Source organism: Oryx dammah, unplaced genomic scaffold, assembly GCF_014754425.2.
Source record: "Oryx dammah isolate SB20612 unplaced genomic scaffold, SCBI_Odam_1.1 HiC_scaffold_26, whole genome shotgun sequence".
Lineage (NCBI taxonomy): Eukaryota > Metazoa > Chordata > Mammalia > Artiodactyla > Bovidae > Oryx > Oryx dammah.
In genome coordinates, this window is record NW_024070210.1 from 88,542,555 (window position 1) to 88,614,055 (window position 71,501).

General features: G+C 44.9%; 1 protein-coding gene and 2 non-coding genes across 4 annotated transcripts; 1 reads left to right on the forward strand and 2 right to left on the reverse strand.

Annotated features, from left to right (window-relative positions):
- Window positions 1–11,221: 11,221 nt before the first annotated feature.
- On the reverse strand, window positions 11,222–11,337 carry LOC120853809. Its single transcript, XR_005718861.1, has one exon. It is a non-coding gene; the product is annotated as a U5 spliceosomal RNA (small nuclear RNA).
- Window positions 11,338–16,202: 4,865 nt separating this feature from the next.
- On the reverse strand, window positions 16,203–16,320 carry LOC120853811. The gene has a single exon (XR_005718863.1). It is a non-coding gene; the product is annotated as a U5 spliceosomal RNA (small nuclear RNA).
- A 9,575-nt stretch (window positions 16,321–25,895) lies between these two features.
- PARP16 (poly(ADP-ribose) polymerase family member 16) lies at window positions 25,896–51,527 on the forward strand. 2 transcript variants are annotated; one of them, XM_040225848.1, is made up of 6 exons: window positions 25,896–26,687; window positions 41,561–41,698; window positions 43,972–44,178; window positions 47,043–47,214; window positions 48,623–48,764; window positions 50,118–51,527. In XM_040225848.1, exons 1-6 carry the CDS (start codon window positions 26,514–26,516, stop codon window positions 50,254–50,256), a joined length of 972 nt encoding a protein of 323 aa, XP_040081782.1. In that variant the 5' UTR covers window positions 25,896–26,513; the 3' UTR covers window positions 50,257–51,527. The 2 variants fall into 2 exon arrangements, with proteins under 2 accessions (XP_040081782.1, XP_040081783.1); XM_040225849.1 differs by having other exon boundaries at window positions 25,898–26,687; window positions 50,121–51,527.
- Window positions 51,528–71,501: the final 19,974 nt, after the last annotated feature.

The window sequence follows — 71,501 nt, forward strand, 5'->3', positions numbered from 1 at the left end:
ACTAGACTTGAGAATTCTCTGAGCAGATAAAACCATATCGGCTCTGAAAGCAAAACAAAAATCCAGCTTATTTCATGAAGGTAAGTAAAATGCAATTTTAGGTTATTTCTTGTTAATGCCTCTGACAATCATAAAAGAAAACTTCAGTCATTTTCCTAAAAATAGTATGATCGCTTTAAACCAGTCCCCTGCCATCTGAAAACCCAATGTAATCACCATAAGCCATCTTGTAACTTCATGCCCCTGCATTTCACAACAGTCTTTGAATTTCAAACCTTCCGGTTTGTGAACTGCTTTTATAGGCATAATAAACTCTTACTAAATACTGTTTAGTAACAGTATTTAAGCTGAAACTCCAATACTTTGGCCACCTGATTTGAAGAACTGACTCATTGGAAAAGACCCTGATGCTGGGAAAGATTGAAGGCAGGAGGAGAAGGGGACCACAGAGGATGAAATGGTGGGATGGTATCACTGACTCAATGGATGTTTGAGCAAGCTCCGGGAGATCGTAAAGGACGAAGAAGCCTGGCATGCTGCAGTCCATGGGGTTGCAAGGAGTCAGACATGACTGAGTGACTGAACTGAAATGAACTACTGTTTACTGATTTGGTGTTTTTAGTTCAGCTAGTTCTGGATTTTTGAAAGTACTCAGCTTCTTAGGGGCAGAACTGGGATGAGAGCTCACATCTCCCTGTCCAGTTCCACAACCCCACTGCCCAGACTTCTGTCTGACCTACAGTAGTCATATAAGGCTGTGAGAGTTGGACCATTAAGAAGGCTGAGCACTCAACTGTGGGGCTGGAGAAGACTCTTGAGAATCCACTGGACAGCAAGGAGATCAAACCAGTCAATCCTAAAGGAAAGTAACCCTGATTATTCATTGGACTGATGCTGAAGCTGAAGCTCCAATATTTTGGCCACCTAATTTGAAGAGCTGACTCTTGGAAAAGACCCTGATGCAGTGGGCAAATTCTTTCACTATGTGGGGTTTCAAGAGAAGAAACAGGAAATTGTGTCTTGGAGGAAGGTCCTGGGGATGTTTGTGGAATGAATGAATGGAGCATGACAGGGTAACAGGGGCCCTGGGAGAGACTGGACAGGAGAGGTTGTTGGTCTCTTCATCAAAAGAAACGGTCGGAAAGTCCCCTGTGTCACCTTGGGAGGTAAATTACCTTTCAGGAAATAAAGAGGCTTCTCTGTAGTAGGGAAAGGGTTCCACTAGACAACAACCCAATTGTCCTGGAAAGGGGGCGACGTTGGAATTTCTGTGTGTTCCAGACCATCCCTGGACTGCCATTAGAAAGGCAGAATGGGAAGTGGATCTGGGGGTGGGCTTTGAAAGGAAGGGCGGCTAGCACTTGGGATTTGGGCCCTGAGGAAATAGATGTGTATCTGGGGCTGCCCTCTCAGCAGTGTGACAGACTGAAAACAAGGAAGGGATCTTTTCACGCCCCGAAGACACCCAAATCAAGGTGCCACCATTGAATGGAAGATCCCGTCTGTATGATCAGACCACCCAACATGGCTGTTCTCTTGCTCTCTGTACCTCCCCTACCCGTCCCTGCCTCACCTACACCCTCCTCACCCGACTGACCTTCCCTCTTAACCACAGAGCCTAATCACGGGTGTAAGCCTACATACTGGCTCCCAGCCCCAGCTCGGTGCTTGTTGTAATCTTTCCGTCAGAACTGCTCCACCAAGGTGATTTATTAAAGGGTCAGTGCAAGGCATGGGCCTCTGCAGGTTTCCCTGGCGACCGACAAACTGATCTGATGTCAATTCTCTCTGTAGCTGGTAACCTCCCTCCTTTCCCAGAAGTAAAAACTGCTGGTGAGGTGTCTCTCCAGGACCTTGCTTCAGTATGTAGGATCCCCCCATCCATTAAACCATGGAGGTTGCTGACTCCAGGCTCTTTCTTCCGACTTGAGGCTGGGCGAGTACAGCGCTTGCAGGCCTGAGGGGTGCAACCCAAGCTGTCCTTTGCATCCTTGAGGCGCCGTTTGCTTGCTGACAAGGCGTGGCCAAGAGCAGTGCTGGCTGCAGGGCTTTTGTGTGGAAGGCACCAGAGGCTCTCAGACCCTGAGAGTTTGGGGCAAATGGTGTGTGTGTGTATGTGTCTGTGTGACCTGGTTTCTGGTTTTATTTGCCTCTGTGTGTCTGGAGCAGGATATGCCTGTTTCTGAAGACACAGGGAGGGTCTCCGCAGGAAGCCTCTGAGTTACTGTCTAGTTTTGAAAGATGAGAGCAATGTTTTATTTGGCATATCACTTTTAAACATCTCCTTTTTGAATCCATCCTCTCTTCTGCTTCTCACCACACCCTGTGAGGCAGGCAGGGGGACACCTCTATGTTCTCTCAGAGAGGACTGCCTCCTGAGGAGATCACTCAGCAGGAGACTGTCTCTCTCCTGCAGCCCCTTTCACATTTCCAGGGTCCTGGCCAGGGATGACAGGAAGGACGAGACTGAATCTGTTGAGGGGAGCGTCTTTCTAGCCTGGGAGGAAAGTCCAGCCCGCGGTGACATCCAGCAGAATGTGAAACCAGCTGTGCTGTCTTAAAATATCACTGCAAGAAGGGTTCAGAAAGGGAGAGTCGAGGTCTTTTCCTTTTCCAAAAGAGTACTAAAATCAGCTTGTAGAGTGCCCTGAAAAGGCCTCTTGAAGCAATAGAAACATTTCAGAGTAAGCACAAAAATACATTGAAAATGTAAACAGTGATTAGTCAGAAAGAAAAAGATACTTTGGAGAGAAATGTCAAAGTCCAAATTTAGTGCTTTGAGAAAGAAAACTAATTGACAAATTCTGACAAGATTTATCAGATCAAAAAGGAGTGAAGACATAATAAGTAAATAGTATTGGGGAAAAAAAAGGAGACATAACTGAAGGGACAGCAGAGACCTAAATAGTAGAGATTATAAACTGTGTGCCGAGAAATCTTAAAACTGCAGAAAATGTATTATCTATGTATCTCTCTTAGAACAACTGACTCAAGAAGACAGAAAAGTTAAATGTCTATAACTAATAAAGACAGGAATCAGTAGCAAAGTTTTAGGCCTCAAATGAAAAATTTCCATGTACAGCAACATGGGTAGACCCGGGAGGGTATTATGCGAAGTGCAATGAGTCAGACAGAGACAAACACTGTATGTTATCACTTACATGTGGAGCCTAAAAAATAAACAAATGAAACAACAAAACAGAAACAGACCCAGAGGCAGAGAGAATAAAGTCAGTCAGTCAGTTCAGTCATTCAGTCGTGTCCGACTCTTTTGCGACCCCATGAATCGCAGCACGCCAGGCCTCCCTGTCCATCACCAACTCCCGGAGTTCACTCAGACTCACGTCCATCGAGTCCATGATGCCATCCAGCCATCTCATCCTCTGTCGTCCCCTTCTTCTGCCTTCAATCTTTCCCAACATCAGGGTCTTTCTAAATGAGTCAGCTCTTCACATCAGGTGGCCAAAGTATTGGAGTTTCAGCTTCAACATCAGTCCTTCCAATGAACACCCAGGACTGAGGGGATAGAGGATTAAGAGGTACAAACTACTGTGTGTAAAATGAATAAGTAAGTACCAAGGATATATTGTACAGAACAGGGAATGTAGCCAATATTTTATTGTAACTTTAAATAGAGTATAATCTATAAAATGTGGATCACTATCTTATACACCTGAAACTAATACAATATTATAAATCAACTATATCTCAATTTTAAAAAATAAATAATAGATAACTAATGAGAACCTGACTGCATAGCACAGGGAACTCCAGTCTTGATGCTAAATGGTGTCCTAAATGAGAAGGAAATACAAACAAAGAGTGGTGTTATATATACATATACATATGTGTGTATATATATACACATCACAGCTTTTGAACTGTTGCTGGAGAAGACTCTTGAGAGTCCCCTGGACTGCAAGGAGATCAAACCAGTCAATCCTAAAGGAAATCAATCTTGAATACTCACTGGAAGGACTGATGCTGAAGCTGAAGCTCCAATACTTTGGCCCTGATGCAAAGAGCTGACCCTTTAGAAAAGACCCTGATGCAGGTAAAAATTGAAGGTGGGAAGAGAAGGGAATGACAGAGAATGAGATGGTTGGATAGCATCACCAATTCAATGGTCATGAGTTTGAGCAAGCTCCAGGAATTGGTGAAGGACAGGGAAGCCTTGCAGAGAAGGTGATGGCACCCCACTCTAGTACTCTTGCCTGGAAAATCCCATGGATGGAGAAGCCTTAGTCCATGGGGTCACAAAGAGTCGGACATGACTGAGCGACTTCACTTTCACTTTTCACTTTCATGCATTGGAGAAGGAAATGGCAACCCACTCCAGTGTTCTTGCCTGGAGAATCCCAGGGATGGGGGAGCCTGGTAGCCTGCCGTCTATGGGGTCGCACAGAGTCGTACACGACTGAAGTGACTTAGCAGTAGCAGTAGCAGCAAAGCAATAAAAATTAAATAAAAATTTAAAAAGCAATAAAAATTAAAATAAATAAAGTAATAATATAACCAAGTTGGGTCTTCCAGTGGGCTGAAAGTTTGTGTCCCCTCCCACCAAGTTCATATGTTGAAACCCTAAACCCAGTGTGATGAATTAGGAGATGGGGACTTTGAGAGTAATTAGGCCGTGAGGGTAGAGCCCTCACAGATGGGATTAGTGCCCTTATAAATAAGAAGAGGCCAGAGTGCTAGCTGGCTCTCTTTTCTGCCCTGTGAGGATACAAGAAGTCAACAGTCTGCAATCTGGAGGAGGGCCCTTACCAGAACCAGACCCATGCTGGCATCCTGACTCCAGACTTACAACCTCCAGAACTGTGAGAAAGAAGTCTCAGTTGTCACCCAGTTTATAGTATTTTGTCATAGCAGCCTAAGACAAATTTATCCCAGAAATGCAAAATTGGCTCAACATTTGGGAATCAATCAATGTCACTCACCACATTAACAATTTAAAAGAAAAAAGCACATGGCTATCCTAATAGGTGCAAGAAAACTAAGTAACCAGAGAGTATAAGCAAGTACTCGATAAATTATCTAATACTCAAAAGAAACATCATATTCAATGGAGAAATATTTAAAAGCGTTTATTTTAAGATCAGGCATAAGAAAAAGAGGTCCACTATCATTTCCATTTCATATTATATAAATTCAACATTGTATATGCTAACTGTTCAATAATAAAAGAGAAAAAAATATCAGAAAAGAAGTTTACAAAAATTGTGTGGTTAGATAGTAAATTCAAATTATGAAAACTCCTTGGTGGTCCAGTGGTTAGGACTCCACACTTTCACTGCCAAGGGCTGGGGCTTGATCCCTGGTTGGGGAACTAAGATCTCACATCCAGGCAGTATGGCCAAAAATAAATAACTTATTTAATTAAATAAATTACTTAATAAATAATTTATTTAATTAAATAAATAAATTCATATCCCATAGGATTTTCTTAAGATTTTTTTTTAATGTGGACCATTTTTTGTCTTTATTGAATTTGTTATAATACGGCTTCTGTTTTATTTATTTATTTTTGCCACGAGGTATGTGGGATCTTAGCTTACCGCCAAGGATAGAAACCTGCATCCCTTCCTTGCATTGGCAGAAGTCTTAACCACAGGACCACCAGGGAAATCCCCAGTAGGAATTTTCAAGGCAATCAGAAAGCTATTCTAAACATTTTTGGAAGAACAAAGGATAGCCAAGTGACTCCTGAAAAGAAAACCAAAGTGAGGGATTAAGCCTACCACTTTCAAGTCTTATTATAAATCCACAGGAATTAAGATGTGTGACATTAGCTCAGGGATAGATAAGTCAGACCCACAGAACAGAGTGGAGAGCCCAGAGTGTTTATGACGTTGATTGTGGTAACGATTTCATGGGTCTGTACTTAACTCCAAGCTCATCAGGTTGTACACCCTAAACATGTGCAACTCTTTGTAGGTCAATCACACCATGACAGAGTGGTTTGAAGAAAAAAATAGCACAGAAACATTCCCACTCTTGTAAGGAAAGCTGATGTCTGTCAGAGCTGTCACTGCAGATCAGCGGGGAAAGAGACAGCAATAAATAAACAGTGCTGGGTGATTGTTGGAAATAAAAATGACCCGCACTTCACACCATGTAAGTCCCTTACATACAAATGAGTTCCATTCTGAGAGCACACACGTTTATGTCCGGTGCGTTCGTAAGTCCAGCAAAGTTAGCCTAGGTACCCAGCTAGCACAGTTGGCTATACAGTACGGTACAACTGCAGTGACTTAGCAGCAGCAGCATATAGGTTTATAACATTTTTCACGTGAATAATACATAAAAAAATAAAGAAAACATTTTTAATCTCACAGAGATTATATACTAGTCTACTAGTACTATACTAGTACCAGCTACACCACCACTGCGGTTACATTTGCTTCCAGACATCCTGGGCTTGAAATAAAGCTACTGTGCTGCTGTGCTCTACACAGCACTATACAGTAAAGTGCACAAAAGCACAGCCATTTGTAGAGGATGCACACACGTGACAGTGTGCACCGGACACGTGAGCTAACTTACGTGACCGCACACTTGAACACACATTTGCATCTTTGAAAGTTCACAACTTGAAGGTTCATATGTAGAGGATTTACTGCACATTCAGTTCCAGATGAGTCAAGAACTTAAATATGAAAAGCATAACTTTAAAAGATACAGGACTTCCTTGGTGGTCCAGCGGTTGACTCCCCACCTCCACCGCAGGGGGCACAGGTTTAATTCCTGGTAGAGGATGTTCTGTACTGCTCTGGTGGCTCAGATGGTAAAGAATCTGCCTGTACAGCGGGAGTGTGAGTGTGAAGTCGCTTAGTCGTGTCCGACTCTTTGTGACCCCGTGGGCTGTAGCCCACCAGGCTCCTCTGTCAATGGGATTCTCCAGGCAAGAATACTGGAATGGGTTGCCATTTCCTTCTCCAGGGGATCTTCCCGACCCAGGGATCGAACCCAGGTCTCCTGCATTGCAGGCAGACGCTTTAACCTCTGAGCCACCCTGGAAGCCCTGGGTTCAATCCCTGGGTTGGGATGATCCCCTGGAGGAGGGGATGGCAAACCACTCCAGGATTCTTGCCTGGAGAATCTCTATGGACAGAGGAGTCTGGCGGCCTATAGTCCATGGGGTCACAAGGCGTTGGACATGACTGAGCAACTAAGCACAGCACACAGAGGAAGTTCTGCATACTGTGCAGTATGGCCAAAAAGAAAAGAGAAAAAAATTATATATGTATAATAAAAATATAAAGATATAGAATTTAATAACACGAGGCAATGAATTATTAAACACACACACAAAAGCACAAAATCAGAATACAATTTTTAAAATAAGATCAATCTGACAATATTAAAATTTAGACCAGTTCACCAGAAGAGACTAAAATTGGACAGGGAAGCCTTAACCTGGGAGAAGGAAAATGCACCACATAACCAGCAAAGAGTATTTATTTAGACTCTGGAGGACTTCCCTGGTGACCCAGTTAAGAATCTGCCTGCCAATGCAGGGGCTCAGGTTCCATCCCTGGTCTGGGAAGATTCCACATGCCATGGGGCAACTAAGCTTGTGTGCCACAACTACCGAGCCTGTGCTCTAGAGCCCGCAGTTCACAACATCTGAAGCCAGTGTACCTGAATCAGTGCTCTGCAATGAGAGAAGCCACCGCAATCAGAAGCTGCAACTAGAGAGTAGCCCCCTGCTCGCAGCAACTAGGGAAAGCCCAAGTGGCAATGAAGACCCAGTGCAGCCATAAATAAATAAAAACAAAAGTCCTACTTAAAAAATAAAGTCTCTAGAGTCTGTATCAAAAACTACAACCATTTAGAAAATGACATTGCAGCAAAAGACAAGTACATGCCTTTCATAGAAGAGATGCCATGAATGGCCAAAACGTCTTTAAAAAGATGTCCAACCTCATTAGTAGTTAAAGAAATGTACATTAAAACTAAGATATAATAACTTTATGACTACCAGATGGGCGAAATTTAAAACCTGAATATACCAAGGGCCAGTAAGGCTGAGAAACAACGGGAATATGCATAGGCCATTGGCGAAAGTATAAATGGGTACACTCACTTTGGGGACAAATTATTATACCTGCCTGCCCTAAGAAATTTTTGACTCCATTTCATTCTTAGGGAAAGAAAGCCTTACACAGTCTCAAAAAGAAAAACATTATTCTAATAACCAAACCTGTAATAAGTAAAACAGACAATCCAGCCTAAAGCCATGAAAGGAGAATAAGATCTATAGTCTATTATACTTTGAGCTGGCTTCTTTTTAGTTACAATCTGGTTGAGCGTTTTAAAAACAAAAGTCCCAACTATAATATAGCAAGGTGAAAAGACAGCCTTCAGAATGGGAAAAAATAATAGCAAATGAAGCAACTGACAAACAGTTAATCTCAAAAATATACAAGCAACTCCTGCAGCTCAATTCCAGAAAAATAAATGACCCAATCAAAAAATGGGCCAAAGAACTAAATAGACATTTTTCCAAAGAAGACATACAGATGGCTAACAAACACATGAAAAGATGCTCAACATCTCTCATTATCAGAGAAATGCAAATCAAAACCACAATGAGGTACCATTTAACGCCAGTCAGAATGGCTGCAATCCAGAAGTCTACAAGTAATAAATGCTGGAGAGGGTGTGGAGAAAAAGGGAGCCCTCTTACACTGTTGGTGGGAATGCAAACTAGTACAACCACTATGGAGAACAGTGTGGAGATTCCTTAAAAAACTGGAAATAGAACTGCCATATGACCCAGCAATCCCACTGCTGGGCATACACACCAAGGAAACCAGAATTGAAAGTGACACGTGTACCCCAATGTTCATCACAGCACTGTTTATAATAGCCAGGACATGGAAGCAACCTAGATGTCCATCAGCAGATGAATGGATAAGAAAGCTGTGGTACATATACACAATGGAGTATTACTCAGTAATTAAAAAGAATCCATTTGAATCAGTTCTAATGAGATGGATGAAACTGGAGCCTATAATACAGAGTGAAGTAAGCCAGAAAGAAAAACACCAATACAGTGTACTAATGCATATATATGGAATTTAGAAAGATGGTAACGATAACCCTGTATGCGAGAAAGCAAAAGAGACACAGATGTATAAATAGAACGGTCTTTTGGACTCTGTGGGAGAGGGAGAGGGTGGGATGATTTGGGAGAATGGCATTGAAACATGTATAATATCATATAAGAAACGAATCGCCAGTCCAGGTTCAATGCAGGAAACAGGATGCTCGGGGCTAGTGCACTGGGTTGACCCAGAGGGATGGCATGGGGAGGGAGGAGGGAGGGGGGTTCAGGATGGGGAACATGTGTACAACTGTGGCAGATTCTTGTTGATGTATGGCAAAACCAATACGATATTGTAATTAGCCTCCAATTAAAATAAATAAATTTTTTAAAAAGTCCCAATTAAAACATTTCAATCATAAAATACGCTCTGGACTTCAAACTTAATACAAAAGAAAAAACAATAACCACATTTTTTTCTGAAATTATTTAACTAACCAGCCCCTAAAATAATCAAAACCCCCATCAACTTCACACATAACTGCTCATCAAGGAAGATTAAGCCATGTAAATAAGGAAAACAAACACACTTTCACATTAATCACTTTTGATTAGAAAAGCTGGATTAGAAAAGGCAGAAGAACCAGAGATCAAATTGCCAACATCCATTGGATCATCGAAAAACCAAGAGAGTTCCAGAAAAACATCTACTGCCTTATTGACTATGCCAAAGCCTTTGACTGTGTGGATCACAACAAACTGTGGAAAAATTCTTCAAGAGATGGGAATACCAGACCACCTTACCTGCCTCCTGAGAAATCTGTATGCAGGTCAAGAAGCAACAGTTAGACATGGAGCAACAGACTGGCTCCAAATTGGGAAAGGAGTATGTCAAGGCTGTATATTGTCACCCTGCTTATTTAACTTATATGCAGAGTACATCATGAGAAATGCTGGACTGGATGAAGCACAAGCTGGAATCAAGATTGCTGGCAGAAATATCAATAACATCAGATATGCAGATGACACCACACTTACGGCAGAAAGTGAAGAAGAATTAAAGAGTCTCTTGATGAAAGTGAAAGAGGAGAGTGAAAAAGTTGGCTTAAAACAACATTCAGAAAACTAAGACCATAGCATCTGGTCCCATCACTGCAGAGCAAATATATGGGGAAGCAGTCCAAGAATTTTTTTGGTGGGGGACTCCAAAATCACTGCAGATGGTAACTGCAGCTATGAAATTAAAAGACGCTCGCTCCTTGAAGAAAAGATATAACTAACCTAGACAACATATTACAAGGCAGAGACACTAACCTTGCCAACAAAGGTCCATCTAGTCAAACATACTTTTCCCAGTAATCATGTATAGATGTGAGAACTGAACAATATAAGAAGGCTGAGCACTAGAAAATTGATGCTTTTTAACTATAGTGTTGGGAGAGGCTCTTGGACAGAAAGAAAATATAACCAGTCCATCTTAAAATCAGTCTTGAATTTTCATCAGGACTGGTGCTGAAACTGAATCTCCAATAATTTAGCCACCCGATGCGAAAACTTTATTTTTGGGGGCTCCAAAATCACTGCAGATGGTGACTGCAGCCATGAAATAAAAAGACGCTTACTCCTCAGAAAAAAGTTATGACCAACCTAGACAGCATATTGAAATGCAGAGACATTGCTTTGCCGACTAAGGTCCGTCTAGTCAAAGCTATGGTTTTTCCAGTGGTCATGTATGGATGTGAAAGTTGGACTGAAGAAAGCTGAGCGCCGAAGAATTGGTGCTTTTGAACTGTGGTGTTGGAGAAGACTCTTGAGAGTCCCTTGGATCCAACCAGTCCATTCTAAAGGAAATCAGTTCTGGGTGTTCTTTGGAAGGAATGATGCTAAAGCTGAAACTCCAGTACTTTGGCCACCTCATGCGAAAAGTTGACTCATTAGGAAAGACTAATACCGACTCAACGGACATGAACTTGAGAGAACTCTGAGAATTGGTTATGGACAGAGAGGCGCAGCATGCTGTGATACTGACTACACTACATCTTCATTTTAAGCACTGGAGTAATACCTTAAGCCCAACAGACAGTACACTCACCCTAATAAGACTTCTCCTATTCACTAACAACACTTTTCTACAAAATCATTATAGGTCTTTCATTAACCAATATAGGTAGCCTTGTCGAAACAAGGCCTCAAAAAATTAGTTTAAGACTCAGAATTGTTCCTCTCCACGGAAATCTTTAGTAAAAGGCGAAAGATTTATACGGTCTGAAGAGAAACCAGAGTATGCTCCGCAGCCTTGTAATTCACAGCTCGGGTAACAGAAACCCTTAGAGCGGTGAGGGTGACTAGCTAACACCGAGAGCCAGTGCCTGAACAAAAATTTCTAGATTACTCTGTAAACAAGGGTCTAATTTCAGAAAACATAGGTAAAAGAAAATTTGAAGTTTTATAATTTTAAACTTGTACGGTGTGCAGGGCGCAGTGGGTATGCAAATAAGGCAAGTGGGCGGCCTTTCTGCTCGGGAAAGCTGTCTTCACGCAGCGCCACTAGAGGGCGAAGCGGCGGGCGGGCTGGCTGGCATCGACACGCCGCACCGAGCGGAGACCTGGGTTTCAGATGTTTTGTGTATGTGTATGTCCGAATTTGATTTCTGTTACAGACTTTGCTGTTAAATTGAAAAAAAAAAAAGCAAGTGAATGGCACAAAATTCATGACCGTGGTTCCTCCCTTCGGTGGATTGAGGGTTTTCAAAGTTTGACAATTTCCTTTTTCTTGAACTGCGTGGTGGGCGCACAGGTGTTTTGTTTGTTTGTACCGTGCACGTCCAAGATGTACACTCTGGAATATTCTGCCGTTTGAGAAAAATTCATAGCCGTGTCCTGTTTAAAATGGGAGCTTTAGATATCCCCAGGGGGTCCAGTGGTTTGGGCTCTAGCTTTCACTCCCTGTTGGTTCCTTTCCTGGTAGGGGAACTAAGTTCTCTCAAACTGCGCAGGCCAAAAAAAACCCACAAAAAAACAATTGCTGCTTGCCGCGATGGGTTTCAGATTTCCTGCCTCCTCACCTGATGCTACTTGTGGCGATGAAATCTTATTTCAGTTTCAGACCTCGAGTCTCATCTTATTTAGAAAACTAACAAACAAACAAACCCATGAGCTGTACTCCTCTGCAGTGCTCAGGAACGGGCTCCGACAGTCTACAGAGACTCCTTAACGATTGTGGTAACTGAAAGTCTTGGGAAAGGAAATTGCAGTTCTTTTTTGATTCTTTTCTGGAGGCCGTGTCAATATTCCACTTCCCAACTTTGATACCTCTGAGTTGTCATGTTTGGTTTGCTAGTTCTTCTGCTCACAATATATTTGACATTATATTTGACTTAAATTTGTCGAAAACAGCTTTTGGGGGATACAATCCACTTACCACACAGTTCACCCATTTAAAGTGTACAACTAAGTGGCTTTTAGCATATTCAGAATCCTGCAATCATCTCCACAAGGCGGTGGCGCTAGTGGTAAAGAACCTGCCTGCCAATGCCGGAGGCTTGAGAGACTGAATCCCTGGGTCGGGAAGATCCCCTGGAGAAGCAAATGGCAACCCCCTCCAGTATTCTTGCCAGGGGAATCCCATGGACAGAGGAGCCTGGCGGGCTACGGTCCACGGGGTCGGAAAGAGTCGGATAGGACTGAACCGACTTGACAGGCATGCACGCAACAATAGTGTTTTTGTTTTGTTTTGGCAGGCCTGTGAACCATATGGGATCTTGGTTCCCTAACCAGGGGTGAAACCTGCACCTCCTGTAGTGGAGGCAGGGAGTCCTAACCACTGAACTGCCAGCAAACTCCCCACAATCTAGTTTTAGAACATTTTCATCAACCCCAGAAAGGAATAGTTACCATTAGCAGCTATTCCCCAGCTCTCCCATCCCCCAGCCTCTGCCAAATACTACTTCCTGTCTCTAAAGTGCCTCTTCTAGGCATTTCACACCAATGAAAGCATACAACCTGTGGCATTTTGTGACCAGCTTCCTTCACTTAGCCTGTTTCTGAGATTCATTCACACCATCCATTCATTCGTTTTGAGATTCCTTTGTGTTCTTGCATATTTCACAGTGTGACGGGGAGTTGCAGTGTTCTCACCCTATGATGATAGTTACACCTCACAGGGCTTGGCCAGGGGCTCAGTCGCTGAGGGGACAGGAAAAGAGGGTTTCTCTGCTTCTAGATTGGGGGGGACCTTTGGTCTCCTTCATTGTGAAAGGATCCTGGGCAGCTTTCACTGGCTAGAGAACGACAAGGAGGGTTAACTTGTTTTTTAGCCATTCCAAGCTCCATGGATGTTTCCAGGACTTCTGACTCCAGAGCATGGACACAGCTCTGATTGTAAATATGGGGTTTGAGGAGCTGGAGCAATTTGTTTATAGTGTGCCTGGAATTTCCATTTCTGTCAACAATTCATACTGATATGTAATATAAGGTGGCAGTCCCCAACCTGTTTGGCACCGGGGACAGTTTCATAGAAGACACTTTTTCCATGGTTGGGATTGTGGGGGATGGTTTCATGATGACTGAAGTGCATTACACTTATTGTGCACTTTATTTCTATTATTATTACATCAGCTCAACGTCAGATCATCAGGCATTGATAAAAGGCATACTGAACAATATAAAACATAAAAACCTTTATTGGAATTTTTTGATTGAAATTGTGATTTGTTCTTGTCTTCTTCCTGACTCTAAAGGGAACATTTATAACACTTTCTGTTACATGTGGTGTTTGCTCCAGGTTTTTGGTTGCTAAAATTCTTCCTTAGGTTAGGCAGATGTTAAATTTTACCTATATTGTTGTTCAGTCACTTAGGCAGATGTTAAATTTTATCTATATTGTTGTTCAGTTGCTCAGTCTTGTTCAACTCTTCACGACCCCATGGACGGCAGTATGCCAGGCTTCCCTGTCCTTCACCATCTCCTGGAGCTTGCTCAAACTTATGTCCATCAAGTTGGTGATGCCATGCAATCATTTCATCCTCTGTCGGCCCCTTCTACTCCCTCCTTCAATTTTTGCCAGCATCAGGGTCTTTTCTAATGAGTCAGCTCTTCGTATCAGGTGGCCAAAGTATTGGAGCTTCAGTTTCAGCACCAGTATTTCCAATGAATATTCAGGATTGATTTCCTCTAGGATGGACTGGTTTGATCTCCTTGCAGTCCAAGGGACTCTCAAGCGTCTTCTCCGCAACATCACACCTAAATGTATAATGAATGGGTATTTGAACTTATTCAATACTTTTTCTGCATTTGTGGAATTATTATAGAATGCTTTTACTCTAATCTCTTCCAGTGAGGGTCTACATTAAGAGATCAATGTTAAATCAGCCTCACCTGTTCTTATGGATTGTTCTTTAGTTCCTTTTTGTTGTGGCAGGATCCCAGAGGCCACAGCTACAAGTGGCAGGTCTGAGACTTAGAGCAACACCTAATCCTTTCAGATTCTGCAGTGGAGAAGCACGCTCCTGTGCAAGCTCCTGTCCCTTTCTCCTTTCTGCTGCAGCCTATGTTGGCCACAAGGGGGCGCTTGCTTCCCCTTTTAGTGTTCAATTCTGCCGCAAGTACCTACGTGCTGTCCGGCTACCGCATGGACTGTAGCCCGCCAGTCTTTTCTGTTCATGGGATTATCCAGGCAAGAATACTGGAGTGGGTTGCCATTTCGTCCTCCAGGGGATCTTCCTGACCTAGGGAGGCAACCCGCCTCTCTTGTCTCCCGTGTTGGCAGGCGGGTTCTTTATCACTAGCGCCACCTGTGAAGAAACTTTGAAAACATAAACGTGAAGTGGCTCAGTCGTGTCCGACTCTTCGCGACCCCATGGACTGTAGTCCGCCAGGCTCCTCTGGCAAGAATACTGGAGTGGGTTGTCATTTTCTTCTTCAGGGGATCTTCCCGACAGAGGGATCGAACTTGGGTCTCCCGCATTGCGGGCAGACTCTTTATTCTCTGCGCTAGCAGGCAGGGAAAGATACTTTAGGTGCAGAAAAATTACAAGCTTTTCCCAAAATAAATAACATCAAATGCTGAAGAATCACACTAAGCAAAGAAAATAAACTATAACAGGGCTGTAACTCCAAAATAGTGGCTCAAAGAAAAATAGTTTTATGAAAGTACTCTAACTTTTAAATAAGATTAACTTTGTAGACTCTCTGGCAATCGAAAGGTTAGGACGTTGTGCTTTTACTGCTGAAGAAATGAAGTCGCTCAGTCGTGTCCGACTCTTTGCGACCCCATGGACTGTAGCCTATCAGGCTCCTCAGTCCACGGAATTTTCCAGGTAAGAGTACTGGAGTGGGTTAGCCATTTCCTTCTCCAGGGGATCTTCCCAACCGAGGGATCAAACTCGGGTCTCCCGGTCTGCAGGCAGACACTTTACCGTCTGAGCCACCAGGGAAGCCTAGGGCTCCAGGTTCAATTCCTGGCAGCTCACTCGCTTTGTCTTGTCTGACTCTGCGACCTCATAGGCTGCGGCACACCAGGCTTCCTTGTTCACCATCTTGCTCAAACACATGTCCATTGAGTTGGTGATGTTCTCTACCACCATTTTGTTCTCTACATTGTCCCCTTCTCTCCATAGGATTTGACTACCTTGATGGCTCAGGGGGTAAAGCGTCTGTCTACAGTGCGGGAGATCTTGGTTCGATCCGAGTCGTGAAGAAACCCTGGAGGAAAAAATGGCCACCCCCTCCAGCACTAACATCTGGAAAATCCTATGGACCGAGAAGCCTGGTAGACAACAGTCCACGGGGTCACCAAGAGTTGGACATGACTGAGTGACTTTATTTTCACAGCACTTATGGCTCATATGAATAACATTGTAAAGCACCTCCATGACTTATGTTAATATAACAACGTTTACGAGAACATACTTGAAGAACCTACGTGCTTCTAATAAGCTATACTAATAAATGCTGTTTCACCTATTTCTTTTCATTGATTTGATGAAATAAACAAGCACCTCAGAAAACCTTTAAAAACAAATAAACAAGACCTAGAAATCATACTGTGTACATATATAGCTAATGTGTTGTTGACAGCAAATGTATAATAAGATATTCTACAACCCCCACCAGGAGAAAACCCAGTTCTTTCTTTTAGACCAGAAAAAACAGCCTTGCATACAAGCAAGGCTTCCAAAAATTGGTTTAAGACTCAGACTAGTTCCTCTCCACGGAAATCTTTAGTAAAAGGCGAAAGATTTATACGGTTTGAAGAGAAACCAGAGTATACCGTATATTGCCCATAATTCGTTTTTCCAGTAACCACAACTCCTACTACACTGATGGTGACTATTTAATCCCCAAAGTTACTACCTGAGGAAATTTACTCAAGGAATTCTGAAAATAATATCTCACACTTAGAAAATTCAACTAAGTAAAATTTTTTTATTAAACTCGAAAACTATTAAACTATTTGCAGTGCATTGTGGGTATGCAAATGAGCCTGAGTGATCGCCCTTCCCCTCGGAAACTACCACATTCAAACCGGGCTCTGGGCCAACTTTAAGGGCTGAAGCCATGGCTTGGTTGTCCTTGATTTTTTATTTTTTTATTTTTGGTATATTTTAAATAAAATAATTTTCTGATAGTTGAGGTGGGGGCGGGCGTTGAGGATAGACAGCAAAGTAATTGTTAATCTGAAGTCCAGAATAGTGGTTACTTATAGTAGGGAGTGAGGAGTGTGACTGGGGAAGGGACCACAGAGAGTTTCAAAGGTGTTGGCACTATCTTTCTTCTTAAACTGGGAGGGGGGCCGCAAGGTACCTTTTAAAATATTTTTCTTTATTTTGATGTGGATCATTTTTAAAGTCTTTATTGAGTTTATTACAATATTGCTTCTGTTTTATATTTTTTGTTTTTTTGACCTCAAGGCATGTGGGATTTTAGTTCCTTAATCAAGAATCAAACTTGCACCCCCCTGCACTGGAATGCCAAGTCTTAACCACTGGACCACGAGGGAAGTCCCCATTTTATTACCTTTTCAATTATATTTAGTATCATATAACATCATGTATCATATTCATGAGCACTGTAAATCTTCCCCATCATTGACGTCTATTTTTATGTCTTTTCATCTAGCTTTTAAAATTAAATATTTTATTAAAAAAGAAAAAAACGCCTTTTTTTGCCGCGTTGTTGCTTTTGTGCAGGCTTTTACTAGTTGTGGAAAGCAGGGGCTACTCTTCATTGTGGTGTCTGGCCTTCCCATTGCAGTGGATTCTCTGGTTTCGGAGCACAGGCTCTAGGTGCGCCGGCTTCATTAGTTGTGGCACATAGGCTCAATAGCTGCAGCTCACAGGCTCTGGAGCTCAAGCTTAGTTGCTCCAAGGCATGTGGAATCTTCCTGGACCAGGACTGAACCCAGGCCCCAGGCACTGGCAGGCAGATTTTTATCAACTAAGGCACCAGGGAAGTCCCTCATACAGTTTTATAAATTTATAACAAAGATTTTTTTGGTTAGATTTACCTTACCCTTAATAGTTTGTAGTTTGGGGGGCCAGTATAGATATTTTAAGTTAGAATTTGTTGCTGATATTATAGTATTAGTTGAATTTTATTTATTGCTCTTGCATGGGTTAAGCCCATGCACCACAGTTACTGAGCCAGTGTGCCTAGAGCGCCTGATCTGCAACAAGAGAAGCCAATCCAATGAGCAGCCCACTGCAAGGAAGACCCAGGGCAGCCAAAAATAAATAAATAAATAAAATATATATTAAAAAGGGCTTCCCAGGTAGCGCCAGTGATAAAGAACCCACCTGCCAATACAAGAGACATAAGAGATGCCAGCTTGATCCCAGGGTCCAGAAGATCCCCTGGAGGAGGGCATAGCAACCCACTCCAGTATTCTTGCCTAGAGAATCCCATGGACAGAGGAGCCTGTTGGGCTACAGTCCATAGGGTTGCAAAGAGTTGGACACGACTGAAGTGACTTAGCATGAATATATACAAAGAGAAAAATGATCCTGCATCTTCATTTTGTACTGGACCTCAAAAGTTATTTGGTGGAATTGTTTTGATTAAGCTAATAGCATTGTACTCCTAGTATATTGCATTTTTTTCTTCTTGCAGTGTAGTTGGATATTGAGTTAATCATAAGCTTTCTCGTTTAATATATAAATATGGGAAATTATAGATTTTGTATCATAAATTAACTCTGCATGTATAACCTAAACTCAATTTAGCAATAATGGACTTTTAAGTAGACTTAATTTTGTAAGAAAAGTTTCAAACATTTTAAAATTTTAAAGAAAAATTGTGAAGATAATGTAGAGTTTCTGTATACCCCACACCCAGTCATCCCAATCACTAACGTTATCAATATGGTACATTTATTATAATTAATGAATGAATAGTCCCTAGTTTATTCAGATTTCCTTGGTTTTTATCTAATGTACTTTTGTGTTCCAGGATCCTACCCAGGATACTACATTTTATTTAGTAGTTATGTCTCCTTAGGTTCCTCTGGCCTCTGAGTTTCTTAGACTTTCCTTGTTTTGATGCCTTTGAATTTTGAGGTATACTGATATTTCATAGACTCTGCTTTTATTGGTGTTTTTTTTGTGTGTGTGGCTGTACTGGGTCTTTGTTGTGGTTGTGCAGGCTGTTCCTTGCAGTGCGTGGGGCTTCTCTAGTTGAAGCGCATGGTCTTAGTTGCCCCACAGCAGTTTTAGTTTCCTGACCAGGGATCAAACCGATGTCCTCTGCACCGGAGTGTGGACCCTTAACCACTGGACCACCAACGAAGTTCCCCCTCCCTCGTTGGGATTTGTCTGATGTTTTCTCACGATTGGTGGTGGTGGTGATTTAGTTGCTAAGTCATGTTCGGCTCTTGCAACCCCATGAACTATAGGCCACCAGGCTCCTCTGTCCATGGGATTTCCCAGGCAAGGATACCGGAATGGGTTGCCATTTCCTTCTCCAGGGGATCTTCCTGACCCAGGGACTGAACTTTCGTCTCCTGCATTGCAGGTGGATTCTTTACTAACTGAGCTACTGGGGAAACCCTTTCTCATGATCAGACTAGGGTAATACGTTTCTGAGAGGAAGTCTACATAGGTATATTGCCAGTTTCATAATTTCATTTCAAAGGTACATACATCAACATAATTTATCACTGTTGATATGATGACATTAATCAGCTCTAGAGAGGGGATGGGGATAGGGGTTGAATCAATCACCAGTGGTCAATGATTGGATCAACCATGCCTAAGTAATGAGGCCTCCATAAAAGTCCAAAAAGGATGGGGTTCAGAGAACTCTGGGGTTGCTGAACACGTAGTGATGCTGGGGGAATGGTAACCCCCACCCCCTCAAAAGAGCATGGAGAAAGCCCCTTCCCACATATTTGCCCTGTCATTGCTTTCACTTGGCTCCTCATGTGATTCTATATTTTTATACTCTAAGAAGTTAACTTTTTCTGAATTCTGTGAACCACTGCAGCAAATTAATCAAATCCAAGGACGGGGACATGGAAGCCTCCAATTTACAGCTAGTTGGTCAGAAGCACAGGTGATAACCTGGCCTTGAGATTGCAACAGAAAATTATGAGACATGCAAAGAAATAGGAAAGTGTGACTCATACACTAGGGAAAAAACAGTCAACAAAAACTGCCTGTGAGAGCAACCAGATGTTGGGTTTAACAGGCAAAGCCTTCAAAGTAACCTTTATAAATATGTTCAAGGAGCTAAAGGAAGTGATTGAAGAAAGAAAGGAAGGAATAAGGATAACATTACATCAAATAGAGACTACTTTATTGATAGAAATGAAAGAGAAATTACTCAAAAAGAAACAAATGGAAATGCTGGAGTTGAAAAGTATGATAACTGAAATGAAAATTTCACTAGAGGGCTCAGTGGTAGACGTAAATTGACAGAAGAAAGAACCAGCAAATTTGAAGATAGACTGAAAGAGATTACATAATCCAAGAACAGAGAGGAAAACACTGAAGAAAAATTGCCAGAGCCTCAGAGAAATGCAGGACACATTAAACACATCAACATATTGTAACAGCAGTACCAGAAGAAGAGACGAGAGAAAGGAAGAGAAAAAACATTTGAAGAAATAACAGCTAAAAACGTCCCAGATTGTAAAAATAATCATTTACACATCCAGGAATCTAATGGATTCCAAATAAAATACAATTCAGTGAGGTCCGCAGACACAGCACAGTATTGAATACAAATGCTCAAAGCCAAAGACAAGCAGGGAATCTTGAAAGCAGCAAGAGAATAATGCCTCATCACTTACTCATAACAGCCAAAAGGGAGAGGCAATCCAAATGACCGCTCACCAACGAAAGGGTAAACAAAAGGTGGTATATGCAGACAATGGAATAATATTCAGCCCTAGAAAGGAATGAAGTATCGATGCCTGCTACACACGGATGGACTTTGAAAACATCATACTCTAAGTGAAAGAACAAGTCACAAAACCCCACATAGTATATGTCTCCATTATGTGAAATGGCCAGAATGGGCAAACCTAAAGAGATAGCAGATTAATGGTTGCTTAGGGCTGGGGTACTTGAGAGCATAGGGTGGTGATAGCCTAAGTATATAGGATTTCTTTTTGATGTGGTCATAATGTTTTTAAATTCACGACAGTGATGGTTGCACATATCTGCAAATGTACTAAAAACTCTTGTTTTACACTTTAAATGTGAATTGTATGGGCTGTAGATTATATTTCAATAAAGCTGTTTTAAAAAAAAATAAGAAGAACCACAGTGATATGGAACTAGATAACCCAGCTTGCTCTTAAGAGCTCCCAGCCTCTAGAGTGGCATCCTCAGAGAACTTTCCACACTCCCTGGAACATGGGTATTAATAGTGCAACTCTCATTTCATGTGTGAGATAGCATACTCAGCAAAAAGCAAATTTCAGATATTCATCCAACAAACAATCCTTGAGGCCAGTAAGGTGGCCTTGTCTAAGGGTCCACAGTGAAGAAGAGCAGTAGTTCCCAGATCCCCCGCCTCCCTGCCATAGGCTCTGCCTTTCTGGGTCTGGCCTTTGGCAGCCATGTTAGAGATGCTGAGTCCCATGAGGCTCCCAGGATTTTCAGGACACTAAGGGTCTTTTTGGAATGAAAACCACAATCACAGAAAACTAATCAAACTGATCACATGGCCCACAGCCTTGTCTAACTCAATGAAACTATGAGCCATGCCGTGTAGGGCCACCAAAGATGGATGGGTCATGGTGGAGAATTCCAACAAAACATGGTCCACTGGAGAAGGGAATTGCAAACCACTTCAGTATTCTTGCCTTGAGAACCCCATGAACAGTATGAAAAGGTAAAAAGATAAGACACTGAAAGATGAACTCCCCAGGTCAGTAGGTGCCCAGTGTGCTACCAGAGAACAATGGAGAAATAAGTCCATGAAGGGACGAAGCCAAAGCTAAAACAACACCTAGTTGTGGATGTGACTGGTGATGGAAGTAAAGTCCAATGCTGTAAAGAGCAATATTGCATAGAAACCTGGAATGTTAGGTCTATGAATCAAGGTAAATTGGAAGTGGTCAAACAATAGATGGCAAGAGTGAATGTCGGCATTTTAGGAATCAGTGAACTAGAATGGACTGGAACAGGCGAATTTAACTCAGATGACGATTATATCTACTACTGTGGGCAAGAATCCCTTAGAAGAAATGGTGTAGTCCTCATAGTCAACAAAAGAGTCTGAAATGCAGTACTTGGGTGCAATCTCAAAAATGACAGAATGATCTGTGCTCATTTCCAAGGCAAACCATTCAATATGACAGTAATCCAAGTCTATGCCCAAACCAGTAATGCTGAAGAAGCTGAAGTTGAATGATTCTATGAAGACCTATAAGACCTTCTAGAACTCACCCCCTCAAAAGATGTCCGTTTCATCATAGGAGCTGCTGCTGCTGCTGCTGCTGCTAAGTCACTTCAGTCGTGTCCGACTCTCTGCGACCCCAAAGACGGCAGCACGCCAGGCTCCCCCGTCCCTGGGATTCTCCAGGCAAGAATACTGGAGTGGGTTGCCATTTCCTTCTCCAATGCATGAGAGTGAAAAGTGAAAGGGAAGTCGCTCAGTTGTGTCCGACTCCTAGCGACCCCATGGACTGCAGCCTACCAGGCTCCTCCATCCATGGGACTTTCCAGGCAAGAGTACTGGAGTGGGGCGCCATTGCCTTCTCTGTCATCACAGGAGACTGGCATGCAAAAGTAGGAAGTCAAGAGATACCTGGAGTAACAGGCAAATTTGACCTTGGAGTACAAAATGAAGCAGGGCAAAGGCTAACAGAGTTTTGCCAAGAGAACGAACTGTTCATAGCAAATATCCTTTTCTAACAACACAAGAGAATCAGTTTGATTAATATAATCAGTTTGATATAATATCAGTTTGATTATATTCTTTGCAGTCAAAGGTGGAGAAGCTCTATGCAGTCAGCAAAAACAAGACTGGGAGCTGACTGTGGCTCAGATTATAAACTCCTTATTGCAAAATTCAGACTCAAATTGAAGAAAGTAGGGAAAACCACTAGACCATTTAGGCATGACCTGAATCAAATCCCTTACGATTATACAGTAGAAGTGACAAATAGATTCAGGGATTAGATATGATAGACAGAGTCTCTGCCTGGAGAACTATGGATGGAGGTTTGTGATCAAGACCATCCCCAAGAAAAAGAAATGCAAAAAGGCAAAAATGTTTGTCTGAGGAGGCCTTACAAATAGCTGAGAAAAGAAGAGAAGGTAAGGGCAAAGGAGAAAAGGAAAGATATACCCATTTGAATGCAGAGTTCCAAAGACTAGCAAGGAGAGATAAGAAAGCCTTCCTCAGCGATCAATGCAAAGAAAGAGGAAAACAATAGGATGGGAAAGACTAGCGACCTCTTCAAGAAACTTAGAGATACCAAGGGAACACTTCATGCAAAGATAGACACAATAAAGGACCTAACAGAGCAGAAGATATTATGAAGAGGTGGCAAGAAGAGTACAGAAGAACTATACAAAAAAGATCTTCATGACCCAGATAATCATGATGGGGTGACCACTCACCTAGAGTCAGACATCCTAGAATGTGAAGTCAAGTGGGCCTTAGAAAGCATGAAATGAAGTGAAGAGAAGTCGCTCAAAGCTTAGTCGTGTCTGACTCTTTGTGACCCCATGAACTGTAGCCTACCAGGCTCCTCCATCCATGGGATTTTTCAGGCAAGAGTACTGGAGTGGGTTGCCATTTCCTTCTCCAGAGGATCTTCCTGACCCAGGGCTCGAACCCGGGTCTCCCGCACTGTAGGCAGATGCTTTACCGTCTGAGCCACAAGGGAAGCCCTTAGAAAGCATGACTACCCACAAAGCTAGTGGAGGTGATGGAGTTCCAATTGAGCTATTTCAAATCCTAAAAGATGACGCTGTGAAAGTGCTGCACTCAGTATGCAAGCAAATTTGGAAAACTCAGCAGTGGCCACGGGACTGGAAAAGGTCAGTTTTCATTCCAGTCCCAAAGAAAGGCAATGCCAAAGAATGTTCAAACTACCGCACAATTGCACTCATCACACACACTAGCAAAGTAATGCTCAAAATTCTCCAAGTCTGGCTTCAACAGTACGTGAAACGTGAACTTTCAGATGCTCAAGCTGGATTTAGAAAAGGCAGAGGAACCAGAGATCAAATGACAACATCTGTTAGATCATTGAAAAAGCAAGAAAGTTCCAGAAAACCATCTACTTTGACTGTGTGGATCACAAAAAACTGTGGAAAATTCTTCAAGAGATGGGGATATCAGACCACCTTACCTGCTTCCTGAGAAATCTGTATGCAGGTCAAGAAGCAACAGTTGGAACTGGACATGGAATAACAAACTGGTTCCAAATTGGGAAAGGAGTACAACAAGGCTGTACATTGTCACCCTACTTATTTAACTTACATGAAGAGTACATCGTGCGAAATGCCAGGTTGGATGAAGCACAAGCTGAAATCAAGTTTGTCAGGAGAAATATCAATAACCTCAGATAGGCAGATGACTCCATCCCTATGGCAGAAAGTAAAGAAGAACTAAAGAGCCTCTTGATAAAAGTGAAAGAGGAGAATGAAAAAGTTGGCTTAAAACTCAACGTTCAGAAAAGTAAGATCATGGCATCCAGTCCCATCACTTCATGGCAAATAGATGGGGAAACAATGGAAACCATGACAGACTTTACTTTTGGGGGGCTCCAAAATCACTGCAGATGGTGACTGCAGTCATGAAATTAAAAGACGCTTGCTTCTTGGAAGAAAAGCTGTGACCAACCTAGACAGCATATTAAAAAGCAGAGACATTACTCTGCTGACAAAGATCCATCTAGTCAAAGCTATGGTTATTCCAGTGGTCAAGTATGGATGTGAGAGTTGGACCATAAAGAAAGGAAGCACCGAAGAATTGATGCTCTTGAACTGTGGTGTTGGAGAACACTCTTGAGAGTCTCTTGTACTGCAAGGAGATTAAACCAGTCAATCCTAAAGGAAAACAGTCTTGAATATTCATTTGAAGGACTGATGCTGAAGCTGAAACTCCAATACTTTGGCTACCTGATTTGAAAAACTGACTCATTTGAAAAGACCCTGATGCTGGGAAAGATTGAAGGCAGGAGGAGAAGGAGATGACAGAGAATGAGATGGTTGGATGGCATCACCAACTGGATGGACATGAGTGTGAGCAAGCTCCGGGAGTTGGTGATGGTCAGGGAAGCCTGGTGTGCTGTATTCTATGGGATCGTAAAGAGTCGGACATGACTGAACCGACTGACTGAAGAGTTTTTTCTGAGACCATAAGGCTCTCAGACACTTTTGGATGCTTCTGGAGCAGTACAGGTCTCATAGCATCTAGAGGTTTGATGCAGTTTGATGCAGACTCCTGGGAGCAGCCAGCACTGATTGGAAGTGTGAGCCTGGGAAACCATGTGATGGCTGGTGGTCTAGTCTTGCTCTTTCTCCCAAAGTCATACATAAATGAGAGCAAGGACCTCTCCTCTGGGTTCAGGGGGCTACTCAGTCTGGATGGAGAAGGTTTGGGAAGTTCCTCCCTTGGAGGATGCTTGAGTGCGGAGGTGTGGGCAGTGTGTTGAGGGGCTTCTTGGCGTAGAAGCCATCACGTGTGCTTAGATTTCTCTGTGACCATGAGGCCAAAATGTGGGGGTTATCTTAATGGGGATGTGAGTTGGCAGAGGGGATGGGTGTCTGTCCCTTCCCTCCTGCAGAACTGGGTCAATCTGCCCTCTGCCCGCCCCTATTACTTGTCTCCAGGGGCTCCCTTTCTTGGAGGCTCTCAAAGGTCTTGTCTGAGAACTGAGAGACTTTTGCAGTGCAGCGAATTCTGAAAAGCAGAGGAAAGGTCTTTGGGTTTTTAGACTCTCGGATTCACGCATCTAGCTGTGGAACCTTGGGCAATCATGGCAGCCCTCTGAGACCCAGTTGCCCTGGGTGTTAAACGACTCTTTCTGCATCAGCCCATTTTGGAGGGATATGATTCCAGAGGGAGGCAGGAGGTAGTAGCAATTCTCCAGGCGAGACCAGCAGGCTGAGCCCGCAGTGGGTCAAAAGTGCGCCTGGGTCTGTTTCTACTCGGGGCTTCAGCAAGGATGGCCCGCAGCAGCGTGGGCGACCCCGCCCGAGCCGCACACAGGTTAGCCTGGGACCACGCAAGGAGAGGCGCGCGGACGCTCCCAGCACTGGGGAGTGGGCGGAGGCGGACGCGGGAAGGGGCGGGCCCTCGCTGGGCGGGGCGGAGCGCCAGGCCGCGCCCGAGGCTCGGCAGGGACGCCGGCGGCTGCGGCGGGGAGGGCAGGTAGGGCCCTGCGTTCGGCGGGGCGCTGGAGTCCTTCCGGCGGACGCCGGGCGGCAAGCGGACACCTACAGCTGGCGGAACGCAGGCAACGCCGAGGGCAGCCGGGCGAGCGCCGGGGCTTGCGACGGCGCCGGTCGAAGGCGAGACAGGAAGGCCCCGCGCCGCAGCGTCTCCCGGCGTAGGGAGCGGGCTCGGGCCGCGGTCCCCTCTGGGGGTGCCCCCGCCCCAGGCCGCCTCAGAGGACACGTGTCGGGACGCTGTCGTCTCACCCATGTCATAGCCCCTCCCCCAGGTCCGGGATCCCCGGCCGGCCGGCCCCATTATCCCCCGGCCCACCCCTCGCGCTGGCCCCGGTCCCGGCCGGGTCCCTCTCCTCACCCGTCCGTCTCCCTGGGCGGCGAGTGGCTCGCCCCCCCCCCCACTCCCCCGCAGAAGACACTCGTCAGCACGTTCTCACCCTGTCATCTCTCTCCGCCTAGCTCGCCCCCGGCCGAAGGACCCCGGCCCCCTCCAGCCCATTGTCCGCGGGCCCAGCCCCGCGCTGACCGCAGGCTTGACCCTACCGACCCCCACCCGCCGCCCCGCACCTCGGCGCGTCTCCCCAGACAACGCGCGGCGCCCCGGGATGCAGCCCGCGGGGTGGGCGGCCGTCAGGGAGGCGGCAGGCCGTGACGTGCTGGCCGCCGACCTGCGCTGCAGCTTCTTCGCCTCGGCCCTGCGGAGCTACAAGCGCGACTCAGTGCTGCGGCCCTTCCCCGCGTCCTATGCCCGCCACGACTGCAAGGACTTCGAGGCTCTGGTGAGTGTGCCCCGTCGCCCCCGGCACTGCGTCCGGGCCGCGTTGTGTGTGGAACCCGTGCTTCGTGAAGGTGCCAGCCCCACACTTAACACCCCCAGCCTGGTCTTGGGGAAGGTTTGTTTCCAGGAGCTCAGAACACTCCCAACACCCTAGATATTGACACTCCCAAGTGACTCCCCGAGATGAAGTGAGAAATTCAACAATTGCAGAGGCCTCCACAGCATTTCCTAGCGAATCAGCTGATTCTGCTAAATAGGAAGTTATCTATCCCTTTGCAAATGAGACATAAGTCATCAAAGCCACTGGGACCTCATCTTCAGATGACGTAATATGTGGCCAGTACTTTTATAAATTGTAACATATGTCCAGTACACATGTAAGCTGTTATTTCTCTGATGATTCAGGAGGCACTTAATTTCTTGCAGAGTTCACCTCAGGGTCAGCCTTCCAGATATTAGTTATCTTTGTAATCCAAATGTTTGGAATTAGCTAGAAAAATCGAACTTGCCAAACTTGTCTTCTCTTGAGAAATAACAAAATCAAAAGCCTATAGGCTTTAACGACATTGAGTTTGTACTCAGAGGTTTTCTCTCAGAAAAAACTCCAGGCCTACCCTGGTTTCATTGGTGAGTTCTGCCAATCACTGAGGAACTAAGTAATTGCAGTCTTGCAAAAATTCTTCCAGAGTAGAAAAATAGGGTAGTGTAATCTTGATACTAAATCTAGTAAGAATGATACAAGAAAATTATAGGCCAGTGTCACTGAAGAGTATAAATATAGAGATCATCTATTAGGATCCTAAAATTAACAATATATAAAAAGAATAATTACTTATTAATAGGTTGGGTTTTTACCAGAAATGTGAAATTAGTTCAACATTAGAAAATCTCTTAATATTACAAGCCATTTTTACAGAATGTTGATCATGATTAGAATTAACAGATGTTTAAAATTATCTCTGATGAGATGGTCAGTTTGGGTGACCAGATGGTCAAGGGGCAATGGCCCAGCTTCCTCGCCCCTGCCTGGTCCGTTGCAGCTTAGGCTAGGGATGTGTTGAGGGGGCTTCAGATCTTGACCACAGTGCATAGGGGTTTCAGGGTACAGGGAATGGGAGGTTGGAGAAAGAGGCAAGCAGACTGACTTCACCCACGGTTTGTTCTGCAAATTCAAATATTTAATTCTGTGCATTTGTGCTATCAAAGTGTTGGGGAATGAACCTTTCTTCAGTTTTGTCAGTGGCTATATACTGAGTACCTGCTGTGGGCCAGGGGCTAAGGATACAAAATTAAAAGAATCAAGGTGAGGTTAACAGTCTGATCAGTTACCCTATGGGGTAAGCCCTATATACAACACAGAAGCCCAGAGCAGGACTCTACATCTTGGCAGTAGGCTGGAATCAGAGAGTACTAACCAGGGGCAGTTACAACGCCATGCTGAGTCCCCAGGGACATGGAGGATTTGGAGTTGCTTAGAGGAGGAAAGGGGTATTCCAGGACTAGCAGCAGGATGGGCAGAATACCAGGATCTCATCAAGAAGGACAAGTCTGTGCTTCCGTGTGACTTCTGTGGGGAATAGGAAAAGATGAGGCCAACCAGGGCAATCAGGGCTGTGCATGATCTGCCCAGATGTGTAGATTTTATCCTTGGTCTGGGAGGGCAGTAGTGAAATCCAGGATGTATAAGACCCTTGTGGTGGCAGGGTGACAGAGGGATCTGTTCAAGAGTAGAGAGAGAAAAAACTGGGGGTCAGAGGGCCCAAACTCACCAGAGGTGATGCCCCACAATACGCTTTATTATTTTTTTTCCAAGAAACATCCAAATGGACTAGAATGCTCAGCATGTTCTCTTTCTGCAAGAACAGAATCAGGTTACTTTGATGGATATGGGATAAACACAGAGGGATCTTTGGAGTTGTTCACGCATTGATTTGTTCATGCTTTTTAAAAAATTCATTTTAATTATACAAGTAATGTTTGATTATATGCTTGTTATAAAAAATCCAAGTGATAAAAGTATAAGCGCCCCTGATGGAGCTCACCCTGTCCCACATCCCTCTCCATAGCTACTAGTGCACTCAGTTTGAGGCATACGCTTCCTCCCATACTGGTAATCCTTTAGAAGAGCATTGACAATTTGGGTAGCCCCAAATAGCTGCCTCCTCTGTAGGGACAGACTGTCGTGAGCATGGGGCTCATTTGGGGGCCATTTTTAGACAGTGCACTCTTTCTCTCAGGGGCCACTGAAAAAAAGCAGATTCTTACCATCCCAACCTGTTACCATTCCTTATGGGGCCCCAGAGTGAGGGAAGTTAGCCCAGGCCATGCAGATTCTTGGTTTTCTTTGAGGCGGAAAGAGCTTTCAGAAGCTCCTTCTGAGGAGAAACCTCTCACCAGGCAGGGCCTGGCATGACCTCTGGGGGCATGCGCATGTTCTTAGATAAACACACTTTAGGTTTCGTTTTGCCACATGTTACTTGAGTTAAAGAAGAGGTGCAGAGAACTTGGCATCTGGACTTATGTCTTTCTGACTTAAAGGTTAACCTTTAAAAGAGAGTCAGATCTGGACTCGGCCTTCTGGATCATTTTGTGGTTACTTGGAGAAGGAAGGTTTGTAGCTTTTAAGTCTCCCATTTTCCATCCCTGATCAGGGAAGATCCTATGTGCCTCAGAGCAACTGAGCTCCTGTGTCACAACTACTGGAAAAACATCTCCCATTTTAATTTGTTTGGCTAAAAGCACTTGGAAGTAATGTGAAACAGTGTATCATTTTCAGCCATTTAAAATTAATTTTCTCTACACTATGAGATATCCTAACACCTGTAACACACTTGTTGCAGTTTCCAAAAATTAGAGCTCTGGCTTAAATTACTTCTTGACAGTTGTTTTCCTGAGACTGCCCCCTGCTGAGCCACACTCTGAGGCTTAGCATGGCTCTGGCCTGTTCTTTGATGGGCTTCCTGGATGGCTCAGATGGTAAAGAATCTACCTCCAGTGTAGGAATCTACCTGCAGTATAGGGTTTGATTATTTCATAGCCCCCCAAATTCCAAATCATCTCTCAAGTGCCTTGTTTTGAGAACATTTCTGTCAGTGTTCAGCTTTTCAATTTTGTACTAGTTCTTTGTATTCCCAGTGCCTGGCCTGGGAGGTGCTTATCAGATGTTTGAGGAATCACACTGGTATGTGCTGATTGCCCAGGCTGAGGGTTTTTGATTCTGTTTCTTGGGAAAAACGTTGACTAAGCTCTTTTCAGGTCAGAGAATCTGTAGTGTTCTTGGAATGTCCAATAGCCTTGACCGTCAGCCCCCTCAAACTTCAGGTTGTGCAATTTACATTCCTGAATCACTGACACAGAATCTTGTCACTGGCGTCACAGCCGTAAGGTTTTTGTTTTGTTTTTCCCCCTAGGAAACACCATGCCCTGGTTCTCCATTAGCCTGCAGACCCTTGCTGGGAGTGGGAGGTGGGCGGGGATGGCTCTTTTGTATTAATTTCAGCCCCTTACCACCCAAAGTGTGACTGAGGGCCTGCAGAATCAGCATCACCTTGGAGCTTGTTAGAAATGCAGCTTGTTGGGCCGCACCCCAGACCTACCCAATCAAAATCTGCATTTTAAGGAGATCCATGGGTGTTTCTGGGTGTTTGTGGGCTTCCCTTGTGGCTCAGCTGGTAAGGAATCCGCCTGCAATGTGGGAGACCTGGGTTCGATCCCTAGGTTGGGAAGATTCCTTGGAGAAGGGAAAGGCTACCCACTCCAGTATTCTGGCCTGGAGAATTCCATGGACTGTATAGTCCATGGGGTCACAAACAGTCAGACACGACTGAGCGACTTTAACTGGGTGTTTGTGTGCCTAGTAAAGCCTGAGAAGCATTGCAGCTAGCTACACTATTCCCATCTCCTATTCGGGGGCCCAAACTTCTCCAATGACTGTTGGTTCAGGTCTGGTTTATAATGTCTAGACAAACTGACTCCTCAATATCTGGATTAAAATGTGAATAAGCTTCTTCCCTGACCCCAGGGCATGCCTGCCCTCTCCAGGCCACTCCCTCTCTGTCCATGCAAACTCTGCTTCATCCTTTCAGATACAGCTGGAACCTCGTCTTATTCTGTGCCTCCACTTCCTAGCAGTTAGGAGTCCTTCGTCTGGGTTCCTACACAATTTTAACAAATTTGCTCTTATAAATAATGCTGTGGTGGGAATTCCCCTGAGGTCCAGTGGTTAGGACTCCATGCTTTTGTTGCCAAGGGCATGGGTTTGATCCCTGGTTAGCAAACTAAGGTCCTGCTATTACATTAATCATTGCTTATATGTCTAGTTATTTTCTTGAAGTAAATTCCAAAAGGTGAAATTGTTGGCTCATCAGCTAACAGACCTTTCTAAGGAAAGCTTTTGTTGCTTATTTCCTGATTGGAAATTGAATATTAACATTTACTGGGAAAATCATTCTTTATAAGGGCCTCAACCTTGGCTTGAATTGGAATTACCGGAGAAGCTTCATACTGACATCTGGGTCTCACCATGTACATATTCTGATTTAATTGGTTTGAGGTGGAACCTAGGAATTATGTTTTTTGTTTATTTGTAGAGAATATGTAGTTTAAATTTTTTTTCTAGTAATTGATTTGATCATTTCATGGGCACTCATGTGCTGAGTAGTGGAGGAAATGGTAGCAAACAGATTCAGTATGGTCAATAAGTGTCCTTTAGGTACATACTTGGTATATCAATGTAAACCTCTCAGTCTCTCAGATTATTTTTTTATTTCTGTTTTCAGGAGGACTGTGTGTAACACATTTAATCTTCCTAATAACTCATGATGTAGATTCTGTTACCATCTCTGTCACCATCCACTCATCAGTATATGAGATGGTGGCAGACAACTCTCCAGCTTGCAGGTGATGCTGGTGTGGGGTTAGGGTAGAAAACCACCCTTTTAAAGGGTCCCTATGATGACTCTTTTTATGAAGAGGACTCTTGTAGACTCTCAACCCTAATCTGTTTTAGTCAATCTGGATTTTCATACCTTCAGCTCAGTTCATTTAGTCACTCAGTCGTGTCTGACTCTTTGTGACGCCAGGACTGCAGCACGCCAGAGTTCCCTATCCATTATCAACTCCTGAAGCTTGCTAAAACTCTTGTCCATCCAGTCAGTGATGTCATCCAGCCATCTCATCCTCTGTTTTCCCCTTTTCCTCCTGCCTTCAATCTTTCCTAGCATCAGGGTCTTTTCTGATGAGTCAGTTCTTTGCATCAGGTGGCCAAAGTATTGGAGTTTCAGCTTTCAGCATCAGTCCTTCCAGTGAATATTCAAGACTAATTTCCTTTAGGATGGACTGGTTTGATCTCCTTGCAGTCCAAGTGACTCTCAAGAATGTTCTCCAATGCCACAGTTCAAAAGCATCAATTCTTTGGTGCTCAGCTTTCTTTATGGTCTAACTCTTACATCCATACATGATTACTGGAAAAAACATAGCTTTGACTAGATGGACCTTTGTTGGCAAAGTAATCTCTCTGCGTTATAATATGCTATGTTGGTCATAGCTTTTCTTCCAGGGAGCAAGCGTCTTTTAATTTCATGGCTGCAGTCACCATCTGCAGTGATTTTGGAGCCCATGGAAAGAAAGTCTGTCACTGTTTCCATTGTTTCCCCAACTATTTGCCATGAAGTGATGGGACCGGATGCCATGATCTCTGTTTTTTGAATGTTGAATTTTAAGCCAACTTCTTCACTCTTCTCCTTCACTTTTATCAAGAGACTCTTTAGTTCTTCTTCGCTTTCTGCCATAAGGGTGATGTCATCTGTGTATCTGAGGTTATTGACATTTCTCCTGACAATCTTGATTCCAGCTTGTGCTTCATCCAACCTAGCGTTTCGCATGATGTACTCTACATATAAATTAAATAAGCAGGGTAACAATATAGCCTTGATGTACTCCTTTCCCAACTGGAGAAGGGAATGTCAAACCACTTCAGCATTCTTGCCTTGAGAACCCCATGAATGGTATGAAAAGGCAAAAAGATAGGACACTGAAAGATGAACTCCCCAGGTCAGTAGCTGCCCAATATGCTACTGGAGAAGAGTGGAGAAATAACTCCAGAAAGAATGAAGAGACGGAGCCAAAGCAAAAACAGTGCCTAGTTGTGGATGTGACTGGTGATGGAAACAAAGTCCAATGCTGTAAAGAGCCATACTGCATAGGAACCTGGAATGTTAGGTCCATGAATCAAGGTAGATTGGAAGTGGTCAAACAATAGATGGCAAGAGTGAGTATCGACATTTTAGGAATCAGTGAACTAGAATGAACTGGAATGGGCAAATTTATCTCAGATGACCATTATATCTACTACTGTGGGCAAGAATCCCTTAGAAGAAATGGAGTAGCCCTCGTAGTCAACTAAAGAGTCTGAAATGCAGTACTTGGGTGCAATCTCAGAAATGACAGAATGATCTGTGTTCGTTTCCAAAGCAAACCATTCAGTATCACAGTAATCCACGTCTATACCCAAACCAGTAATACTGAAGAAGGTGAAGTTGAATGTTTCGATGAAGACTGACAAGACCTTCTAGAACTCACCCCCTCAAAAAGATGTCCTTTACATTATAGGAGACTGGAATGCAAAAGTAGGAAGTCAAGAGCTACCTGGAGTAACAGGCAAATTTGACCTCGGAGTACAAAATGAAGCAGGGCAAAGGCTAACAGTTTTGTCAAGAGAACAAATATCCTTTTCCAACAACACAAGAGAAGATTCTACACATGGACATCACCAGATGGTCAATGCCAAAATCAGTTTGATTATATTCTTTGCAGTCAAAGGTGGAGAAGCTCTATACAGTCAGCAGAAGCAAGACTGGGAGCTGACTGTGGCTCAGATTATGAACTGCTTATTGCAAAATTCAGACTTAAATTGAAGAAAGTAAGGAAAACCACTAGACCATTTAGGCATGACCTGAATCAAATCCCTTACGAATATACAGTGGATGTGACAAGTAGATTCCAGAGATTAGATCTGATAGTCTCTGCCTGGAGAACTATGGATGGAGGTTCATGACATTGTATAGGAGGCAGTGATCAAGACCATCCCCAAGAAAAAGAAATGCAAAAAGGCAAAATGGTTGTCTGAGGAGACCTTACAGATAGCTGAGAAAAGAAGAGAAGGTAAAGGCAAAGGAGAAAAGGAAAGATATACCCATTTGAATGCACAGTCCCAAAGAATAGAAAGGAGAGATAAGAAAGCCTTCCTCAGTGATCAATGAAAGAAATAGAGGAAGACAATAGGATGGGAAAGACTAGAGATCTCTTCAAGAAAATTAGAGATACCAAGGGACCATTTCATGCAAAGATGGACACAATAAAGGACAGAAATGTTATGAACCTAACAGAAGCAAAAGATATTAAGAGGTGGTGAGAATACTCAGAAGAACTACACAAAAAAGATTTTCATGACCCAGATATTCATGATGGTGTGATCACCCACCTAGAGCCAGACATCCTAGAATGAGAAGTGGGCCCTAGGAAGCGTCACTATGAACAAAACTAATGGAGGTGATGGAATTCCAGTTGAGCTGTTTCAAATCCTAAAAGATGATGCTGTGAAAGTGCTGCTCTCAATATGCCAGTTTGGAAAACTCAGCAGTGGCCACGGGACTGGAAAAGGCCAGTTTTCATTCTGTTCCCAAAGAAAGGCAATGCCAAAGAATGTTCAAACTACTGCAAAATTGCACTCATCTCACACGCGAGCAAAGTAACTTTCAAAATTCTCAAGCCTGGCTTCAACAGTACGTGAACTGTGAACGTCCAGGTTCAAGCTGCATTTAGAAAAAGCAGAGAAACCAGAGATCAGGTTGCCAACATCTGTTGGATCATTGGAAAAGCAAGAGAGTTCCAGAAAAACTTCTGCTTTATTAACTACGCCAAAGCCTTTGACTGTGTGGATCACAACAAACTGTGGAAATTTCTTTAAGAGATGGGAATACCAGACCGCCTTACCTGCCTGCTGAGAAATCTGTACGTGGGCCAAGAAGCAGCAGTTAGAACTGGACTTGGGAGAACAGATTGGTTCCAAATAAGAAAAGGAGTACATCAAGGCTGTATGTTGTCACCCTGCTTATTTAACTTACATGCAGAGTACATCATGTGAAATGCCAGGCTGGATGAAGCACAAGCTGGAGTCAAGATTGTCAGGAGAAATGTCAGTAACCTCAGATACATAGATGACACCACCCTTATGGCAGAAAGTGAAGAGGAACTAAAAAGCCTCTTGATGAAAGTGAAAGAGGAGAGTGAAAAAGTTGGCTTAAAACTCAGTGTTCAGAAAATTAAGGTCATGGTATTCGGTCCCATCACTTCATGGCAAATAGATGGGGAAACAATGGAAACCGTGACAGACTTTATTTTGGGGGTCTCCAAAATCACTGCAGATGGTGACTGCAGCCATGAAATTAAAAGACGCTTGCTCCTTGGAAGAAGAGCTGTGACCAACCTAGACAGCATATTAAAAAGCAAAGACATTACTTTGCCAACAAAGGTCCATCTGGTCAAAGCTGTTTTTTCCAGTAGTCATGTATGGATGTGAGAGTTAGACTATAAAGAAAGCTGAGCCCTGAAGAACTGATGCTTTCGAACTGTGATGTTGGAGAAGACTCTTGAGTCTCTTGGACTGCAAGGAGATCCAACCAGTCAATCCTAAAGGAAATCAGTCGTGAATATTCATTGGAAGGACTGATGCTGAAGCTGAAACTCCAATACTTTGGCCACCTGATGCAAAGAACTGACTCATCAGAAAAGACCCTGATGCTAGGAAAGATTGAAGGCATGAGGAGAAGGGGATGAGAGAGGATGAGATGGTTGGATGGCATCACTGACTCAGTGGACAGAGTTGAAGCAAGCTCCGGGAGTTGGTGATGGACAGGGAAGCCTGGCATGCTGCAGTCCCTGGGGTCACAGAGAATCGGAGATGACTGAGTGACTGAACTGAACTTTCCCAATTTGGAAACAGTCTCTTGTTCCATGTCCAGTTCTAACTGTTGCTTCTTGACCTGCATACAGATTTCTCATGAGGCAGGTAAGGTTGTCTGTTATTCCCATGTCTTTAAGAATTTTCCAGAGTTTGTTGTGATCCACACAGGCAAAGGCTTTGGTGTGATCAATAAAGCATAAGTAGATGTTTTTCTGGAACTGTCTTTCTTTTTCTGTGATCCAGTGGATGTTGGCAATTTGATCTTGGTTCCTCTGCCTTTTCTAAATCCAGCTTGAACATCTGGAGGTTTTCATACCTTAGGTTTGTGCGAGGTGAACCTGTACGCAGCTGTTCTGTCTTATCTTTCCTGCCTTCATCGCAGTGGGCCACCCCACTTTTCTGGGTGTCATTCTGTGGTCAGGTCCCTGAGGCTGGTGACCTTGGCTGTACCTTTGGTTCATTTCCTTCCAGCACCTCCACCCACAGCTAGTAATTATGGCCTCAGGCATCTTCCTAGACAAGGGTTTTTTTTTTTTTTTTCAGATGTTCTTTCCTGCTGCCAGCCCTTCTAGGATAATATTTCTTAACATCTAAGCCTGAGTATCCCCGCTTTTCCTGGTGATAAGAATCACCTGTGACAACTTCTGTAGACACAGTGTCTTGGGCCACGTCCCAGGAGAGTTTGATCTGGGTTGTTGCCAGGTGTCCGCCAAGCTGTCCTGTGCCCCTCCCAACTCCCTCCCTCCCTCCCCCCCCCCCACATTGGTCCCCTCTCTTTTCTGCTTGTCCCCTGCTGGTTCCCTGCTCTTGGTTTCTCAGTCACCCAGACCACCTCTTCCTTTCTCAAACCCCTTTGACCACTTAGCAGTGTCCAGTGTTTAGGACTTGCCCAGGCTCCTTCAGCCACTTCTCCAGCTGAATGCATCCTTATTCCTTAGAGCAGAGACTGCAAAAAGGTGGCCTGTGGGATGACAGGTTTTGTTTTTCATCTGGTCTTTTACAAGCAAGAAAAAAGTCTGAGGCTCCACAGCCTGGGTAGAGGTGGCCCTTAGGCAGAGAGCAGCTGGAGGTTGGTGGCTGGGCCCTTTGGTAGGCCTCCAGTGCAACACAGCCCTCACTACTGTTTCCTAGACAACCTCTTTCTCTTCTTCATCACTTGCCTGGCCTTGGGGCATTTGAGCCCTGGACCATCTTTTGGGAGAGGCACTGTTCCCTTCTCTGCCTCTTTGTCATGCTCTTTGCCACTGGGAATTCTCTTCCTCTCAAAATTCTACACCCTCACTCAAGGTTCCACTCCCACCCTACTTGCTTTGAAAACTCTTCTGTCTGCCTTCCCCTCAGCCCCCATAAATGCCTGCCCTCCTCCTGAACACTTTCCCCTCAATCCAGTTGTTGATAAATGCCTTCTAATGTCACCAACTATGGTTCCTTACTCTTGTCTAGATGGAGAGTTTGTCTTCTTGACCACCCCCCCATCCCCCATACTACACATGACATACATCTTTCTTCTTAAGCCCTTTGACAGGGCTTAGGCATAGACAGTAGCTAGCTGTCTTGGCTGTGTTATTCAGGAAACACACCTAGAGCTTCCCAAGCAGCCTCTTAAATTTCTCCTAGAATTGCTCTTGGAGAAGGCAGTGGCACCCCACTCCAGTACTCTTGCCTGAAAAATCCCATGGACGGAGGAGCCTGGTAGGCTGCAGTCCATGGGGTTGCTAGGAGTCGGACACAACTTAGCGACTTCACTTTCACTTTTCACTTTCATGCATTGGAGAAGGAAATGGCAACCCACTCCCGTGTTCTTGCCTGGAGAATCCCAGGGATGGGGGAGCCTGGTGGGCTGCCGTCTATGGGGTCGCACAGAGTTGGACACGACTGAAGTGACTTAGCAGCAGCAGCAGCAGCAGAATTGCTCTTCTGGGCTAAAACAGTTAGTCCACTACTAAATTTCTCCATTGATTTGGTAGGAAAGCATCATGGAGAATGAACTTGTGTCACGTTACCTGGCTTCACGTCTCTGCCTTGCCACTGAATAGCTGTGTGACCCTAGGCAAGGTACTTGAACTCTCCAAGCCTCAGTTTCCTCATTTTTATGTATGTTTGTATGTATGTACATATATATCTTTTAAAATTAAAAAATTTCTTTTATTGACGTATTCTTGATTTACAGTGTTAGGTTTCAGGTGTATAACACAGTGATTCATAATTTTTAAAGGTTACGCTCCCTTTATAGTTAGTGTAAAATATTAACTGTTTCTTTCACTGCGCAATGTGTCCTTGCAGCTTGTCTATTTTCACATAGTAGTTTGTGCTTCGTAAACCCCTACGCCTTTCCTACCCCTCCTCCCTGTCCTCCTCCCACTGATAACCACTAGTTCTCTATATCTGTTTGTTTGTTTGTTTTATTTACTAGTTTTATTTTTTGATTCCACATATAGGTGATATCACACAGCATTTATCTTTCTCTGTCAGACTTATTTCACTTGCACAATGCCCTCCGGGTCCATCTGTGTTGTTGCAAATGGGAGGGAATAAAGCAACAGCAGTCCCCCCCTGTGTGGGCAGGCAGCTGTGGGAAGAGCCTGGGCCCAGCTCAGAGTTGAGAGGGGTCTCTCCCATGTCCATAGACTGAGCCCCTGAAAGGGGCCTTGTGTAACTGACAGTCTCTTGTGAGGCCTCCATCACTCGATCTGGACTGCTGGCAAAGGCTGTGGCTCGCAGGTGGGATCTGAGAGCAGCGATGGGTATGGTCATTCCAGTGGGAGATAAGACTCTGGCATAGCAGGTGTGGACCAGGAGTAGGAAAGAGCGCCAGTGGAGACCACGGTGTACCTGAGGATATATCATTTGGAATGCATCTTCAGGTACTCTCAGTGGCTCCATGTTGCCTACAGAGCAAAAGTCAAGAGTCCCAAGGAGCGTACAGGATCCTTCACAGGCTGATCTTAAGTTGTCTTCTCACTCCTGTTCCTCCTGGTGACACTTCCGCCACACTCTTAAGCTGTAGCCACACTGAACCAGTTGCAGTTAATGAAGACAGCACTCTTGGCAGCCCCACTAACTTGCTGCCTTCTTACTGCTCTAAACACAGTACTGGTTTAACTTGGTTAACCTTCAGCAGGAGCCTCAGAAGTGGCTAATCTCATTCCAATTATTTGTTTGAGGAAACTGAAATACAGGAAGTTAACTCACCCAGGTCATACAACTAGTAAGGGGTGAGCCCAGATTTGGACCTGAGCCACCTGGGAAAAGAGCTTGCAGTTAACTTCCTTTGTTGCCATCAATGCCCCTGACCACAGGCTGCACTTCTGTGCTTCTTGTGCCCTTGCCTGTTAAACTCCATCACACAGCACCTCCCCTTCAAAGCCATTTCTGACCGCTCCCTTTTCTCGCAGCACCTACCCAACAGGAGTCTGTCTTGTTCCCCTTTGTAGTTTGTACCCATCTTTGTTATGACAGTGAGTAGTTATAAGTCATAATTATTTCTTTCTGCTCCCCTACTGTGTAGCACCAATTCTTGTGGAGCATCTACACATCCCTGTTTTTAAATTGGAACCCCACTGATGGCCCACAAAGCATGCAGATTTAGTTTTATCAGAAACCTGAGTCTGTTGATTGCATCTTTAGAAACAGAGACAGGAAGAATACAACTCTGAAATGTTACAGGGTTAGGGAATAAACCTCCCAAGGTTTACAACTGTGAACTAGCTAAAAACAGAGGAAAGAACTGCTGGTATTCATGAAGTACCAACTACATCCCTAGAAAAGGTATGTGTTGTCCAGGGAGAAATGCAAATTAGAAGAAAAGAAATGGACATACACTGTATAGACCAGGCCCTGAGATTCTGTTACCTTCTTTGATCTTCCTGACAACCCACATGGAGATAGTGGGGTTCTCATGTTAGAGAGGAGATTGAGGCTCAGCCAGGTCTAGTGGCGGAGCCAGGTCTAAGGAGTAAGGATTCAACCTGAGATCCATCTTTTCTTTCCTCTACATCCAAGGAAACAGAACTTGGAAAATACAAGACAGTCCTTGGTCTTGGGGAAGCCTGGCTAATTTGGAGAGACAGTACTGGGGCTGAGTGCTTTAGGGGTTTGGAGGAGAGGGATTGCCTGGGTTGGTAGAGCTGGGGAAAGGGGACTGAGTGAGCAAAGCTTGGAGGAAGTATGTTCACAGGTGGCACCAGTCTGCAGTGGTGTTTTAAATCCCATTCTGGAGAGATTTGGCTTCTAGTCAGTTCTAATTTCTGAGAAAAAGCTACAGATAGCTTGTAGCTCTCTGCTAGCCTAGGTTCCCCAATCGCTTATCAGAAACCCTGGCACCAAATCTGTTGTGGAATTCAGATTCTGCCTGATTTTACAGAGGCAATATTGTCCACTTCGCACACCAGGTACTAGCCTATATCAGAAGGCTCTGGGATGGATCACAACTCACAACAGGCATTCCATTTCTGCCGAAGTCCTTGTTGTGGTCCACAAAGAGGTCCAGGAGCTCGTCTTTGCCCTCAAGTGTGACAACTCAGGTGTTAAGGAGATGAGATTCACATTAAGTGACTGCAGGAACTGCTCTGGTCTAATGAAGCCCCATGCTCCACGGAGGCTGGCTCCTCTAGTAACAATATCATAAACATAAATACCAGGGTCCTTACAGAAAGTTACCACACTCAGGGAAACCCCAACCATGGATTCCCCACACAGTTTCTTCCAGTGCAGCTGCAGTTAGCATTTGGGTTGTAGTTACCATAAGCAGTGTTGCTTAGTTATGTATGTAATTGCTATATTTCTTTTATCTGGTCTCCAGGGGAACAGGTGGATAGGAAATTAACTCATGCTGAAGGGAAAAGGTGGTGTTAACCCTTTACCCACAGTATATACTGTGTTCAGTTCAGTCGCTCAGTCGTGTCCGACTCTTTGCGACCCCATGAATCGCAGCACGCCAGGCCTCCCTGTCCGTCACCAACTCCCGGAGTTCACTCAGACTCATGTCCATCGAGTCAGTGATGCCATCCAGCCATCTCATCCTCTGTCGTCTCCTTCTCCTGGCCGCAATCTCTGCCAGCATCAGAGTCTTTTCCTGGCCACTCTTCGCATGAGGTGGCCAAAGTACTGGAGTTTCAGCTTTAGCATCATTCCTTCCAAAGAAATCCTAGGGCTGATCTCCTTCAGAATGGACTGGTTGGATCTCCTTGCAGTCCAAGGGACTCTCAAGAGTCTTTTCCAACGTCACAGTTCAAAAGCATCAATTCTTTGGCGCTCAGCTTTCTTCACAGTCCAACTCTCTGGTAACATCTCCAGCAGGGTGCATCCCATAATCAGGTATTGAAAGTCCTGGAGAAAAAGACATTGTGTTAATAGTAACACAAAGTGAGATAATTCGATGAAATGAACTTCACGTCTGCTCAGGTTAAGTTTTTTAAATTATTTCTCTGTCTTCATGCTTGGCTGTGCTGCATGGGCGTTCTCTAGTTGCAGCGCTCCAGCTCTTCGTTGCTGTGACTTTTCTTGTCGTGGAGTGCAGGCTCTAGGCTGTGTGAGTCAGTAGTTGCAGGTCCCCGCTCTAGAGCACAGGCTTGGTGGTTGTGGCTTAGTTGCTCAGTGGCATTGGTATCTTCTGGACCAAGGGTCGAACCCAAACCTCCTGCACTGGCAGGTGAATTCTTTACCACTGAGCCACTAGGGAAGCCCTCAGGTTAGGTTTTGTACCAGTTGAGTTACATATAACCTTCCAGTGTTCAGAGCGTTAGGAGTTGGGCAGTATTTGGAAAGGGATCACAGACTTACGCATTTTGCCCTCTTAAGAAATTCCTTGGAACATGAAAGAAGTGCAAGTTGCCTGCCTTACCACTAGAGGGCCCCTGGTTACTATCATTTTTCCCCAGGATCCTTGCTAACAGAAGTTTTCCTCACTTCAGCTTGCAGATGCCAGCAAGTTACCTAACCTGAAAGAACTTCTCCAGTCCTCAGGAGAAAAAGACCCATGGGCCTGGGACCTGATGAGCTGGATTTTATCGTCAAAGGTCCTGACAATCCACAGTGCAGGGAAGTCAGAGGTGAGACTTTGGTGTATAGGATCACAGATTCCTGGGCCTGGAGAGCTGTGGGACCTCTTTGTGCACCAGTGTGACCTGGGCAGCTTGTTGAAAATGTAGATTCCTGGACCCGTCCCCAGAGATTCTGATTCTCTGTCTAGAGTGGGGCCCAGGAGTTGGCATATTGGCAGGGCAAAGCCGTGTTCTCCCTCCTTACTAGCTGTGTGACACTGAGCAGGTTACTGGGTGCATTTTGGTACCTGGGTTTTCACTCTGTAAAATGGGAATAATAATAGTATACTTCTATCAGTGAACTGGCTCTGAGAATTAAATGAATTTTCTCACTTAGAATAATACCTAAGGACACATGCTAAGGGCTCAGTAAATGTTGGCTATCACAAGCACCCCAGATATTTCTAACAAGGAGGGGATCCTTGACCACAGCTTAAAAGATTCCCGCTCTCAGGAAGCAACGAGGCAGACTGAAGTGGTGGATATCCTCAGGCTGGGTTCAGATCCTGTCTGTTATTTAGTCTTCTGTGCCCTCTTTGTAAATTGAGAATATTAACAGCTCAGAAGGGAGCTATGACAGAATGTGCGTCACCCCCAGTGTAGTTTCTGGCACAGGGCAGGCACTGTGTAAATTGGCTTCCCTTGCCTGGCTGGGATCTTGCAGGGACAGGCTGGGATGACAGGGGTCAAAGTGTAGACTGACAGATCGCTGATCTGGTGTTCTTACCTCTAAGTGGTAACAGGGGTTTGTCTATACCATTCTTCACTTAATCGTTTTTAATTTAAGAGCATTTGATTTTACAAGTTCCTGCTAAAGACAAAAATCCTCCTTACGTGGCCTAGAATTTGGTATCTCGGTTTCTGGTGTCTGGGGACATCCCCCATCCATGTTGGGTGGTAAGAAAACATCAGCATCCTGGAGTGGGAGTCAGGATACCTGTGTTCAGGTCCAGGCTGGGCTGCTAATTCCTGGGTTATGCTCTTTGGGTTTCACTTTTGTCATCTGTTAAATTTAGATTTACTCCTTCCTCATCAGGCATTTACTGGCTGTTGGGTGTTACAGGCAAAGTAGATAAAGCAGTTGCTTCTTGATGTTTGATTATAGAGCAGTTAAATTCCATTAAAATATGAAGTGTTGGGATCCAGGCTTATCAACTTTTTATTTATCGTGCCCAAGTGAGGACATTAGTCTACCGCATATGATTTTACAAAAGGATATTTTAATATGAAAAAGGGAGGATGGCCCTGACCTCAGGCTGAAAGGATAATTCTTTTAAAGAAGGCCTCATGGCAGCCTTACATCAGTGTAAATATATCTGTGAAATTGCCCTTATTTTTGTCATTTAATCATAACCCAAAGAAAGCTTGACCACAGACTGACTTGGGTCTGGGATGTACTGTTGGAAAGTTACAGAAATGATGCAGTCTCTGCCCTGAAGAGCATTATTATTACTCCTTAGGAAGGAGTTCATCCTTGCATATCAGTTGACTTTTGCTGCATCACAAACCATCCCCAAAATCTACTGGCTGGCAACAACATGGACTGCTTCTCACTATTCTCTGGGTTGGTTGGGTGTTTCTCCTGAGCAGGGCTGGCTCACGCGGGGCTGTCCTAGGGTAACCTCACGTAAGCGTATGGGGCTTCAGCTATCCCAGCTGAAGGCTGCTGTGGCTGGTGCCTGCTTCTACAAGGCTGTCATCCTGTAGAAGGTTTGCAGGGCTTGTGAAGGGTTCCCAGCAGCAGACAAGGGAAAGGGAAGCTCTTTTCAAGTCTCTGTTTGCCGTATGCTTACCAAGGTCCCATTAGCCAAGAGAAGTGAAGATTTAGGGGGTGGAGAAGTTGATTCCATCTTCCTATGAAATCTTGATGGAATTCCACCTGCAAAGTCACATTGCAGAAAGGTGAATGGACGGGGATGGGAGGAAAAATTCGTGGCCAGTTTTGTAATTTATCACACCTTTCTAGCTCCTGATATTATTGTAAAGATGGAATGCAGGAAATAAATGTGAAAGTGTAATGAAAATTAGATGTGATCTTTAGTTAGAAGATACAATTCATACTTCTTAGTTAACTGACTGTAGGGGAAAACACTGATAGAGGAAAGCAGTCTTCAGCTGTAGGCTCTGAACTTGTCTATAAACTGATGTTTTTATTCCTGTGAAATCAGTTGTTCTCATGAGCAGAGCCCATAGGAGCTAAGCCCAAGGCTTTAGGAGGCCATTTTGGCAGCACTCTTTACCAGCTTCCCAAATAAAACTGCGACTTCCTGCATGTTTTCAAGTTTGAAAAGATCCAAAAGCTGACTGGTACCCCTCACACGCCTGTCCCCGTGCCGGACTTCCTGTTTGAAATCGAGTACTCCGACCCAGCCAATGCCAAATTCTATGAGACCAAAGGAGAACGCGACCTCATCTACGCCTTCCACGGGAGCCGCCTAGAGAACTTCCATTCCATCATCCACAATGGCCTGCACTGCCACCTGAACAAGGTGGGCCCCAAGGCTGCTGACATCAGGGGGCTGTGAGGGGGTGGCCAGAGCTGGTGAGGGTGGGGGTAGGTAGGTTCACCAAGGTCTTGCCACTCAAAGTGTGGTCTGTTGCCCAGCAGCATCACCTAGGAGCCTGTGACATGCAGAATCCTTGGCCCACCAGACCTGAGTCAGAACCTGCATTTCAATAAGGTCTCCAGGGGATTCCTCTACTGATGAAAGTTTGAGAAGCATCACTTTAAAGATGGTTCTCAGCCTTGGGTGCACATTTAGAATCGCTTGGGGGAGCTATTAAGAGTCTGGATGCCTGGCTACGTCCCCAGCCTGTTAAGTCAGAATCTCTGGGAGTGGGGCCTGGGCACCAGTATGCTTCCAGAGCTCCCCAGGTGATGCTACTGTGTGGCGAGCCTGGTCTTCCCAGCATGATGCCTGGACCACATCCCTGGGAGCTTGTTGAGCACATGGAATCTCAGGCCCATCCAGACCCCATCAAATGAGAAATCACAATTTAGTAGACTCCTAAGTGATTCATATGCGTGGTGAAGTTTGAGGAGTACTTGCCTCGGGGACCCTCCAAGAGAGTCAGTCATTAGGAAATTGAGAGGAGCTCCCTCCCTGAGCTCCCCCGCACCTCTTTTTTAGGGAAGGTCCCTGTGCTGGGTCATCATTGCTGCACATGGGCTTTCTCTAGTTGGGGCAGACGGGGCCCACTCTTCACTGGGGTGTACAGGCTTGATTGCCCCACGCCATGTGGAATCTTCCCAGCCCAGGAATCAAATGTGTCCCCTTCACTGGCAGGCAGACTCTTAACCACTGTACCATGAGGGAAGTCCCTTTCCTCCCTTTTTTAAAATGGGTAAATTTACTTAATCTTTCAGAGCCTCGGGGTCCCCATCTGTAAAATAGGATGCCATTCCCCACCTTCTGGTGTCCTGACAGGACTGAAATGCTTCACATATGCAAAGGGCCCTTCCTGTACTTAAGCACTAAGGAAGCAGTGGCTTCTTTTAGAGGCTGAAGGAGAGGGACTGGGGCGGTGGTTGGAGGGCTGCAGCTTCTCCCTCGGTTGTGCCAGCATCGGCCTTGTCTGGGGGCTGGCTCCATGAGCTGTGGGCTCATTTGTAGCTGACACAGCTCCAAGGCAGGAGAGACTTTTCCAACACTGCTGCAGCTGATTATCGCAGTTGAGTTGTGTTGAGGGGGACGGGCTTGTTTACTCTGGCTCTCAGCTTGTTATTATGGCCAGGCTACTGGAATCCAGGGGCCCTACACTTCACGTTAGAGCACGTCTGAAGAAGTTGCCTGCTGATTCCAGTCTTGTAACCAAGCCTTTGCTTGGTTGAGGGGTTTGCTGCTTAGAAGCATCTCATCAGAGCCCTTTGGTGAAGTGGATGTTCTTATGGCCGCCTCTGTCTGGGTTTTCAGTGAGGGGCTTGCTTGAGGGAGCCTGCCTGCCAGCTGAAACTCTAAGAGTGTTTCCTTCGTAGAGATACTTCCAAGTTTCCTGCTTTGTGCTCCCCTGTGCATGGTTCTTGAGTCTAGGGAATTGTGCATACATGGGAGGCAAAAGCAAAAATGGCTGTAGGGTCAGATCAGAGACATTGCCTCCTTGGAGGTCTGTGCTAGCTTTTGAGATAATGGGGACATTGTAAAATGGCCAAGCAGAGGCTTGTTTCGTTTCCCCTAAGCTTCACTTAATTGGTTGAGAATTGTGGAAGCCTGGTGCCACTGAATAGGGTGTTTCTCAGTTCTCAAGTAGAGGATGTTCACTGAGCTGTGTAAGGCCATTCAGTCATCTTAAGATACTAACACTGAGGCCCAGAGATAGAATTTGAATTACAACTTATGTCAAATTCCATCCACTGGTAGCAGTTACTTGGACTATTATGTGAGGAGTCTGAATCAGTATGAATGAGTGCCATGATTGATATTTTTAAGTTGGCATCGTGATTGATTATTGATGTCTACATGGGCAAAAGGATGTATTTGCTATACCTGCTGTGGCCTCAGCGTGCAGGTATTTCACCTGAGAACCTTCTCTTTTACGTGGCATGCTTCCTTGTGGAGGACAGCAACTTAGCACCTACCACCAGCGATCTGCCTCCTAGAATTTTGGACCTTTTCTTGGTCTGCACCAACACAAAACTTAACCCTGCTTCTCATATAGCCCTGCCTTATTTGGTTACAGTGTCTGGTCTGAGAGATTCTTTTCCAAGTAATGACTCAGATCACTTCCCCTAGTCACTTAGGTGTGACCGCCCTCTCCGTGTACACAGGGGCACGACTTTGCTTCTGCAAGCCTGTCAGTGTCACCATGCTTAATCCAGTCATGTGGCAGGAGTTACTGACTCCCTAAGACACGAGCCTGTGATGGAATAGCCACCGCTCTCTCGTGCCAGGTATTCTGTGTGGTGCTTTATGTGCATCATCTCGTTGAATCCTTGCCTATGACCTTGTGAAGAAGAGATCATCACCACCGCTTTGCAGGTGTAGAAACTGAGGCCCGGAGAATTTATATTACTTGCTATCTTGTTAGAGGGGTAGACAGGGTTCAGACGTGGGTCCGTTTGGGCTCTTAACACCTGCATTTTTCTTACTCAGCCTTAAGCACTAGAACTACTAGTTTGCCAGGTTAGTCAGCCACATCCACAATCAGTTAAACTGTGGTCAGATAGGAATGTGTTTTGTAATATCCCTGTGATGATGTCATGGGATTGTTTGATCTTATGTCTTTTCCTGGGGTCAGGAGAGGCTGGGAGACTTTGTGTTAACAGCTCTACTGAAGAAAGACCTGTGTTGTTTTGCTGCCCCGACTCGGCACTCCCCCAGCCCGGTTTGTTTTCTGTTGATCTCCACTGTTCCAGACATCCTTGTTTGGGGAAGGGACCTACCTCACCAGTGACCTGAGCCTGGCCCTCATTTATAGCCCCCATGGCCACGGGTGGCAGCACAGTCTCCTCGGCCCCATCCTTAGCTGCGTGGCTGTGTGCGAGGTCATTGACCATCCAGACGTCAAGTGCCAAACGAAGAAGAAGGGTGAGTAAGCGCTTGGCCCTGCCCTGGGCTGCAGGCCTCTGGGTGTCAGGCTCTTGCCTTTGGCCCAGCTGTTGGGTGGAACACCATTGCATGGCAAGGGATGGGCTGGGTGCAGAGCAGTGTAGGATAGAGCCTACCTTCAGGGAGTGAGCCGTCTCCTTAAGGACTGAACACAAGGTGAAAAGGGTATCATCTACTACAGGGCAGTAGGTCAGTAGTGCCAGCTGAGAGTGCTGATAAGGTCCATGGGATAGCTCAGAGGAGGGGGCAGTTACGGTGGGTCCAAGTGCTCAGGGAAAGCTTTGGGGTAGAGAAGAGGAAAATGAACCTGCGAGGCCAGAGCACAGGCTCCTTGAAGGCAGAAACTGGGTCTCATTCACTCTTGGGCACCTAATGTCAGCAGGGAGCCTGGTACGTACTTGACATTCAGTAAACATTTGCTAAACTGAAGCTAAGGATGCGTCTCGCCCTGTTCCTCCAGGCCGCTCTGGTGTGTGCTGGAGCCCCAGGAGGATGTGAGGGGCAGCTGAGGCCATGGGGGTAAATCCTGGGCTCCCCAGTGAGCAGATGACCAGTGGGCCCCTCAGTCCACTCTCCTGATCTGTCCCTTAAAGCTCTGCCCCCTGCTGTTTCGTCCTGAAAGGCAGAGAAGTCACAGAACTGTCATTCTAGACTCCAGAGCTGGCCTGTTGGTTCCACTGAGAGAAGGAGGATTGAGAACACTGTTCCTGGCCCCTAATGTAAAACAACTGGAATCCTGGGGAACGGGCCCAGGTCTGACGCCACTCTCCCAAACCAGACAGCATGAATATTCACTTGTATAATTCTTAGGAAGTCTGCACACCATGACATTAAACATCAGGACAAGACCTGGTAATGTGTGCTGTCACGAAGCTTCGGCCTGTTGCGGGCTTTTTTGGTTGTTTTTTTGGTTCTTTTTCATACAGCTTTTTCATGTTACTAAAAGGAAAGGGTTTTTGTTTTTTTTAAACAAGTCATGGTACAAAGGGAGGAAGATGAGTGTTCTAGGAAGCTCGAATCCAGAATGGTTAATTTAAAATGCCTGTTAAAAGGCTTGTTTTAGATCAAGTCCTGTTGCTAGCCCCAGGTGATTTTTTTGTTGTGGCCATCAATCTGCTGCTTCCCTCTGCTTTCCCCACTCAGTCTTCTTCTTTTTTACCCTCTTGTATCTTTTTTTATTTTCCTATTCCCTTTTCCCTCTTCCTGGCGGTCTGTGTGTGGGACTCTCCTGTATTTTATTCCTGCTTCCCGTACATGCACAGGCCATTCCTCTGCCTGCTGGGGCCTCTCCACCCTCAGGACCAGGAGGCTTGACTCGTTTCTACTTGTAGTTTGCTTTTGTTATTGTATTTCCCCCTGTAAAGTTGTGCTTTTTCTCCTTATTCAGATTCCAAGGAGATAGATCGCAGGAGAGCGAGAATCAAGCACAGTGAAGGGGGCGACGTCCCTCCAAAGTACTTTGTGGTCACTAATAACCAGCTCTTGCGCGTGAAATACCTGCTGGTGTACTCGCAGAAGCAACCCAACAGGTGAGAAGGACAGTTGCTGCACGAAATCCAGGACAGCCAAGGGCTGTGTTCATAGGAGTGGGTTCCTGGTTGTCATCAGCCCCTCTCCCTCAGCCTAAACTGCAGCTATGTATAAAATACATAAAGCACTTTGCTTCATGTAAGGGGTAAGGAGGGAGGAATACGTTGAATAAAATGTGGTCCTGGCCCCAGGGGACTGGATATTATAGTGAGGAATGGCTTTGTTAACACAATGACTTGAGGGACTGAAAGAAGCCGAACCGTGAAGCCGCTTAGCCACCTAGGCTCTGATCACAAGGCTGAAATCTACTGACTGGGCTGAACTGAGAGGTAGAGTGGGGCCAGGATTGAGCTGGAATTCTGATTCTGTGCTGTCCGGCTCAGTCACTTTCCACAGTGACTCTGAAACCACCACCTGCTCCTTTTTGGACCTGAGATGCTTCATCTTTATCTCTAAAATTAGAGTGTTGAATCCAATAGCAGATGAGGCCATCCTACCCCACACGAATCTGAGAGTGGCGATTCCTCACGCTGTTCCAGCAGTGTGTATTTGGGGGTTTGGCAGGGCTCTCTGGGGTTGAGGGTCACTTTGAGATTTTGTTGCATTGTTGGTAGAGTTTCTCATGGGGATGAGCAACAGGTAAGCAGGTTAGACAGGGAAAGGGTTATTGTTAATACTCCCAACTCCTGCTTATCTATACCAGTGGCTTCTATGCTTCAGGATTCAATAAACTAGTAAAATCATCTCCCCTGAAATCTGGGAAATATGTACAGGGTTCCTGAGTTTGGGGGACAGTATCCTGTGGCTTAGAATCATCGGGCTTTTTCTACTTGAAAATCCCCTTCCTTCCCCACCCCTTCCTGCAGTGTCTCTGTTCTGCACATTTGGATGGCTTAGATCATCTCCCAGTGGGTCAGAGAGGATTTCCCCTGCTCAGAGTGATATCTGTGCATGTCTGAAAGTGAAAAGCTTTGTGCTAAATACCCTGCCACCTGCCGCCATCTGGTCATCTGCCCTAGCGAGGTCATCTGTTTAGATACCATAGTCTTGCTTCAGAAAAGACTGGTTATAAAAGGTACAAGAGGAGCTATAAAAGAAAAGATCAGGATGAGCTCATTGCATAGCTGTCTTTGTACATTTAGAAATTGTTCTGGTGAAAGGCATGTCAGTGCCAGGGCAAACAGCTCCAGATTTTTTGAGCAAAGGAGCACGCATGAAGCTTCATTTCATGGCTCACTCAGAGGACGAAATTCATCATTTCGTCTTCTCTGAGCCAGAAGTTGTTGCATACCCTTTAAAAAAATATTTTTCTCTTTGTTCCAACATTCCCCCACCCCCTCTCGCCGCTGAAGCAGGGCTTCCAGCCAGCTCTCCTGGGTCTCCAGCCATTGGTTTACGGTCATGATCACCCTGTATCTGCTGCTGCTGCTCACAGTGAGTGTCATCAACTCCTCAGCTTTCCAACACTTCTGGAATCGTGCGAAGAGATAATCTTTCTGGGCCTGGTGTGGGGGCCACCTCGATCACGTGCCTTATGATAACTCGTTCTGTACCTCCTGTGCCCCCCATCCAGCCAGGTCAAGCCTGGGGGCCACTTGGGGACCACAGGACAATTTTCATATGCCATAAATGTATCAATTGCCTTTGATGATGCTCTCCGCCACTCTAGTCAACAGAGGGCACTGCCCCTCTTAGCTTTGGGGGGAGATTTCCTGTCTGTTCCTTCCTAAACAGTCTTAGGGAGTTGGCTTTTTTGCCAGGGCCAAAGGAGAAAGTCCTGCTGCATTTGAAAACAAAGTGTCCAGGCTGTCTGTGGGGTGTTTACAATTGCTTCTGGTGGACATCGGCCCTTCTCTAATGCCTTCTTGGAAGGCAGAAAATGTGTAGTGGGGACTATAAATCACTAGGCAGTTGCCTTGTTTTGACTTGAGACACCCAAGAGGAACAGTCCTGTTTCTCATAAAACTCAGTGGGATCATTTTGAATTCCATCAGCCTTTGTATGCGAGTGCAAAACACTTTTCACAGTTTTCTCACATCAACAAACAGTCCTCTGCTACAGCTGTAACCCCTCCACCCAACCACGGATGAGAAAGGAAGGAGTCAGAGACCTGATAAAAACGATGAGCAACTCAAGTCGTCTTTTTCTAAAAATTACCAATTGCTGATTACAGCCTAAATGGAACCAAATATTTGTTTTCTGATTTTTTAAAAAAAATAACTATTTGACAATTTGTTTTTGTGAGCTAAAGGGGGAAATTTCTAAACCTAGAGCACCATTTGGCCAGCGCCCACAGCCTCTGCTGGCCATGCTTTAGAGAAAAAAGATTTGAGCTGCAGGCCTGCCTCCTGCTCTCGTTCTCACGAAGCTGCCTTGATCGTGGCCCATCAGCCGCAGGTGCCACACTGCAGGCCTTCTGGGGGTGGCCGGCCTTTGAAGCAGAGGCTGGCCTCAGTGTGCCACAGGTGTGTGGGGGCCACGCCTCCCTCCCAGGGCCTGCGGGTCTCTGGGACTCAGCCTGAGCTTTCAATGCGCAGGAAAAGCCTCAGGCTGCTCCGAGAGCACTGGTTCTACCTGCTGTATTCTCTGCCCCTCCTTCCTGCCCAGTGTCAGCCATCACGGAGCCCTGATTTTGCGGGGAGATTTAAGATGGAAAGTCATTTTTCTATAATTTGTGAAGTTGTGAAAAAGCCACTATCATGGTTTCTACATTGAATATTGGAACATTTCAGAAATAATAAAGATATTTTCCTAATTTCCAAGTTGCCTTTGTGACTGCTTTTCAGCCTTAATGCGAGGCTGCTGTGTATTTGTTGTGAAAAATTTCATCCTCTCTTTCCTTCCATGTTCGGGGTAGCCATTTTCTGGAGAGTATGTATCTCTAGGATATCCATGGGCATTACATTTATAGTCATTGATTTAGCAAATGTGAGCACCTACTGTGTACCAGCCACTAGAAATAGGAGCAGCATCAGGTCCAACTGCCCCTCCCCTCATGGAACTGACAGTCTAGCAAGGTAGACAAACCAGCAGACATTCTCAGGAGTGAAGTTGGCATTATAGGATATTATAAAGGAGTTCTGGAATACAGTTGGCAAGGTATCTTAACATGGTCTGGGGTCACCCTGAGCCTACAAGGCACCTTTCATGTACTGATTGCTTTAACCCTCACAACAGACAAGAAAATGAAGTCCCAGAATGTTGAATAACTTGCCCAAAGTTACATGGATCGGAAGTGGCAGAGCTGAGGGTGGAACCTGGCTTCAGTGTCAGTCTCATAAGCACCATGCTGTACAGCCTCCCAGGGCTCCCAGGAAAGGGGATGGTCACTGAATCCTGAAAGAGCCATCAGTGTTAGACTAAGAGGTGGAGGAAAAGTGTTTCAGGCAGTGTGAATAACACATACAGAGACATGGAGTTTTTGCTGGAGAAGCTAAAAGCAGGAGAGGGTCACAATGGAAGAGGCCAATGGTGAGAAGTGGGGCTGGAGAGATAGGCAGGGGCCAGATCATGAAAGACCTTAAAAGCTGTGGGCTGGGGAAAGCCATTAGATTTTAAGCAAGGAAATGACATGATCAGATTTGGTTTGCAGAAAAATTACTTTAGCTGGTAGTTGGAGAATGGATTTAGGATTATTTTGAGGATTAAAAGAATTTAACAGTTACAGTAGAGCAAGTAGCTGATACATTTCAGCTGCTGTTATTATTGTTTTCAGTGGCCCAGCAGAGGAGATTATAAGGAGGAGCATGCAAACAGTGAAGTGTCACAGAAGTGAAAAGGAAGTCTTGGTGAGCAGTGTTAAATGCAGCCAAACAGTCGGGATTATACCTGAGAAGTATTTATTAGATTTACTGAGTTGGAGATCATTGGTGAACTTGGCCAGAGCAGTTTCAGTAGAGTCCAGCACAGGGGATAGTTGAACAAAGTCCAACTATACAGACCTGACATGAGCAGTTTCCAGGGCTTGTCAGACAATATTTATTTAAAAACTAACCCCCCTTTTTCTGAGGTTTCTGTTCTTTTCCCACCTTCCAAAAAAAAGAGGTTATATAATACCTGATGTGACTGTGGGACAGGCACTGGGCTTATGATGGGGAGGATGGTTGACGAATGGTCCTGACCTCCAGGAGCTTCCAAGCCCATGGGCTCCAGGGACAGATACGTTTCTATAGGAGGGAAGGAAACTGCGGAAGCCTGGAGGGTTGGAATGGACGTGAGGGAAGACTAGGACAGGACAGGGCTACTTTGTGACTTTCATGAGCCCTGGGCACTTTGCCTTCATGGCCCCCTGTACCTTAAAAAAAAATCTGAAATTATACTTTAGGACTATGTTGGTATAAAGATGAATGTATTACTATTATGTACTAAAATGTTTCCTTCCATTTAAAAGCTCGTTTTCCCCCCCTTCTACTTTTTATTTAATTTGGCTGTACTGGGTCTTAGTTGCAGCACCTGGGATCTTAGTTGCCGCATGTGGGATCTAGCTCCCCACCAGGGATTGAACCCAGGACCCCTGCATTGGGAATGCAGAATCTTAGCCACTGGACTATCTAGGAAGTCCCTCTTCTACTTTTAAAGGGAATTAAATCCTTTTTGTGACGTGGATTCTAGGCCCTGTGCCTACTGTGCCTAGTGGATGAGCCAACTCTGGACGAGGGTCACGGGATAGTGTGGGGCCCTGGGGGATAGTGTGAGATCCCTGGGTACCTGGGGATAGAGAGGCAGGAAGGAAACAAACCCTAGTCTCAATTCTGTTCAGCACCAACTCCACATTTAAGGCAGACCCTGTAGGCCAACAAGCTCAGGAAAGGGCAAAATTGGCTTCTGGGAGTTGAGACACTTCTGCAGACACTTTCATAGAGGAGGAAGCACCAGTCTCCTTGCCAACAAAGCCCCTCAGGGCCAAGAGCTCCACTGGGCAGCTCATGGCAGTCGAGACCAAATGGTGGTTCATTTGGAGCTGCCTCTTATCAGAGGCCCAGCTGCCTTGGTCTTGTCAAAGCAACCTCATCAACCTTCTGTCACTAATGCCACTGCCAAGGGTGGGGTGAAGGGGATAGTTATGGGAGGTGGCAAGTACACTTTTCACAGGCTAGGTCCCTGCTTCTGAGAAGTGCCAAGGATCCCATGAGCTGTCACTTTCCACCACAAAAGGAAGGATTTTACTCTGGGCTTTTGGATAAGTGTATATGTGTATGTGAGAGAGATGTGGAGGAGGGATGTGGCCCATTCTTGTTTCTATTTCGTTAAACACTGATTGCCTGCAAAACCAGTAGTGGGTAGGAGGTTGTGATTTTAAAAGCCCAATTCAGATCTTTTTCTTTAGAACTTATCCATCTGAGCCCATTCCTGCTGCTAAGCCTGGGAAGTTTGTCCTGACTTGGAATCAGCCAGACTCACCCTTCTCATTGGCATTTGCCATGGTGATTCTTGGTATGGGGTGGGGTGGGGCTGGATTCAGCTCCCTAGAAAAAAACAGGACCAAACTTCTCCCTAATCCCCTTCCACAGCCCTCCCCTCCCCTCCTCTCCACCCTGCCCCACCTCAAGAGTTTTCCATCTCTCGGCCTTTGTTTGTTTTTGATTTTGTCAGTCTCTCACCTCTGGATGGGTTTTTGTTTATTTTCAAACTGTCTGGGGCCATGCACTATGGAGACAGTGTCCTGGGCTGCCTCTAGCCCTGATCTGGTTAGAATAAGCCCCTCTGCTTCGCATGAATCTCCAACCTGACATTTGGAACATCCAAAATAAATCATAATATTCTGAAGTAAGATACAAACCACCATCTCCACCCACTCCTGTTGTCACTCTTATCCACTTGGAAAGAGTTTTTAGAAAATTTCCAGTATTCAACTACAGTGCCCACATAGCACAGCCCTGAGAAGGGGAACAAGCATTTATTGAATGCCTACTGTATACCAACCACTGGGCTAGGCTTTGCTTGTATTAAAAATCTGGTGGTGAAAGTGATGTTTCCTGCACTAAAATTTAGCTGCAAGCTCTTTGAGGGCAGGGCCCAGGTCATCTGTGTAAATCCAAGTATCTTAAGATATTGTGAAAGCTTAAGAAAAGCATGTTGACTGAATAAATGGATGAAAGGATGTACGAAATTTCTTTGCCTTAGAAGAGGGTAATGTCAGCAAAGATGACTGAGGTCAGACAAGAAAAAATTCATTGGTAAGCCAGTACAGATGGATGAGGGTTTCAGAGAATTTTGTGGACAATTTCCGGTTGATTTCAGAGTCTCATTCTTTGTCACCAAGAATACCTTTTGGGAGTAGATTGGGGTGGGGAGGACAGAGTCTTTTAAAAGTTTCATTTTTAAAGGCTCAGACTCAAAATGCAGATGGTCCTAAGAGATTAAATTATTGATTTTGATGTTTATTCATACACAAGTGTAAATGACTGAAGAGGAAGCCTTGCCTAAGAACAGGTTTTAGTAAGAGTTTAGAAGGGGCAGGGAAGTGGTGAGAGAGAAATCCCTGGAAGTTCAAGGGTGAGTGGAGTTTTGACCATGTGAGGGGGTAGGGGGAGAGGGCTGAGGCCACTGGAGTCAGACTTGATAACCTAAACCCCTTTGGCCCAGTGAAATCAGCCTGCGGTGCTGACAGGCCCTTCTGCCCTGGCAACATTGGTCACTTCAGTCAAACTGCCTGTTGGTGGGGCAGGAGGAGACAAGGCTGGTCCGAATTCCTGGGAAGTATGGACTGCATACTGTTTAAAGGTGTAGTTCTTACTGTTCTCAAGCATGTCCAGGCTATCCCAAAGAGGTCCGTAACACATCGCCTATCAGAGGTCTGTAGGGATTTAAAACTAGAACGTCAATAATATTTTTAGAGGGTTTATGTATGCTTGAAAAGCATGTATTATCTTAGTTTCTGACCCACTTATTTCTTTGGTTTGATATTTGTTCTTGACCCCTGGGGTCCATATCACTCTCCTGGTACTGAACCCAGCTTCCCCGTGGGGAACCAATTTCCACTCTCCCTGGATTTTGGTAAAGCTGAAGGCCCCTCCCATCCATACACTCAAGGGGGTGGAGCAATGGCTGAGGCCCAAGCCAATCAGTGAGTTTCAGCCCTGCACCTCTGCCTCAGTGATTGGTTCAGACATGGGCATGTGACCCAATCAGACTCCCCAAGGAGTTTTTTTTCTCTAGCTGCTAGGAAAGAGGCTTGCATTCCTTCCGCGGCCATCTTGCTGCTCTGGGAGGCTTCAGGCTGATGCCAATACAGCCGGAAAGCAAAGCCAAGAGGGGAAGAGGAACAGGGTCACGGTGATGATGTTTGAGTACTGAATGCAGTTATGCCTGGAGCTGGATTTTTCACAAGTGACCAATGTGGTGGTTTAGTCGCTAAGTCATGTCTGACTCTTTGCGACCCTATGGACTATAGCCTACCAGACTCCTCTCTCCGTGGGATTCTCCAGGCAAGAATACTGGAGTGGGTGGCGATTTCCTTCTCCAGGGGATCTTCCCAACCCAGGAATCGAACCTGGGTCTCCTGCACTGCAGGCAGATTCTTTACCGACCGAGCTAGGAGGGAAGCCCTGGTAGCTCAAGTGACCATGAATTCCTCTTTATTTAACAGAGTTTAAATTGGGCCTTGTGGGGAATACAGGGACGGAGTCCGTAACTTATACCCATTGTCATCTCCGGTGCTCCGTTATTTTTGGTGTAAACCTTTTATTGAATACATAAAGATGTGGTTTTCAGATACATGAGTCTGAATTGAATTTTGACAATCCTCACCCTTGGACTATACCCACAGGGCACTCAAACCAGTGCAAAATGAGAATTGGGCAACACACACACGCACAAAATACCATATTCTGGGGTATTCTGCAGCCTTAGCATCAGGATGTTTCTTTGGGTCACCTTGCACTCTTCCAGAAAGTCTTCTGGCCTAGGGAACCCCAGAGTACTCTGAGGTCTGCGAGCAGTGGAGGGGAGATGAGACCAGGGCTCCGGGTTATAAATTATACTGGCGCATCTTGACCCTCTAGAAAAACCAAAGGTTGACTCTGTAGCGATAGAAGGAATGATGGAGGAAGGCACAACCATTTATTAAGTGCCTCCTGCATGATGGGCATATTGAAAGAATTATTTGATCTTCACAATGTCCTTTCAGGGCGGATACTATTGCCTTTATTTTACAGGAGAAGAAAGAGGCTTGGAGAGGTGACTGCCCAAGGTGAAAAAGCCGGAAAGAGGCAGAGCCAAAGCTGACTCTAGAGCTGAAATAATAGAAAGACAGGTAAATGTGAGGCCGCAGCTAGAGGAGCTGTCTGAGAAAAAGGGATCTGGGCTGATGGGGTAGGAGGCTGGAGTGGGCAGCACCAGGCTCAAGGTGTGTCAAGGGAGCTCACTTCCCAGGCAAAGACTGTTAGCTCTGCCATGTCTCATAAGCAGGGTGCACCTGGATGCTGGAAACAGGTACAGGGGAAGTCTCCCCCGACACCCACACTATTAATGAGAGCTTTGGGCTCAGCTTCATTCACTTCTCCAGCCCCATCATTGCAGACCCAGTAGGTGAGCTCTGAGGGGCACGTGGCACTGCATGTGGGGCACGGAGGGACGGCCTCTCCTTTCTATCCCCACTGCCTGCTCAGAGATTGGGCCATCAGCCTGCTTGATTCAGTTGACTTCTTCTAAGCCTTGTATCCAGGGGCTGCCAGCAGCCAAATCCCCCTGATTGTCTGAGATGTTCCCGACATCAGAGAATAAACAGTCTCCCCTGTCCAGCCAGCTGTGCTGAGCAGCATTCCTGTCTCCCAGCCTGCTTGGCCGGGTGGGGCTGCAGCCCTGTGTCCACCTCCAGCAGAGGCCTGGGGGGTCTGGTGAGTAGCTGGAAGGGAGAGGGGAGGTGACCATCTGTGTTCAGACTGCACAGCACATTCCTGTGCCTGAGTCCCCGTTTCGCGCCCCTGCCAGGCACCTCAGCCACTCCTGGCACAAGCTCTGTATTTGTAGTAACGACTCTTGTGGCTTCAGACAAGGTCAAGACAAGACCACTGTCCCTAGGTTTGGAGCCCCGTCACCCATGCCCAGAAAGCTGCCTGGGGAATTTGAAGCTCCTACATCATTCTAGGTAGATCTGAAGGCATCACACCCCTAAGGCTTGTTTTACAGAGGTGGGCATCATGATCAGTGCAGAAGCAAGGCAAGACCCCAGGGTTTTTTTATTTTTTTGCTGTCCACTACCTTGGAATGTTGTGGCTAGAATGACGTGAGGGGCTCTGGGTGAGAGGGGTGGCCCATGTTTTTGGAGAGGAGCAGAGGTGTTTTCATCCTACGCCTGTTTTGGAGATCAGGCTTGCGGCCGAGCCATTTCCTGAGGAAGCAGTCTCTGGAAAAGCACTGTTCACCCGCCCCTCCTAAATCATCCTGTTGGGAGTGGAGCTGGGGCAACAGGACCTGAGTGGGGCTCTGCCACGTCCAGGATCCAGCTCCCAGTCGAGGCTTGGCCGGGGTATAGTAGGTGGCCAGGGCCAGAAGGCAGATTACTTGGGAAGGGGGTGCCCCGGCCAGCACACACCATCTGCTTTTCTGCCCTAGGGCTCTGGCCTGGAACTGCGGGGGAGGAGAGAGAATACCTCAGCCTGTCTGCAGAAAGAATTCCTCTAGGACCCCACTCTGGCCGCAGACAGTGTGGGAGCCCAGGGTAGCCCGGGGGTCTCTGTGGATGGCTAACTTTCAGTCTGTCTTGGGCTTATTCTTTTGTCTTTGTCTGGCTGCGTGTATCAGTGTGGTTTATGTGACTGTTCCACGTTTGTATGTGTAGGCAGCTGCATTTCCAGTTGGAATTGGATTCCTCGGGGAAATTGTGTGCTTCTGTGTTTGTGTGCATGTATATACATCCACATCTCTGTGAAAGCTTGTGTGTAGGGGTATCTTCGAGGGAAAGTGTGGGCCTCTGTGTCTTTGCATAGGTGAGTAGGTCTGTACCTGGTGGGAGTACACATATGAGCTTTTAGGTTAGTTTGGTAAAACCATGTACTTGTCTTTGTTGATGTATTAAGTTGAGGCATATGTGTCTTTGACAGCAAGGGCATATATTTGTCACTAATATGTTGGTGAGTCTCTGAAAGTGTGGGTGCTTGTCTGTTTACATTTGTGCAGAAGCATTCATTCACTCAGTCTTCAATTCATCCATAAAAGTGATTTGCTCATTTACTAACAGACATCTTCCAAGTGCTTGCATTGTGACTGGCCCTAAGCTGGCGCAGGGGATTTAGAGAGGTGTCTAACATTTGAAAGACCCCGGGGAAGTGTACAAATGAAGGCTTACATTCATGTCTAAATATTTAAATGTTCTAAGTCAAAACAGCAAGCAGCTAAATGAAAGACTCCTAATAACTGGAGGGCTGGGTTTGATTTGGAATTCCCAACTCCTGAGTTTTGTGCTGAAACTCAGCAACACAGAACGAGTGGCCCCAGCCTTTCCTTCCCCATCCTGGCTTCATCCTGTAGCTCACATGCATGCGTAATTCTTCACGTGTCCAGACTCCATGTGTGTATCCCCCTTGGCCACCCTTTGCACCTAGGGGTGCACACCACTGCTAAAGTCTGCCATATGGCTCTGAACCGGAACTAATGCAGTCTCACGTACCTGGTTTGTAGTCTAGGAGTGGGGCCTGGGTTCCTGGTGGACCCATCCTCTTGGCCCCAGGGACTTCTCACTGTGTGGGGTGGTGGGGGTCAGAATAGAGCCAGAGTGTGGCCATCTAAAAGGCAGACCTGGAGTAAGGACCCTTCCTGCCTGTTTTCTCATAGAACGGTCCTGTGTGCTTGTCTGTGCATGGCCCTGGATGTGTTTTTCTGTTCGTCTTTGTTGGGTCTTTTAGAGGGCAGAACCCACAGCTTTTCTCCCATTCTTCCCTCACCTGACCTAGTGAGGACTTAGGACTGTCAGACGGGCTGGGGTGGTGGGAGGAACACTGGCCTGAGTCCGAGTCACTGTCCTGTGCTCAGCTCGGACCTGCTCTGTGATCTGGCCTCAGTTTCCTCATCGGTTAGAGTGGCCACGTTGGATTACCACGTCTTTAATTTACAAGGCTTGCTTGGTTTATGGAAGGAGTGGGATTGATTTCCAGAGTTAATTACTTTCTAGAAGTTCAAGTCGGGAATGCTTAGCTGTAGACTGCCTGGGCTCATATAGAACCAGCTTTGAAGGCCAGCTTTGCTATGTGTGCCGTGCCGTGCCTCCTGTATTGTTACTCCCCTCAGGGTGGTGGTGATGACTGAAGAAGATAAACGTGTGTAACAGGGTGGCGTGTCATGCCAGGCTCACAGTAGACGTTCAATAAACATTAGCTTCTGTCCTCATATAGGGTCTTTCCAGCTTTCTTACCTTATAAATTCTGGGTTAGTAGACATGTCTAATTGAGATAATTGGAACCTCATGTTTGGGGAGCTCAGGCGCTATGTTGCTTGAGGGGGCACAGTTGGATGAGACAGTCTGGCCCTTAAATGCCTTCTGAGAAGCTGCCAGCTCATATGTGTGTGAGCCTCTCCCTCCACTCCATTCTCTGATTTGGACCTTTGACATTTTCTTTAGTTTTATGAAAAGCATTATGGAACACAGATCCAAAGCCCTTTTCTGACCTGATTCTGCCCTGAGCCCATCCCTGGTGCTGCAGGACGCTGAGCTAAGTAGGGTCAGGCCACAGGGAGGAGCTGGGTCAGGTAAGGCCTCAGGCTGCCCGACATGTCTGGGCCTGTCTGACACCAGCCCCAGTAGTGGGCAGCCCCAGCTAGGCAGAGGGCACCTGTCTTCCATGATTGATACTCCTGGGAGGGCATCGCTCTGCTCCTGAACACATGGCCTTAGGATCCTGGAGCACTGAGGAGACCTCCATAGTGCCTGTTCCCCCAAGTCTTCCAGAATGGCTAAGTTCCAGCAGGAATGACACGGAGGGGGTTGGGAGAGGGCAGGTAACAGCGTCTCTCAGCCAGGGCTGGTGGGAGTGACCGTCTTGGGAATCCCCTGGAGCCTGTGAAAACTGGCAGCTCTTGGCCTCTCCGGAAATATCCCTGACCTGGAGGGAATGAGGGAGGGGTCTAGGGCCTAGCCAGGGATTCTGAATTGAGAAATGCGCTGAGTATCAGCTCAGGGTAGCTGAGGCGCTGAGGGAGGCACTCAAGGAGAGGGTCTGCCCTTGAGGTCATCCTGGGCACCCCTCTGACCTACCTCTCCACACACACACACACACACACGGGTGATGGAGAACTGGTTTGATGATCTCTCAGCTCCAGAGGTGACTGAACAGGTGGGAGCGACTTAACCTGCAAAAGTCCCTCTGGGAGTTATTTTGATATCCCCCATCATCACTGGGCTGCTCTATTTGGAGCCAGAACTGGAAATTTTCCTCTTAGAAAAAAATGAAAACAAGGGCACAAGTGGGTTGAGCCCAAAATAATGTGTTTAAGGAAATTTCTGCCTCATGCTGGCTAGGACAGGGAATGTCTGGTCAAAGAGCTGCTGACGGCCAGGGTCTCTGTAAATAAACAGACCGCCTCTGATGGCCACCCTGAGCTCATTTCCCTCACCGGTGTGCGAGGAGGGTGATGTCACCCGAGGAGGGCCTCCTGGTCAGGCAGTTTGTCAGTGAGTAGGTTGGAGGCCCAGTGAGCGCCAGCGGTCTCAGTGCGGCTGTCCAGTTATCCCGAACAGCTGCTTCTCATGCAGGCAATTCTGACACCCTCCACACATGCTCGTCTGCGACGGGACTCCAGCCACATCCATGATCTCATAGCCAGGGGTGTTCGTGGGAAACTTGGGATTCATTGTGCAGTCCCTTGCTTCCGTGCAAGGCCCCTTCCTCAACCAGGGAGCTGGGGAGAGAGGCACCTAGGTTGGGTTCAGTTGCAGGGAGTAGCCTCTGGAAGTACAGGCCCGTGTCCTGCCCCTGTGGACAGCGGGCTTTGGCGGCACGCACCACTGCCTGTCTCCTGGGGCCAGGCAGCCAGGTCCACTGGGGGAGTTTCCATGAGCAGAGGGCCTAATTCAGGGGAGGTAGGGTGGGGAAGAAGCCACAAAACTCTCTCTGTGTCTCCTGAACAGGCTCTTGCTAAGCACAGGGGTCGCCAGGTAAGGCTTTTATGGCGTTTGGAAGCCCTGCAGCAGTTGTTGAGGAGCAGCTGCCACAGGATGGGTCATGCTCTGTAGCCTTCTCCCTAGTCACCCTGTACCATCCTCACTTTCCCTCCTGGCTGGGTGCTGGGGAGCTGTGAGCCTCCAAGTAGACAGGTGGCCAGAAGCTTCTTGGCAGTGAGCCTCAGCTTTTCATTTCTTTGTGTCCCCCAGAATACTGACCTTACAGAGGACTCATCAGTCATACAGCCCTGCCCCATAGAGCAACCAGCCCACTCAAAGCCTACCTGACTTACCTCAGGCTGACTGAGAAACTCAGACTGACTGGCCAGCTCACAGAAGACTCACTGCCTGCTTGATGTGCAGCCCAACTGACCAATAAATCTACTTATTCAACAAATAGTAATTGAGCACCTTTCTTGTGCCCACTGTTCTGCTGGGTGCAGGGGATATAATAGTAAACAAGACAGACAAGATTCCTGCTCTTAGGGAGCTGACAGTAAATAAAACAATGACGGAGTGATATGTGTGTGTGTGTGTTTAAAAAATTTTTTTAAATTTTGGCCACACCAAGCAGCATGTGGGATCTTAGTTCCCCAACCAGGGATTGAACCTGTGTCTCCTACATTGAAAGTGCAGAGTCTTAACCACTGGATTGCTATGGAAGTTCCAAGGGTGTGATATATGTATATATTATGAAGAAAATAAACAGGATTCTATAGGAGAGATATGCAGATGACACCACCCTTATGGCAGAAAGTGAAGAGGAGCTAAAAAGCCTCTTGATGAAAGTGAAAGAGGAGAGCGAAAAAGCTGGCTTAAAGCTCAACATTCAGAAAACGAAGATCATGGCATCTGGTCCCATCACTTCATGGGAAATAGATGGGGAAACAGTAGAAACAGTGTCAGACTTTATTTTTTTGGGCTCCAAAATCACTGCAGATGGTGATTGCAGCCATGAAATTAAAAGACGCTTACTCCTGGGAAGAAAAGTTATGACCAACCTAGATAGTATATTCAAAAGCAGAGACATTACTTTGCCGACTAAGGTCCGTCTAGTCAAGGCTATGGTTTTTCCAGTGGTCATGTATAGATGTGAGAGTTGGACTGTGAAGAAGGCTGAGCGCCGAAGAATTGATGCTTTTGAGCTGTGGTGTTGGAGAAGACTCTTGAGAGTCCCTTGGACTGCAAGGAGATCCAACCAGTCCATTCTGAAGGAGATCAACCCTGGGATTTCTTTGGAAGGAATGATGCTAAAGCTGAAACTCCAGTACTTTGGCCACCTCATGCGAAGAGTTGACTCATTGGAAAAGACTCTGATGCTGGGAAGGATTGGGGGCAGGAGGAGAAGGGGACGACCCAGGATGAGATGGCTGGATGGCATCACGGATTCGACGGATGTGAGTCTGAGTGAACTCCGGGAGATGGTGATGGACAGGGAGGCCTGGCGTGCGGCGATTCATAGGGTCACAAAGAGTCGGACACGACTGAGCGACTGAACTGAACTGAACTGAATTATGAAGAAAATAAACAGGATTCTATAGGAGAGAGTAGCCATCAAGGCCCTACCCTGGATATAATGGTCAGGGAAGACCTCCCAGATGTATAATCTGAGAACTGGGGAATGAGAATGAGAAAAAAAAAAAAGGAAACATGCAGAGATCCCGTGGAAGAACTTTCCAGATAGAGTGAAAAGCAATGCTGAGGCCTTGAGACAGGGAAGAGCTTGGTGTTACCGTGGAACAATAAGAAGACTGATTTGATGGAACATGGTGAGTGAGCAGAGGGTAGCATGAAGCTAAGGTTGGAGAGGAGGCCAGAGCAGACCAGACATGGCCTTGTAAGCCACAGTAAGGATTTAGGTAGGTGTGAGGGGAAGGCCCTGAGGACTTTAAGCATAGGTGTGACACATCCTCAAGAAGAAATAGATAGGGACTTCCCTGCTGGTTCAGTGGTTTAAGACACCGTGCTTCCAGTGCAGGGGCATGGGTTTGATCCTTGGTTGAGGAACTAAGATCCCACATGCCACATGGCCAATTAATAAATAAATAGCACCTAATGTTGGTTCTGAGGTAGAAAAGAAAAAAACAGATAACCTGGATAATACTCTATCCACTAAAGAAGTTGAATTTGTAGTTTAAAATCTTCCCACAAAGAAAACTTCAGACCTGGATGCCTTTACTGGTGAAATCTCCCAAACATAAGGAAAAATTACCAATTTTATATAAAATTCTTCAGAAAATTGAAAAGGAAGGAATAGTTCTTAATTCAGAGACTAGCATTACTCTGATAGCAAAACCAGACAGACACGAACATAAATGCAAAAAATTAATAAAAATTCTAGCAAAGTAAACCTAGCAATGTATAAAAGAATAATTCATCATGACCAAGTAGGGTAAACCCAGAAATGCCCGCTTGAAGAAACATTTGAAAATCAATTCATATAATTCACCATATTAGCAAACTGAACAAGGAAAAAGCAAACAACATCACCTCAGTAGATGCAGGAGAAGGACTTGACAAAATCCAACACTTATGTTTGATTAAAAAAAAAACCCTCAGCAAAGTAGGAAAAGAAGGGAAGTCCCTCGATCTGGAATGTATGAAAAACTAAAGGCTAACACATAATAGTTAATGGTTAACTGAGTACTTTTCTTCATGAGACAAGAGTGTCTGTTCTTACTACTTCTGTTTAACATTGTACCAGAGGTCCTAGCCAGTGCAATATAGCAAGAAAAATTAATAAAAGAATAACAACTGAGTCAAATGGTGTGTTTCATTTCTGAGAAAGTACCATAATGTTTTCCAAAGTTTTTACACAATTTTACATTCCTACCAGTAGTGTAGGAGAATTATAGTGTGTTTTATATAGCAGATGCCATATGCTTTCCAACATTTGGTAAGGTCAGTCTTTTAATTTTAGCTTCCCTAAAAGCGGATGTGTAGTGGTATCTCTTTGTATTTTAATTTACTTTTCCCTAATATCCAAGGAGCACTTTTCATGTTCTTGTTTGCTGCTTGTGTATCTTCTCTGGAGAAGTGTCTGTTTAAAACTCTTTCTCATTTAAAAATAAAATATTTTTTTTGTGCCTTACTGAGCTGCATATATTTTTTTCTGTTTTTTTTTTTAATTTTTTTATTGAAGGATAATTGCTTTACAGAATTTTGTTGTTTTTCTGTCAAACCTCAACATGAATCAGCCATAGGTATACATATATCCTCTCCCTTTTGAACCTCCCTCCCATCTCCCTCCCCATCCCACCCCTCTAGGTGGATACAGAGCCCCTGTTTGAGTTTCCTGAGCCATACAACACATTCCCCTTGGCTCTCTATTTTATATATGGTGATGTAAGTTTCCATGTTACTCTTTCCATACGTCTTGTCTCCTCCCCTCTCCCCATGTCCATAAGTCTATTCTCTGTGTCTGTTTCTCCACTGCTGCCCTGTAAATAAATTCTTCAGAATCATTTTTCTAGATTCCGTATATGTGCGCTAGCATACGATATTTCTCTTTCGCTTTCTGACTTGCTTCACTCTGTATAATAGGTTCTAGGTTCATCCATTTCATCAGAACTGACTCAAAGGCATTCCTTTTTATGGCTGAGTTAATATTCCATTGTGTAGATGTACCACAACCTCTTTATCCACTTATATTTTTAAATATATTCTGATACAAATTCTTCATGTATTCTGGGTCTATTCTTTCTTAATGTATTCTAGATCTATTATAAGTAGGTTTTTAAAAAGTATATTCTAGATACAAGTCCTCTGTAGGATATATTTTACAAATATTTTCTTCCAATGGTGGCCATCTTTTCATTTTCCTAGTGGTTTCTTTTAGATAGCAAAAGTGTTCAATTTTAATCATCTAGTTTGTTTTCTTTTATTGTTAGCACTATTTGTAACATATCTGAGAACTCTGCCCAACTCAAGGTTATAAAGATTACTGATAATTTCACAGGTGTATGCAATATGTCAAAACTTATCAAATTGGATATTCCAATTGTATCCAATTATACATGTAATTGTATGTTAACTATACCTCAATAAAGTTGCTCAAAAAACTGCAACCTGATCTAATTTTAAAAATTCATTCTGGCTGTTATGAGAAGAAGGGGCTGGGGTGGGACAGTGGGTAAGAGTAGGAAGTGCGGGTGTTTAGGAGACTGTTACAGTCATACTGGCGAGAGATACTGGTGACAGTGGAAATGAAGAGGAGGGGCTTCCCTGGTGGCTCAGACAGTGAAGAATCTGCCTGCGATGCAGGAGACCTGGGTTCAATCCTTGGGTCGAGAAGATCCTCTAGAAAAGGGAATGGCTACCCACTCCTGTATTCTTGCTCTAGGAAATCCCATGGACAGAGGAGCCTGTTGGGCTGCAGTCCATGGGTTGCAAAGAGTCAGACACGACTGCGCAAATATCACTTTTCAGACATATTTGAGAAATGTTTTGAGACCTAATAACAAGTGCACTAACAGACTTATAAGATGTGAGAGAAATGGAGAGATCTAGGATGGCTACCGAATTTCCAACGTGAGTGCTGAGTGTCTAGGGATGCCTGGTCAGGAAGACTTGGGGCTAGAGATGGGAATGGAACCAGAGTCCTCTTTTTGTCTACCTGTGAAGGTGGCTAGACTTGAAGGGTCTGAGTGGAGTATTAGTCACCCTGAGAGAATAGACGAAGAAGCAGCTTTAAAATAGCCTTGGGCATTCCAACACTTGGAGATTCCCTGAAGGACCCAGTAAAGCTCCTCAGGAAGGAACAACTAGAGAACTACCAATCATATTAATTCCCTGTGGCTGCTGTGACAAATTGCTGCAAACTGGTGGCTTTAAACAACTAAAAATTTATTATCTCAGTTCTGGGGGGCCAGAAGTTCAAAATCAGATCCCCGGGCTGAAATCAAGGGATCAGCAGGGCCATATTCCTCCTGGAGGGTCCAGGGGACAATGCTTTCTGTCACTCTTCCAGCTTCTGGTAGCTTTTGGTATTCCTTGACCCGAGCTTCATCACTCTGGTCTCTGTCTCCATGATCACTTACTCCCTCCTCTCCTGTTGATGTCAAATCTCCCTCTGCCTCATTCTTCTAAGCACATTTGTCATGGGATTTAGAGCCCACCCAGAAGATCGAGGATGATCTCTAGCTTAATTAAATTCATAAAGATCTTTTCTTCCCCCAAACAAGGAGATCAGCCTGTGGACATATCTTTCGGGGGCCATTATTCAACCCACTGTACCAACTGATTGACAGACTAAAGGAGTGACCAATTAAATAATAAAAGATGGCAGAGCTCCCTACACCTGGGAAGAGGGACCGAGGATGTCAAGTATAGGGTGCATAGGACCTAGGCTGCTGTTAGCTTGAGCATGTGTGTGGGAGACTGTCATGGAGAGGGGATGTACTGTGGACAGGAATCTCCTAGCCCTTCCAGACCTGACTCAGCATCTGCAGGGGTCATCCCTGCTGTAGCCAAAGTGAACTTTATATTACAAATCTGTTCATGTCACGCTCCAGTGAGTGACCCTTCAACAGCTTCCAGCAGCCCAAGACAAATATTCTCACCTACCTACAAGGTCTAGGGGCCTGGTCTCAGCCCACCTCTGCAGTCTTGTCTCACACCTTCGTCCTCTGCTGTCTGCCTCCAAAGACACTGGCTGCCTCTCAGGTACTTGCCTACTGTTGCCATGGCTATGGTTTCCTCTGCCTGGAAGGTTCTTCTTCAACTCACTTCATGGAGTTACAACAACTAATACTTTGGATCTCAACCCAAATGTCTCTTCTTCAGGAAATTCATCCTTGAGTCCCTGGTCCAGGTCATACTAATGTGTAATATAATTTCTCATGGCTCCCCATACTCATCTTCCATAGTACTGTCAAAGTATACAGTTGTGTACATACTTGTAATATTATTAGTGTTTGTCTCTACCACTAGACCATAAGGGAGGGTTTGTATAACTTACCACTCTTATCACAAGTGCCTTGTACAGTGCTTGGCACACAGAAGGAGTATGTGGTAGTTTTGAAACGTGTCTGCAAATTTTTTGATACCCTTCCCATCAAGAGATAGAGTCCAACTGTCCTCTCTTTAAATATGGGCTGGTCTAATGACTTGCCTCTAGTTAACAGAATGTGGCAGAAGAAATGTTGTATGACATCTAAGGCTAGGTCATGAAAGATGGTATTGTTTCTTTCTCCTGGCCTGATTTCTTTTTGGATGCTCCCTTTCAGAAACAGCTGCCGTGCTGTGAGGATGCCCAGGCCACATAGAGAGGGCACAGGTAGGTGTTTCAGCTAAAAGCCCTGCTAAGAACTTAGCCAATAGCCAATATCAACTGGCAGACATGTACTGAGGGAAGCTTAGCAGTGATTCCAGCCTCAGCTGCCATCTGACTATAACTACACGAGAAACCCTGAGTGAGAATTGCCTAGCTAAACCCAGTTACTCCTGGAACCATGAGAGATGAAAAAATAACTGATTGTTGTTATTAAATAGCTGATCATTGTTGTTATTGTTATTATATATAAGTTTTGGGATGATTTGTTACTTAGAAGTGGATTGGAACAGGGTCCAAGAAATACTCAATAGATGTATTGAATGAATAGATGTGGAGAGGTCTGGCTGAGGGAATATTGCCTTTGCTTTAGCTCTGTATAAATTTTGGTTGGTAACTCTCAGTTTTTCCTGCTCCAAGAGGCCTTGGAGATCCTGGAAGCCCCAATCTAAGAGTTTGTACTGATACTTAGCCAAGAGAAGACTCACAGAAACTCTGCCCAGAGCAGAGAGCATGGTGGGGTCATCAAAAATGAGCTCTGGCAAGAACCTCAGAGTGCGTTCATGTCACTGTGGTTTATTAGTCTTGGGCCATGCATGGTTTCAGGGGAGCAAAAACATACATTTCCCCTGTATGTGTATTTTCTTAGGGGGAGGGTCTTTAGGCTGTCATTTTTATCAAATTTTTAAAACGCCTATGTCCCCAAAGTGTTCAGAACTACTGATTTAGCATAGCAATCTCAATTTCTAGGTTAAAAAACTGAGAACACCTCATTCTCTAGTAAAAAGATGGACAAAGTACCCTAAATAAGCTTCCTTCTGCAAACAATTCTGGATAAGAGAAGAAAAGCTTTTAATGCACTGATGAGCTGGCAAGAAAATGAGGAATACTCAGCCCCTAAAACTCAAGAATCCAGAGAGGTAAGTTGAGCTATTTTTTTAATTAATTTGTTCGTTTATATTGTGGAGACCACTTCACCTCTCCCATATACATAATGAAATCTACGCTCTTAACAAATTTTATTTATTTATTTGGCTGTGTTGGGTCGTAGTTGCGGCACATGTGGAATCTTCGTTGCGTCACCGGGGATCTTTCACTGTGGCTCGCAGACTCTAGTTGTGGCCCACAGGGTCAGTAGTTGTGGTGCATGGGCTTAGTTACTCCAAGGCACTTGGGATCTTAGTTCCCAAACCCATGTTTCCTGCATTGCAAGGTGAGCTCTTAACCACTGGACCCCCAGGGAAGTCCCCCGTCTTAACCAAAATTTAAGTGTACAGTACAAATTGTTAACTATAAGCACAATCATGTACAGCAGATCCCTACAGCTTTTTCATTTTGCACAAGTGACACTTTATTATTTTTATTTCTTAACTCAGTAAACTTGAACTTGGTCATATAGAATGGGGTGATATGAGAGAAATAAGTGTTATAGTAATAACTGGCTCTCCAACAAAACGAAGTACCCTATTTTTAGTGTTTGCTGATTTCCAAGGTGTAAATATTCCTCCCATAGCCAGTTTCAAGCTCTCAATGGTACCAGGAACTGACACTCGAAATTCCTAAGTATTTGGTTCTTCTGAGTTGGTAGGAGCCAGATCCAGCACACTACTGAGAGAAACTCAAGTTGTCTGTAAGGTGGGAAGTCTGATAAGACCTTTCTTGCATAAGATTGGGACTTCAGTGAATGAATGGACCAGATAAAAGCACCACTACCTCCCAAGAGACTGAAAAGAAAAATGCCTATCTTAACATCCCTCTTCTCAGGAATAAAATAGCTCCTGCAAATTCACAACTGTAAAGCATATCTATGTCATTTGAAGCCCAAATTCACACTACTTGGGTGATCTGAAAAATTTCAGTCCAGCATTTAATTTAAAGTGGGCCCAATCTGGTAACACTGTGAGAATCTGGCAAATCAAATGCAAATACTCTTGGAAAAACCCACATTCACCCCAAGTCTCAAGAATTCCCACAGAGAAAGCTCCAAATAGTAGCTTCTAGCTGCAAATCACTAAACACCAAACAACAGATGGTGGAAACAAATCTGTGTTGTCTTTAGATACTGGAATTATCAGACAAATAGTATAAAATGACATGTTTAAAATGCTGAAAGAGTAGAAGAGAAAGTTGAAAATTTGAGCAGTGAGCAAGATACCCTGAAAAAGCACCAAGTATATTTGAACAAGAACTAGAATGTCCCTCTAGAAATTTAAGATGTCTTAAGTAAATCTATAAATTCAATGGTTGTGTTAAATAGAAGATTAGACACAACTGAATATATCAGGCACAATAAAATTATAACTGGAATATAGAACTGAAGAAATTCTCTAAAATGCAGCATAGAGAAATAAAAAGATGGAAAATATGAAACAATAGTTAAAAGATATGGGGGATAGGTTGAGATGGTCCAAAATACATATAATCAGAGGTGTCAGAAGGAGAGCAGCGAGATTATGAGACAAAAGTAATATTTGAATAGTTAGTGGTTGAGATTCATCCAGAAATCCATCAATTCATGCATTCAAGAATCTTGGTAAATCCTCAAAAGAATTAATCAAAAGAAACCCACAAGTAGACATATCATAGTGAAAATGCATATTGCCAAAGATGAAGTCTTAAATAGGAGTATATTTTCAAAGTAGTGACAATTAGACTGAAACAGGTGATTTCTTAACAGCTGGAAGATAGTAGAATTGTATTTTTAATGTGCTGAGGGAAAATGATTGTCAGACAAGAATTCTAAAACTAGTGAAAAGATATTTTAAGAATAAGAAAAAAATAATGATACGGTGAGATGAACCAAAACTATATTTGCCACTGGCAAGCAGAAAGAAAGTGATTCCAGATGGAAGGAATTAAAGACAAAAAGTATTGCAGAGCAAAGGAAGTGGTACCTGTATCAGTAAAAACAAATATTGTATAAATAATACTAACAATGTCTTGTGAGCTTAAAAAAAGATAAAATTCAAATATATAAAAGCAGTCATATATAAGCTAAAAGGGGAGTGATTAGAATTAGTTCTAAGGTCCTTGTTTTATTTAAGAGAAAATAAAAGATATTGGTTAATGTCAAACAGGCAAAATATGCACATTAAAGTTTCTAGTATAACCTCTAAGAATAGCAAAAACAAGTATAACTTGCAAACTAGTAAAGGAGAAAAATGGAATGAGAAAAAATAATCAAACATTAGAAAACAAATCAAATAAATAAAGAAACAATAGAAAAAGAAATCAAGAAAAGGCATGAAAAATACAAATTAATAAATTACATATACATTTACATACATACACACATACATATATATATGTGTCTGTGTATGTATCAGTATTTTAATAAATGTACATGGACTAATGCTTCAGTTAGATGAA

What these genes read in the sequence shown, in the direction of transcription:
- PARP16 (XM_040225848.1), top strand. Translation starts at nt 26,514, where the DNA reads ATGCAGCCCGCGGGGTGGGCGGCCGTCAGGGAGGCGGCAGGCCGTGAC. An exon ending in GCAAGGACTTCGAGGCTCTG is followed by an intron (nt 26,688 to 41,560) that starts GTGAGTGTGCCC and finishes TCCTCACTTCAG; the next exon opens with CTTGCAGATGCCAGCAAGTT. An exon ending in TGCACTGCCACCTGAACAAG is followed by an intron (nt 44,179 to 47,042) that starts GTGGGCCCCAAG and finishes CCACTGTTCCAG; the next exon opens with ACATCCTTGTTTGGGGAAGG.